We start from the raw sequence: 72,089 nt of genomic DNA on the forward strand, positions 1-72,089 counted from the left end.
ATATACCTTACCCCATCTAAGATCCATTTTGTTGGCTTGTAGACCTGTGAGTTCTTTAGCAAATCTTTTATGACATTCACATTTCACGCTCTAGCAATTCTCATTCAGGAGCTGGTGCTGCTCTGGAGCTGGTGTGATTATAGTTCATTGATCAGGCAAATTAAATGTCTGTGATGGTGCTGATGAAATCTCTTCAAGGTTTGAATGATGCTCTCTTTCATTCTCATCAACCACAATTGTTATCACATGCTGATCTGCACTTTGGTTGGTGCTGAGGGGTATTATTCTACTGCAGTACAGTCTGCCATGTTTTTTGCTGGAAGCACTGGTCAACTATAGAAAATTGGGCACAGGATGGCTTTTTTGAAAAGACTGAATCACGTCTCTTTTCACTTCTTTCTGGGCAATGGTGTTAATATCACCATTCTTATATCCTTCCATTGTCACAACATTGTAGGCGGGTTCAAACTCCTCTCTTTATCCCAACTATTTAGCCACTACCTCACCAACTTTGAGTGCAGCAAGTGTTGATATAACAGGTTGTGCTTCACTCCACTTATATAGGCTTGTAACAAATCCTGACAGATCCAAGCGTGCTTTCTCATGGGGATATTTATCTTCCAGATCGTCCGGCATGTGTACTCACATTCCAATTAATATTTCATAAGGTGGGTCATTTATTATCTGTCTCAACATTTTGTGAGCTGTTAGACCTGGCATCCTATGAGTGTTATTCTCTAACTTTATACCTTCAACCCTATGTGTGTGCTGATGTTGTTTTTGCTGATGGGAGGACTCTGTGCACTCTACCACCTCTAACCACCACTAAAGTACTTGTGCTTCCTACTTAAAGTCTGGTACAACTGGTTATACCCAACTAGCACCTTTAATTTACCTGTAAGTCCCTAGTAAAGTGGTACTGCCTGTACCCAGAGCCTGTAAATTAAATGCTACTAGTGGGCCTGCAGCACTGAGTGTGCCACCCACTTAAGTATCCCTTTAAAGAAGTCCCAGGCCTACCACAACAGCCTGTGGGTGCTTTTTTAAACTGCCAGTTTGACCTGGCAATATAAACATTTTACTGGGCCTAAATCTTCCTTGTTAATACATATAAGTTACCCCTAGGTTAGGCCCTGAGCAGCCCAGAGAGCAGGGTGAAGCATATTTAAAAAGTAGGATATGTACTTTTTAGTTTTAAATGTCCTGTAAGTGAAAAACGAAAGACGTTTTCACTACTGCAAGGCCAACCTCATCCATAGAATAACACTGGAGTTACCTTATTACATTTAATACACTATAACTTCTAATTGGGAGACAAGTCGAGTTTGGTGTCTAAAGAATTGTAATCAAAAGCCTTCTTTTAGGGTAAAGTCAGATTTTTTCACAATTCTGAAATTGACACGTTTAGAAAGTTATAAGGGGCCCCTAAACCAAGCATGTATAAGTTTTTACTGGAAGAAACAATTATGCCCAGATGCAATGTCCATTAGACAAATTAAAATCACATTTATTTTTACAAATTTACGCAATGGTAGGAGAGAATAACTGAAAGAAAAAAAAGAAAGAAGGAGAGGAGAGAGAATTAGTTGCCATTGGGAAGATATCTGTATGCATTATACGATCATCGCACTCCCACGGGTGAGAAGGGTTAAGTGCCTAGGGCGAAATACACAGATGAGGCTCTCACAAGGAAAAAAGAGTGATATCGGGGAGATGTACTCACCAGGCAAAGAACCCCGGCTGGGTTCAAAAATGGAATTTAGAGCCAACTAGACTGTGCCAGTTGCCCATGGTATGAACAACATCTTCCTTTCTATCAAAGCAAGTGCCTGTTGTGTACAATGGGTATTGAATCCTTATACACTAATCTCCCCTAACATTAGAGTCATCAGAAAACTTTAGATAAGAGAGCACATCCACGCCAAGTACCCACATCCTTCATCACAAAGTTGCTTAATTTGACTCTCACCCAGAATTTTTTCCACTTTAACGGTGACTTTTACCAACAAGTCAACGGGACTTCCATGCAGGCTGTTTTTGCCCCTAATTTTGCAATTCTGTTCATGGATGACCTTGAAACTGAGATAGGTCTTGCCAACTTTAACTAATTTCTCAGCTACATATTGATATGGAAGCGTTACATTGATGATATTTTAGTGTCTTGTGAGTTACAGATTACGGAACCCTTTTGGTTCCTGGCGGACTCCGTAGAACAGTGAGGTAGGTGCGTTGGTAATGGAATTCATGATGTTGACTGCTCAGTTGACTGTTACATGCTGCGGAATCAAGACATGTAGTACCAAGCTCCATGTGTGGTGTGATCATTTGTAAGTACCCGGGCTTGAGTAGGACTCTACAACTGGTGACGAGATAGGGGATTACGCAAACCCCGTGACCCAAAGAACTGAGAGTGGTCTCCCAGAGAGCTTGTCATGGTCCAGCAAACTGCTTGCGTGTGCCACGTGTGCCTCAGTTGAAGTGAAAATCGGTGGCTGGCATATGTGGAGTCAAGAGACACTTAACCAATGCAAGGCAGTGAAGAAAGTGAAGGACTTACAGAAAGTTTGCTTGCCGTCGGCTAAAAATGTGCATGATAAAGTCGAGACAAGAGGTACTGCACCACAACGTGACACAGAGCCATTATTCATACAGTACGACAAAGCTAAAGGCAGTGACAACCAGGTACAGAGAAGAGCTAGAGGTTGTGCTAGCCGAGTGCAAGGAAGCGCTAAAAACAGAGACAATTCTATCAAAAAACACTAAAGGCAGCGGAAACTGAAAGTGCCAAGTGCAAGAGAAAGCTGTGTGTAGAAGCAGGTGAACACAGAGAAAAGCTTAAGGGAGCAGAAACTTGATATTATGCAAAGAGGTGAGAAGGGTGTAGAAACCATGGAAGAAACAAAGCTGCTACTCACAGCTAAAAGAAGAAGACCGTGCCGTACAACTGTAGAGCAAGCACAATGACCCAAATGTCAGCACGCGGGTAGTGCTTGACGAGGTTGCCAGTACAAGTGGGCAGCAGATGCTGCCGGATCAAGCAGAAACTTCCACAGGTTATGATGCTGCCACATTCCCAAAACCACCGCTTGTAATGCCAGAGGTGCTCTCATGAATTGGGACCACATGATGATCTTTGACTACCCTTGTTTTAAATGACGTTTCTTGCATGTGGCTTTTTCATTGAATGTTTCTTTCGTGTCTCCTGTAACTGCAGAGTGGGAGTGCTTTCACAGAGTAGAACAGCCTCACCAGGAAAGGAACGTGTGAAATGTGGATTTGAAAGCATGAGAGATTGAAAAGTGTGGTATGTACTTTTCGGAGTGCAGTGTTATATGCAGTAGTGCTCAAATGTGTATTATGTTGTACATTGGGAGATGAAGTGTGTAGTACTATAGGCAGTGGTGCACAAAAGTGCATTGTGTTGTACATTGGGAAGTTTTATGAAGTGCTTACTATTGGCTTTGACATGCCCTCATGCCATCATGAATTCGGACTCTGTCAAGCTTGAGTTTTGTGCACACAGGCAGGACCCCAGATCACTCAAATTGTTTAGGATGTTCACGTTCATGGTTGCTTTCTATACTTTTGGAGAATTTAATTTGCTTCACTGAGATAATGTGTGGGATGCGTGCTTGGTACCTTTAAGAGCAGAGATTGTTGTTGCCAGAGAAATGTGTGGAATGTACAGCTCTGTCTTGGAGTCAAAATACAGGGGCCTGGCCAGCTTCTGTATTGACTAACCGGAGGCGGAGACCTCCGCTCCGCCCGCGGAGTGTGCAGAGTTTTGCCTACTCCGTGTCCTGCGGAGAACGTGGAGTAGGCAAAACTCTGCACATTCCGCAGCGGAGCAGAGTGTACCGCCACCCGCCTCCCACCCGCCCTATTAGCAATAAGTAAAAACTTTTTTAAGCGATTTAAGAAAAACGCCTTATCTTAGCTGCGGCGTATCCGGGCTGCCCTCTTCATCGCGTTCTTGGTCAAAACTGTGCAAGCGCGGTCATCCGCGCATGCGCACATGCGTGGCCGACCGCGCTTGCGCAACTTTGACCAAGAACGTGAGGAAGAGGAAGAGGGCAGCCCGGGGATGTCGCAGCTAAGGTAAGGCATTTTCATTACTTTGAAATCATTTTTTGAAAGTTTTTACTCATTGTTAATAGGGCGGGTGGGAGGCAGGTGGCATAGCGGAGCTACGCAGAGTTCACGGAATTTGTTTTCAACTCCGTGGCGCTCCGCGTAGCCCCACTCCGCCCACTACTCCCAGGGTTAGTCTTGACCTTGACACAGACTAGTACGGTCAGCTCGGTTTTTCATATCAGACGAAAGGGGGTGAGGTTTCTAGAAACTTCTCCTCAGGTTGGGAAAAAGGTATTAAAGGCAGGAAATCTTGGCACCTAGAGCGGGAGCTCGCTGTGGAACAGAGGTGTTGCCACAGAGAACTTGTTTTTACGGTCTTGATCGAAGCTTCTGCCTGGCTGTCAAGGGCTCCTCCAGATGAGTTGGCAAGAATGCAGAGAAAGAACGATTGGTGCGGTGTTTTCTTTGGATTATTGACATTGTGATGTGCGAGTGTGTCCGTGTGCACATTCAGGTCTCCAGTGGTTATAATCATCTGATGTATTTAGTGTATATATCTTTCTGAGTTCTTGCAGTGGACGTCCATTATTATTATCCGCTTGTATTTTATTCCATGGATTTGACAGATGAATTTGCCTACTTATAAGTGTGATATTATTGCTTGCTCTATATATTTGAATGTTGTTTCATTTGACATCTGGGAAAACCTTTTTGTTAGAAAGTGTTGCACAAATATAACTCCATGCTTTATTCTGAAAGCCATCTTTTGATGTGCCTCATTTTATGAGAGTGAAATCCCTTTCCAGGTGTTTTTATTGCTTCACCATGTTTGTGCATCTGTGCGGGAGTGCAGTATTTTCCAATATTTGGGAGGGCGACGCAATACACCGCTTCCCTTCCATACTGTCGAAAAGTAAAATATTGGCGACAGATGTGCTACCTGGATCGAAATCTTTGATGATTTCATTGATGCGCTGGAAGAAGCAAATGACAAAAAGATCATGAAATACCTAAAGAATTTAGCAGGCGATGGACTAAAAGAAGTGATAAAGAAGATATCACAAGGTGATGAAGTGATGTACCATCAAATCAAAGAAGTGTTAAACACCAAGTTCAATTCAATGCCAATGGTCAACTATAAAAGGTAAATTTTCAGTCAGGAAATGCAGAGAGCTGGTGAAATGATGGATAAGTTTGTAGAAAGACTTGATGCATTCATAAAGCATTCAAGTTCAATGAGTTTAACTATGAAGAGGCTATGCATCTCAGAGTAATAGTTGGTTGACTTTCTGATTCCTTCAGCTGACGAATGCTAAAAGAAGCAATCAGGAGGCTTTGCATCTCAGAGTAATAGTTGGTTGACTTTCTGATTCCTTCAACTGACGAATGCTCAAAGAAGCACTCAACTTGAAGCAAGGACAAATGACTGCCAGAGCAGAGGAGAGAGCTAAAAGACAGGTAGCTAACATGGAGGTCGGAACAGCCCAAAACAAATCAGCACTAAGTGTGAAAAGTAAGTCAAAACACAAGGCAGAAGTCCATAACGTGATGTCTCCAAAGGAAAAGAAGTTGTATTTCCGATGTGAACTTTCCTTTCCACATCAGGGTAGATGTCTCGCCATTGGATAGGTATGCAATGGCTGCAGGAAAGGGAATCATTTTGTAGTAGTCTGCAAAGCAAGGGAAAGATCAAGTGTGTCACGTCGAGAAAACAAAATGGAGTCAAGATCCAGTGTGTCATGTTGAGAAAACAAAATGAATGCCAAAAAGTTCCAAATGCGACCCTCTATGCACGCCCACAAGCCTAAGCGGCAACATCAGTTGAGGCAACTAGAAACTGAACAATGTCAATTGTCATCAGAAATCTCTGTTTAAAAGTTCATCACCATCATTGCTGTGCGACAGCGAGGGAGATGGGTTTGCGATGTCAGTGTTGACTGCTGGATGATATGCACATATAGGATTAGCTTTTTTGGAAGAAAGAATGCCGGTCAAAGCTAGGCCGACAGGTGAATGTATGAAATTCATTGGCACATTGTCCCAGAATCACACTGAAAGTGAATGGGTGCTCCATACCTTTTATCATAGACAGTAGTGTGTCGATAAACATTATGCCAGTAGAAAAGTAGAATAAAATGTCTCTAGTGCCACGTTTAACTCAATTGAAAACCAAAGTCTATATGTGGGCTAATTTGATGCCATTTGAAAGTCAATGTTCATTCATAGCAACTGTGAAACATAAAAATACAAAAGTACAAGCGCCAATTCATGTCTTGCTAGGCACTTTGTCAAGCGCATGTTTACTCAGTTTCAGTACTGTTGCTGAAATGGGGCTGATTTCTGCATACTACAATGTCAATTCCTATCACGAGATAGTAAATCAGTTTCCGTCTTTGTTTAATGGATTAGGAAGACTTAAGATCATGAAAGTGCAACTTTACACAAATGAGGACATTCGTCCTATTTCTCAACAACATTGTTAAATAGCATTCTAATTACAAGAGGCTGTTGAGAAAGAACTTGATACCGTATTAAAGCATGACATTGAGCGTTCCACTGGTCCAATGCCTTGGGTATCGCCCTTAGTGGTAGTGCCGAAAAAGATAGTGGAGGCGCTGTGCGCATCTGCGTTGATGTGTGCCAAGCAAACTTTGTGATTGAACGAAGAGGTGTGGCTCAGCAGCCAGGGTGACTGATGCCGGATTCTGGGGATCACAGTTCGATCCCCGGCAGCAAGGGTCTGACCAGCACCATGTGACTCTGGACAATAGCTTGCTTAATTTTCCCGACGGCCCCCAGCGCCGGGAAACCTATGGGTAGCTGTGCGCTTTACAAATATAGGATTATTATTATTATAAAGAGACGACATCCAGGGTTGCACATTGCCGACATGATTACACAGCTGAATGGAGCTATGATCTTTTCCCACCTTGATTTTAACAAACTCAAACTGGAAGAGAAATGCAGGTACATTTCTACCTTTTTGACTCATGTTAGTTTGTTTTGATATAAAAGGCTAAGTTTCAGAGTGTCATTAGCTGCTGAATTTTTCAGGCTTTTATTTGTCGCATAATATAGCCAGTCACAAATGCTTGCAATTACAGTGATCACATACTAGTTTTCGGGGCCACAAGAAAGGAACATGATAAAGCTCTTACACAAGTGTGTTGTTTACTTACTGATGCCGGTGTCACTTTAAATGTGGCAAAGTGTGAGTTACATCAAACCAAACTCAAATTCTTTGGCCGTCTTTTCTGATGGAGGAATGACTCCTGACCCGAACATCTGCTTCTCCCCCACACAATGTAACTAAGCTGAGATCCTTCCTTGGCATGGCCAGTTACTGTTCAAGGTATATACGTGACTTTGCCACTGTAGGTGTCCCATTGAGAGACTTAAAGAAATGAAATGTCCCACTTAAATGGTCAAGGGAATCTGAACAAAGCTTCAAGAAAATCAAGCATGCAATTGAGAACGCAACTGAAATGGCATACTTTGATCTGAAATTGCAGACAGATTTGTTGTTGATGCGAGCCCAGTGGGATTGGGTGCCATCCTTGCCCAACACACTGGACATCCAAGTGCCCCAAGGTATATTCTGGCTTATGGTAACTGAAGTTTGTCAATAATAGAATGTGCTTATTTACGCTGCGAAAAAGACAACCTAGCTGAGTGCGCGGAGTTCGCAGAGGTCCGCTGCGGAACTCCTCTAAATGACAAAAAAACGTAGCTAAGCTACGCGGAGTTCCGCAAGCGGTGGAGTGCGTTACCTCGTGCTGTTCACGCAGATGTTTAGCACCGGGTGTTTGGCCCACACTGTAAAACATGTGCAAATAGCATGACGCACAGTGCTAGAGGGTGCTGCTTCTTTCTTCTGCTTCAGTAGAAGTTCTACTGGAGTGGCCGCTGCCTCACGCGAACAGGAGGTTTCTCAACATGAGCGGTAGCAACCATCCGCAACTGCCCATGTTAAGTAATCTCGCAGGGAAGCGGTCTAGAGTTGGATTTTCATCACTCTCCACCTTACTGTTGGTGAGCAAGAGAAATAAATTCTGCTACGTGGAGCGGAGTTTTTCGGAGCTCTGCAAGCTCTGCAGAGCTTGGAGTTCGAAAAACTGAGCAAATGGAGCAGAATTCACCACCCAGGCCTAGGTGTAGTGTGGGTTTTCTGAACATTTTCATGTTTTCCTCTATTTCACAGTTGTCACGGACCACCAATCATTGCTCACCATTTTCGGGAATCCTAAAGCCAAGATGACCTTCGCTTTGAGAGGTGGGGGTTGCGATTGCTGGAGTATGATTACACAATTGTGCATCATCCAGGAAAACATCAAAACCGACTGACTACTTCACACGTGTGCCAATACAGAGTTATGGCATTACTTCCAAAGCGTCTGATGCCCATGTTAACTTCATTGTGAAGTCCAGTATCCCTGCTGCCATATCAGTAGAACAAATCATTGCTGCCATGAGTACTGATAGGGATTTGCTAATCCTCAAAGACATTTCTACACACCAGTCATGGCGAAAACATACCCAATCTCTTTTATTGATGACGTTGAATATCAGAAATTCAAAAATGTGCAAGAAGATCTTTAAGTTACTCCAGAGGGCATCATATTATGAGGGTCGATAATTATCATACCCGAGAGTCTGAGACAACAAGTAATTGAACTGGCCCATGAGGGACACCGTGGGATTGATGCTATGAAAGGAGCTTTATGGGACCAAGTGTGGTCCCCCGTCCAGAGGTGGCTCGCACAGGTAACACTGTGGGGCGGCGAGGTGGGGGCGGGCGGGACTGGGTGTGGGGGGTAGTGGTGTGTGACATACAATGGGAAAGTGGAGAGTAAAGAAATACGTAAATAAAAACACTTTGTGCTTGCAGCATGGCAAAGTTGGCAATGCTGCGAGTGCAAAATAAATGATTTTATTTACTTAATTCTTTACTCTCCACTTTCCTGTTGTATGTCACATTCCACTACCCCCACCAAGCCCCGCCCCTGCCGCCCCATAGCATTACCTGTGTGAGCCGCCACTGCCCCCGTCAAGATGAAAGAGTTGAAAATAGTTAAAGGCATGTTATTTGTGCAACTATTTGTCATCTACGACAACCCCGTATTCCCTAAACATGTCTGATCTCCCAAAGCATGCATGGGAGAAGATTGCAATTCATTTCTTTGGTCCTCTTGGCAATGGACATCATCTACTAGTAATTGTTGATGAATATTCCTGTTTCCCTCTGGTGGAAGATCTGTCGTCAATTACTCATGACAGAGTCATTGAGAGACTAGAAAGTATTTTTACCGATTGGGATGTTCTGTCGATTTTGAAATCTGACAATAGCCTACATTTCGGGAATTTAAAGACTTTCTCTCTCATTTAAATATCAAGCATCAGAAAAGTACATCTCTCTGTCCTCAGGTGAATGGTTTGGTCGAGAGATTTATGAGTACCGTCAAGAAGACCATTCAGCACCCTGTGCCGGAAAAACTTGAACTCAAATCAGTTCTTCAATCCACACTTTGTGCATACAGGTCAACTCCCCATTCCACCACGGATGAGAGCCCTGCCACCTTAATGTTTGTGAGTTCCATGGGTACCCAGGTGCCACAATGGACCACTGTGAGATCTATTTACCTTGATAAACTTTAAATCACTGATTAGTCTCACAAACGCAAATTGAAAACCTATGGGGACAGACATCGCTGTGCTCGAAGCACTGTATTCAATAGAGGAGACCAAGTCATCTTCAGGCAGAAACTGAAACGCAAATCTGATGCTCCTTGTAATGCTGATCCTCTGAAGGTTGTACCTAGTTAAGGACATGTGGTTACTGCTTACATGAGATTATTTGCATTTCAAGCACATGCCTTGATCTTCACCAGCTCCAAATGTCAGGAGTGAGATTTGTCCACCCGAGAATCCTGAGAGCTCAATGACTGTACCGATGTCTCTGTCACTAATGCCAGTCATGAACATTTCTCCGGTATCCTGCAGTCTCACATGACTAGATCTGGATGACTGATTCGAGCACCAAAATGACTTATTGTAGAAATGTAATGTATATATGTATTGTTGTTACTTTTTGTTTAACAAAGGGGGTGATGTAGTGTCTTGTGAGTTAGAGATGATGTGACCCTTTTTGTTCCTAACGGACTCCATAGAACAGTGACGTAAGTGCGTGAGTGTGGGTGATGGTATTTATTATGTGGCATGTACAGTTAACGGTTACATGCTGATTCATAAAGAAGTGTAATACCAAGCTCTGTGTGTGGCGTTGTCATTTGTAATTACCGGGGCTTGGGTAGGTTGCTACAGATATTTTCCAAATTTGGCAGGGCTTGGTAGACACCGTTAAAATGTTTGATTTCACTATTGAAACAAAAGAATTCATTAACACAAATGTGAGAGTCACCTTGCAGCATTTCGCAAATTGTAACACAGCCAATGTGATCTATGCCATTACCTGTCTGTGCAAGTTGTTATTGTTGGACTTGACCCTTTTTGGCAGGTTCACCCCTAAACTTTTTGCCTGTCTCCTAGCCTTGTCCCCGTGTAGTGTTGGTGGTTTTAGGCCTTTAGGCACTTTATCACTGCTGTCCAGTGTAAAGTGCGTGCGCTCTGGGTTACATGTAGTAAGATTGGCCTGGCCTTCCATAGGAATGCATGGGGGATTCCCTGATGAATGTGGGTCAGTGGTAAATCCTGATATGGGAGGTGAAGCATGGTCAAGTCTGGTATGTATGAAATGGTATTAATAAATGCTGTGCAATGGTGTGCGCAGACTTATTGTGGTTATTGTAAGAATGCCACTTTTAGAAGTTGGCATGTCGGTGTGCTGTGTGTCTGCCTGCCTGATGTGAATTGCATGTCTGGCTTTTGAGTGACAGGGGCTGGTGAGGCGTGGGTGGCTCCAGGAGGGGCAGGAGTCAGAACTCCAAAGTGCACCAGTCATGTTGTTTCTGCGTTAAAATGGAAATCATGCTGGAATAGAAAAGGTAAAAAGCATGCACATAATAGTTGGAGGCAGTGGAATCGCAGTTGGAACTTCAAGATGGCTGCCGATTCTAAGTGCGGTTTAGCAGTCTAGTCGTTTCACTGATTACCGGAGTTTGAGTTCAGGTGAAGCGTGCGAGCCCCAACTGCTGCGCACTTCAGAGATTTTGTCGGAGTTAGTTGCGCGCTTTCTAAACTCCACTAGTTCAGCTTTCCAATTCCTACCGCTACCGCTTGAATAGTTCGGTTCGTGCTGACTGAGTAAATTCAAGCGTATCGGCAATTTTCCTTAACCTTGAGCATTAGTATTTCATAATACTTCCTTACCTGTTCCTACCTTCCTCCAGAGGCCTCCACCGTTGGAAGAGTATCCAGAGAAAAACGAAAAGGAAGAAGAGAAGAAGAGAAGACCGAAGATAAGTTAACGATATATATTGAATATTGTGGTGGCAATTGTCTATGAATGATTAAAGGAAGCTCGTATTTGAAAACAGGAACACTTACCTGAGCTGGAGTCTGTTGAGAAGTCCTCTGAAAAGAGAAAAAGAATACACGTATTAGCTAATAGTACTAGGGTAGACTGTAGTATAGATATAGTAAGTTAGGTTAGAAAAATAGTGTAGGGAACATTTAATAAACTTAAATAGTGTAGAATTACGACTAGGAGTATATAAAATAGCTCTAGGTCATTAGAAAATTCAGAAGACCACATGAAGGAAATATTTGAAAGAGTCACAGTCGAGCCAGAGAATAGATATGGTAAGAAATAGATATAATTAACTACATACTAGGAGTCCAAAAGATAAGCTATATATGGTAAAGGTTTAGTTTGTCAAACAGGTTTTTTTCATTACTACAATAAAAGTAAGAAAAGAAAGGAAAGAGAAGGTGAAGAGAAGAAGAGAAGCAAGATCTCTGGAAAGCTAGGTATTGAATACAAGAATAGTGTAGAGTCTAGTAGTTAGAGTAGTGTAGGAAGTGAGTTAACCAATTTTCTTGCTATAATTTAAGGTTTCTCAGAAGTTATAGGTCTGCAGGACGGACTAAGCAAGAGAAGCTGAGGAAGAGTTCCAAGGCATTCTCTTCTGTTGTTTTCCTATTTTATCCACTCCCCCTTCCCCCTGGAGGGTCTCGGAGAGTCCAGTCTATACAGACTCTGTGGGATCTTTTAGAGGGAGTTGGGAATTATCGACTTCAGCTCCTGTGCAAGTTCTAGAGGTAAGAGTTCACTATAGACCTTGACAGAGTGAAGTGCCCAAGTGTATATACTTGCACCCGAGCAGAATGGCAGAGGGAATACATTTGCAGACTTTGGGAACAGTTTTAGAAGCTATCCAGAAGGAATTGGTAGCAGTCAGAGAGGACAATAGGAGTCTGAGGCAAGAAATGTTAAGTGCAAGGAAAGAAACCACGGAGCTGGCACAGAGGTTTGGACAATCATTGGGTTCAGCTAGAGAAAGTGTTAATCCACTCCCTGAGGGTCCCAATAGGTTAACCACACAAGTAATTCATTCTTTATCCCCTGTCATTCCTCTAGCCCCTCCAGAGCGATTTAGTGGAGATCCACAAAAGGCGCAAATATTCCTTACCCGATGTTCCCTTCACTTCATGTGCCACTTCCATTTTCCCTGATGCGCAATCTAGTGTGGCGTTTGCCTTGTCATATCTGAGTGGGGATGCTACGTCATGGTCGATGCCATTGGTTTCTAGAGATGACCCTATACTGCAGAACTATGTTGAGTTCAAAAAAGAATTCCTGCTAATTTTTGACCAACGGAGAATCTCTCAGGCAGTTGACAACGAACTATTAGAGTTACGACAGGGCAATCGTGATTTAGCAGCATACCTTGCCCAGTTCAATAAATTAGTAGTGGAAACAAACTGGCCAGAGAGTAAAAGAGCTGCAGTTTTTTACCGTGGGTTACGTGATGAATTTAAGGATGTACTCGCTCAAATACCAAATAGACCCACAGAAATTTCAGAATTAGTAGATTTAGTATTAGAAATTGATTTTCGTCAAGGAGAGAGAAAATGGGAAAAGAGAAAAGATTTTAAGCCAGCTATTCCAAGATTTGATAGAGCTAGGTTTGAGAATAATCAAAATTCAAATGGACCATCAAACCCAGAACCTATGCAGATTGGAACCATCAGAGGTCCTTTAACAAAAGAAGAGAAAGAGAAGAGGAGAGCTAGAAATTTGTGTATGTATTGCGGCTCCAACTGTCATTTTGTAAAGAACTGTCAAAAGAAACCCAAAACTTCGTTTAAGCCGAAGGAAAACTTGCAGCACCACTTGTAGATGGAGTTGAACAGGTGGATGCAACATTAAAAACAACTCCAAAAGAACATAATTTAGCGAACACTTGACAGTCCTCATCTCCTCATTTGATTCTATCTGTGGTAATAAAGTTTCGGGAAATAACCCTAACAGAGGTGTCAGTGATGGTAGATTCAGGAGCAACTGGAAATGTTTGCGATTTGAAATTTGCAGCTACGATTGGGTTGAAGGCAATTCAAAAATCAAGAGTGAACCAGTGCGAGCTGTGGACAGAACCAATCTCTCATCTGGACCAATCGTAAGCCACACTGAACCTTTGAAGATTAAGACGAATGATGGACATGAGGAGATAATCCAATTTAATTTGATCGATGCCCCACAGTTTCAGCTCATTTTGGGTTTACCGTGGTTAACAGAGCATAACCCCACTATAAATTGGAGTACACGAACCATAACTATCGATTCAACTTACTGTAAGGAGAATTGTTTAGGAGAAAGTAAGAAGTGTTGTGGAGAAAATCCTGCTCTCTCTCCATGCATGGCTGATGCATCGGTGTGCATCATTAATTCCCAAGAAATACCATTGGAATATCAAGACTTTGCAGATGTCTTCAATGAAAAAGAAGCTGAACGACTACCACCGCATCGTGTGTACGATTGTAAAATCGATTATGAAACAGGTGCTAACTTACCATGTAGTATGGTGTATGCATTAACAGAAAAAGAACATAAACACCTGAGGGAATATTTAGATAAGTACCTGGCTAATGGTTTCATACGCCCATCTCAATCTCCAGTATCGTCCCCTTTGTTTTTCATACCAAAGAAGGAAGGGGATCTGAGACCTTGCATAGATTATCGCGCCATAAACAAAATCACCGAAAAGAATCGTTACCCACTCCCTCTCATTTCTGTTCTATTGGATCAAGTTAAAGGAGCACAAATCTATACAAAGTTAGATCTGAGAGGTGCCTACCATTTAGTCAGAATGAGAAAAGGCGATGAGTGGAAAACCGCTTTCAGAACCAAATTTGGTTTATATGAGTACCAAGTTAAGCCATATGGGCTGTGTAATGCCCCTGCAGCCGTTTAGCACTTTACCAATGATATTCTTAGTGAGTACATCGGTCAATGTGCAATAGGATATATTGATGACATCCTAATTTACTCCAATGACAAAAGTAAGCATCCCGAGCAAGTGAGAGGAGTCTTGCAAAAGCTTAGAGAGAACCGACTATTTGTGAAACTAGAAAAATGTGCCTTCAATGTCTCTAGAGTAGAATTTTTGGGATTCGTTCTCATGCCCTCCGGTATGAATATGGACAAACGTAAAATAAAAGCAGTTGTAGAGTGGAAATCTCCTACAAGCGTAAAAGAAGTGCAGAGTTTTATTGGATTCGCAAATTTCTACCGGAGATTTATATGTGAATTTTCACAGACGATACTACCCCTTACTAGATTGTAGAGAAAAGGTGTCCATTTTGAATGGACAGAAGAAGCTGAAGAAGCCTTCAAATCGTTAAAGAAAGGTTTCACCACTGCCTCAGTTCTGCTACATGCTGATCCAACAGAACCATTTTATGTGGAGACTTATGCCTCAGATCAAGCAGTTGGTGGAGTACTTTCCCAACGACATAAAGAAACGGGACAATTGCATCCAGTTGCTTATAGATCCAAAAAACTAACCCCTGCTGAAGTAAACTACACTATAACAGAAAAAGAATTGCTGGCAATTAAAGATACATTCAAAGAGTGGCGACATTATCTTATGGGAGCAAGACACCAAGTAACAGTTTTTACCGATCATCGGAATTTAAAGTTTTTGAAATCAGCTAAAACCTTAACGCCCAGGCAACTTAGGTGTTCTCTGTATTTTGCTGAATATGAGTTTGTAATCTCTTATAGACCTGGAGCGCAGAATGGAAAAGCAGACGCTTTTTTGAGAATCGGAACGGATGTACATAAGTCCTTGGAGAAAGATCAGACAATAATACCAGAATCGAAGATAATTTGTGCCACTGAGCCCATGGCTGGGAATGAACGGATCGTCCAAGCCATGAGTCCAGAAGAAATGCAGAAATGGGTAAGGAAGATCTTGACAGAGAAATTCGGCACCAATTACCTTATCACAAAGGAGCTCTGTATTTACCTACAAAAGAGTTACAACATCAAATAATGTATGAATGTCATGATAATCCTTTAGCAGGACATAAGGATGAATCTAAAACTGAAGAATTAGTCAAGAGACATTATTGGTGGCCACGAATGACTACAGACATTGAGAATTATGTTAAGACATGTGAGATCTGCGCTCAGGAAAAATCGAAAAGACAGGCCCCAAAAGGATTGTTGCAACCCCTGCCCACCCCTCCTGGTCCCTGGCACACGGTCACATTAGATCTAATAGTTGACTTGCCCTCTAGTCAGGGATATACTACAATTCTAGTGGTAGTGGATGCATTTTCCAAGATGGCACATTTTGTGGCCTTAAAGGGGGTTCCAACAGCTAAACAACTTGCTATTCACGTCAGTACACATATTGTTAAGATTCATGGAATTCCGAGAGTAATCATTTTAGATAGAGGCTCCCAGTTCTTATCCCGTTTCTGGAGAGCCTTTTTAATGGGATTAGGAATTGAGGCTAGATATTCCACAAGTTTTCATCCCAAAACAGATGGCCAGACGGAGAGAGTGAACCAAGAACTGGAGCAGTATCTGCGATTGTTCCTTTTAAAACAAGAAGGAGATTGGTCAGATTTTCTTTGGGCTGCTGAATTTGCGCACAATAATGCTAGAAATGTCTCTACGGGTTTTACTCCATTCTATTTAAATTATGGTAGACATCCCAATTCAACAGTGACCAATGCAGAGATTTCTGTTCCAGCGGTCAAAGACTTAGTAACTCATTTGAAGATGGTTCAACAAGTTTCTACCCAAAATTTAGAGCAGGCTAAGAAAAAGTACAAAACCTATGCAGATAAAAAGAGAAGAGAGGGTCCTTGTTTACAAGAAGGAGATGAGGTGTGGTTGAGTACAAAGAATTTGAGGTTAAAAGGAAACAGAAAATTCTTACCTAGATTCAGTGGTTCTTATCCAATTGAGAAACAAATAAATCAAGTGACTTACCGACTAAGATTACCTACTAAATGGAAAATTCACCCTGTTTTCCATATTTCTTTGCTAAAAAAAAAACACCACCAAGTATATGAAAAGAATTACCACCAAGGCCTGTCCAATTTGAGTCTGGAGTTGAATATGAAGTCAAAGAAATATTGGACTCAAAAAGAATTAAGGGACAATTGTATTACTTGGTAGATTGGAAAGGCTATGGTCCTGAGGAACATTCTTGGGAATGTTGCTCTGATGTTCATGCTCCCAGGTTGGTGAAGATCTTTCGCCAAACATTTCCAACAAAGCCAAGAATTAGAGGACCTGCTTTGTTGGGGGGTACTGTCAGAACTCCAAAGTGCACCAGTCATGTTGTTTCTGCGTTAAAATGGAAATCACGCTGGAAACGAAAAGGTAAAAGCATGCACACAATAGTTGGAGGCAGTGGAATCGCCGTTGGAACTTCAAGATGGCTGCCGAATCTAAGTGCGGTTTAGCAGTCTAGTCGTTTCACTGATTACCGGAGTTTGAGTTCAGGTGAAGCGCTCGAGCCCCAACTGCTGCGCACTTCACCACAGATTTTGTCGGAGTAAGTTGCGTGCTTTCTAAACTCCACTAGTTCAGCTTTCCAATTCACACCGCTTTAATAGTTTGGTTCGTGCTGCCTGAGTAAATTGAAGCGTATCGGCAAGTTTCCTTAAGCGCAAGCGTTAGTATTTCATAATACTTCCTTACCTGTTCCGGAGTCCAGACCTTCCTCCAGAGGCCTCCACCGTTGGAAGAGTATCCAGAGAAAAACGAAAAGGAAGAAGAGAAGGAAGAGAAGACCGAAGATAAGTTAACGATATATATTGAATATTCTGGTGCCAATTGTCTAGGACTGATTAAAGCAAGCTCGTATTTGAAAACAGGAACACTTACCTGAACTGGAGTCTGTTGAGAAGTCCTCTGAAAAGAGAAAAAGAATACAAGTATTAGCTAATAGTACTAGGGTACACTGTAGTATAGATATAGTAAGTTAGGTTAGACAAATAGTGTAGGGAACATTTAATAAACTTAAATAGTGTAGAATTACGAATAGGAATATATAAAATAGTGCTAGGTCATTAGAAAATTCAGAAGACCTGATGAAGGAAAGATTTGAAAGAGTCACGGTCGAGCAAGAGAATAGATACGGTAAGAAATAGATATAAGTAACTACATACTAGGAGTCTAAGAGATAAGCTCTATAGTAAAGGTTTAATTTGTCAAACAGGTTTTCATATCTACAATAAAAGTAAGAAAATAAAGGAAAGAGAAGGTGAAGAGGAGAAGAGAAGCAAGATCCCTGGAAAGCTAGGTATTGAATACAAGAATAGTGTGGAGTCTAGTAGTTAGAGTAGTGTAGGAAGTTAACCAATTTTCTTGCTATAATTTAAGGTTTCTCAGAAGTTATAAGTCTGGGGGACGGACTAAGCAAGAGAAGCTGAGGAAGAGTTCCAGGGCAGTCTCTTCTGTTGTTTTCTTATTTTATCCACTCCCCCTTCCCCCTGGAGGGTCTCGGAGAGTCCAGTCTATACGGACTCTGTGGGATCTTTTAGAGGGAGTTGGGAATTATCGACTTCTGCTCCTGTGCAAGTTCTAGAGGTAAGAATTCACTATAGACCTTGACAGAAGGGTGAGTCAGCGCTAGGCTGAATGTGACATCTACATTTTGAGTAGAGGGAGGAGAAGTCCCTGGTCCTTGAATAGGACTGTGCCTGCCGCAGTGAATGCTGGCTCCGCCCCCTGTGGTGTTTCTGATGACGAGCCCCCCACCTAACAATAGGGAAGATGAGCTTGGGAAACAGAGTACTCCAAAACCAGTTGCATCTGGTTTCCCCAGCCCTGTGCTTGCAGACAAAGGAAATGTGTACTATAAAGGAAGGGGCTGTGACCCCATGAAAGGGTGCTGTTCTCCTGATTTGAGGGGGGCCTGCTGCTTCTGGGCTCCAGGAGGAACCGCCACTAGGGACTGCCTCCCTGCTGGAGGGCCCTGTGTGCTGGCCTGCCTGAGCCCAGCCTTTGCTTGAACTTCAGCGCCTGTGAGCGCTTTGCTTTCGCTTTGAAGAACGCTTTATTTCTTGCTCCAGGAGGGGAGCATCTGGGCTTCGCAGCGCTGAGCTGCACTTCATCAAGAGGGAATCCCTGGTGTAGGGATCCCCATGCTCAGTGGCCAAGCGGGAGCACACCCCGCTTTATTGCCACCTTTTGAATTGATTCATACAAGCGGGTGCCCATGCCGCGTTGGTACTCTTTAGTGGGAGCCCATCCCGCGTTATGGCCGCCATTTGAATTGCCTTCCAGGAACGGGTGCCCACCCCGCATCTCTGCAGTGGAATCACCGCCGCAGCCCGGGGAGAGGAAGTGCTGCAGACGCGATGCGGAAGCCAGGCAGCCTTGCCTGGACGTGGGCGGAGCTTCTCCCAAGGTCCGGCCAGGACAGGAAGTCAGGTGAGCTTGTGCCGGTTTGGAGGCAGGGCTCCAGTGACTGGAGGAGAGCCCCGCGTGTCGGATCACTGACATAATATCGATGACACAAATATAGAACTACCTAAATATCGAGTGTAAAAATATAGAATACAAAAATATCGACTTCCTATCTTCAAACAGGTAAGTACAAAAATATTGAATCAAAAATATCGTTGTAAAAAATATAGATAGTCAAAATATCTATTTTTTGTAAATGCTTTAAAGTAATTAAAAATGATTGAAATAATAAATATAATTAACTTAACTCCTTCCATGCTCATGACGAGCTCAGCTCGTCGTGCAGTACACTGCTTGTGTGCTCATGACGAGCTCAGCTCGTCATGAACAATGGGAAAGAAGGATCTGCAGCACAGCAGAGAAATATTTGCAGCATCCATGTGGTTAAACATACTTAAAATACTTAAATCACATTACAATTAATAAAAAATGTATGTAAGTTAAAAAAACAAACATACAAATTGATTTAAAAATAAATAAATATATATATATATATATATATGAATGTAATATTAATAACAAATATAAAATATTTTTACCGTAGGATAGCGAAAAGAGTAAAATTTACTATTACCACTCCAGTGAGTGCAACAGTAGAGAATGCGTTGGATAGGGTAGGGGTAAAAATTACTATTCCCACTCCAGAGAGGGCAACAGTAGGGAAAGCGTTGGATAGCGTAGGGGTAAAAATTACTATTCCCACTCCAGAGAGTGCAACAGTAGGGAAAGTGTTGGATAGCGGGAGGGTAAAAATTACTATTCCCACTCCAGTGAGTGCAACAGTAGGGAAAGCGTTATTGGATAGTGTAGGGGTAAAAATTACTATTCCCACTCCAGAGAGTGCAACAGTAGGGAAAGCGTTGGATAGCGTAGGGGTAAAAACTACTATTACCACTCCAGAGAGGGCAACAGTAAGGAAAGCGTTGGATAGCGTAGGGGTAAAAATTACTATTCCCACTCCAGTGAGTGCAACAGTAGGGAAAGCGTTGGATAGCGTAGGGGTAAAAATGACTATTCCCACTCCAGAGAGTGCAACAGTAGGGAAAGCGTTGGATAGTGTAGGGGTAAAAATTACTATTTCCACTCCAGAGAGCGCAACAGTAGGGAAAGCGTTGGATAGCGTAAGGGTAGAAATTACTATTCCCACTCCAGAGAGTGCAACAGTAGGGAAAGCATTGGATAGCGGGAGAATAAAAATTACTATTCCCACTCCAGAGAGTGCAACAGTAGGGAAAACGTTGGATAGCGTAGGGTTCAAAATTGCTATTCCCACTTCAGAGAGTGCAACAGTAGAGAAAGCGTTGGATTGTAGGAGGGTAAAAATTACTATTCCCACTCCAGTGAGTGCAACAGTAGGGAAAACGTTGGATAGCATAGGGGTAAAAATTACTATTCCCACTCCAGAGAGTGCAACAGTAGGGAAAGCGTTGGATAGCGTAGGGGTAAAAATTACTATTCCCACTCCAGAGAGGGCAACAGTCGGGAAAGCGTTGGATAGCGTCGGGGTACAAATTACTATTCCCACTCCAGAGAGGGCAACAGTAGGGAAAACGTTGGATAGCGTAGGGGTCAAAATTACTATTCCCACTCCAGAGAGTGCAACAGCAGGGAAGGCGTTGGATAGTGGTAGGGTCAAAATTACTATTCCCACTCCAGAAAGTGCAACAGTAGGGAAGGCGTTGGATAGTATTACTATTCCCACTCCAGTGAGTGCAACAGTAGGGAAAGCATTGGATAGCATAGGGGTAACAATTACTATTCCCACTCCAGAGAGTGCAACAGTAGGGAAGGCGTTGAATAGTGGAAGGGTCAAAATTACTATTCCCACTCCAGAAAGTGCAACAGTAGGGAAGGCGTTGGATAGTATTACTATTCCCACTCCAGTGAGTGCAACAGTAGAGAAAGCGTTGGATAGCGTAGGGTAAAAATTACTATTCCCACTCCAGTGAGTGCAACAGTAGGGAAAGCGTTGGATAGCGTAGGGGTAAGAATTACTATTCCCACTCCAGAGAGGGCAACAGTCGGGAAAACGTTGGATAGCGTAGGGGTACAAATTACTATTCCCACTCCAGAGAGGGCAACAGTAGGGAAAACGTTGGATAGCGTAGGGGTCAAAATTACTATTTCCACTCCAGAGAGTGCAACAGTAGGGAAGGCGTTGGATAGTGGAAGGGTCAAAATTACTATTCCCACTCCAGAAAGTGCAACAGTAGGGAAGGTGTTGGATAGTATTACTATTCCCACTCCAGTGAGTGCAACAGTAGGGAAAGCGTTGGATAGCGTAGGGGTAAAAATTACTATTTCCACTCCAGAGAGTGCAACAGTAGGGAAGGCGTTGGATAGTGGAAGGGTCAAAAATACTATTCCCACTCCTGAAAGTGCAACAGTAGGGAAGGCGTTGGATAGTATTACTATTCCCACTCCAGTGAGTGCAACAGTAGGGAAAGCGTTGGATAGCGTAGGGTAAAAATTACTATTCCCACTCCAGTGAGTGCAACAGTAGGGAAAGCGTTGGATAGCATAGGAATAAAAATTACTATTCCAACTCCAGAGAGTGCAACAGTAGGGAAAGCGTTGGATAGTGTAGGGGTAAAAATTACTATTCCCAGTCCAGTGAGTGCAACAGTAGGGAAAGTAAATACTTCATATATTAATAAAAAAAAAAATATATATATATATATATATATTGATACCAATTAAAAATTAATTAAAAATAAGTACACATTTAATATAATATAATAATTAATCAAATACAAATACAAATAAAAAATATTTATTAATAATCATTACCTTTTAATGCAAATTAATTTCCAATTTACAATTAATTAATTAGCAAATGAAAAATAATTAACAATTAATTAAAACTAAATACCAATAAATACATTTATAAATTTAATTAATAACAATTAAATTACTTCCCACCCTATTCCCCTATAAAACCACAACCCACTACAGTAAATAAATTAATACAATTAACATAATTATCAATTAATCAATCAATAAAAAATAATTACCAATTATAATTCAATTAAGTACCAATTAACAACTAATTATTAATTAATTCAAGATAAATTCCAATAAATAAATTAAAACATTTAATCAATTATAATTGAATTACTTCCCACCCTATTCCCCTTAAACCCAACAACCCGCTACAGAAAAAAAATAACATAATTATCAATTAATCAATTAATAAAAATGAATTACCAATTAAAATTTAATTAATTACCAATTAAAAATATTTAACAATTAATTCAAGATAAATACCAATAAATTAAAACATTTAATCAATTATAATTACATTACTTCCCACCCTATTCCCCTATAAACCCACAACCCGCTACAGAAAATAAATTAATAAAAATTATAATTTTATTAATTACCAAATAAAAATTAATTAACAATGAATTCAAAATAAATACCAATCAATAAATTAAAACATTTAATCAATTATAATTAAATTACTTCCCACCCTATTCCCCTATAAACCCACAAACCGCTACAGAATTAAATTACGGAAAAATTAAATACCATAAAATTCATTACTTAAAATAAACTATAAAATAAATATACACTTTTCACACATATACTAACATAATAAACACTTTAAAAAAAATTGATATTATTAAAAAATCGATATATTTTACATCTATATTAAATACTTCGATATTTGGACTTTCTATATTTATGTAAATCGATATTAACTTACCTCAAATTCAATATTTTTGTTGTCAATATTTTGCGCATTTAATATTTTGTCCATTTCATTCGATATTTTTGTAGTCTATATTCTGTCCTTTCGATATTCTGTCCATTCTATATTTTTAACTCGATATTAAAGTAATTCTATATTTTTTACTCGATATTATGACTGTACACCCCGCGTGTCTACTGAAATCCCTGGCCCAAAAAGGGGGACCGGGTGAAGCGAGTCTTGAATCTGGCGCGAGGCTCCCATGAGTGGAGAGAGCCCCGCAAGTGCAGCTGCCAAGGAGTGAGGCGAAGGGGGCCCGAGGTGCAACTGTCAGCACCTGCCCCCGCTGCGTGGGATTCCTGCCGCATCCCAGGAGAGCCGCGGAAGCCTCCCCTGCTTGAGGAAAAAGCCTGTTGGAGACCGGAGCCGTCAGACAGGAGCCCGGTGAGCAGGGCTCAGCTGCATGGTGGTTGGGGGGAGTGTCGGGGCACATTGTCGATGACCGCCCCCTGGGCCAGTGCGTGGTTGATTCTTTCCAGCTGCCCCATCTGATAGCTGGCAGCTGCACCGTAGCGTTTTCAGCCCCTCACAGTTGTGCCGCCGTTGCGGGCAACTGCATCTTGGGGGCATTTGTATTGCATTCCACGCATTGCCCGAGGAGTCCCCGCAGGGGCCCCGGGTTGATTAGGCATGTGTAGTGCCAGTGTCATTTTTGTCCTTCCCAGCTGCCCTGCGAGAGCGCAGTCAGCTGTAACGTTTTGGGGGCATGTGTTAATAAGGAGAGAAAGGAGTGAGGTATACTCCTGCCTACGCCCCAGCGCTTTGCACACTTTGCTTTTGCTGCGTTTGCAGCCAGTCCTGACTTTGAGGGACATAGGGCCTTTGAGCCCCTGAGAGAGGCCAGTTAGCCTGGGGCCAGTTCCAGTGTGTTGTGCCCCCGATTGGGCACACTGTGTTTATGCTGATTATTGCTCAAGGTGTTTATGCTTGCGAGGCCTATTGCCTCATATGATTATTGCATAATGTGATTGTGTGCTAGTTATGCCTAACCTAAGGTGGTTTATGCTAATGAGATTCATGCCTTATATGATTTAGGTGTCCCATGTTTTATGTTACAGGATCTAGTTCTCAGTACAGTATTTCACCAGTAGTTACTGGTTGTGCATTATGTATGATTTATTTGTGCATTTCTGAAGGTTATGACCGTGGTCCGATTGGCCCAGCCAGGTGTAAATAATCCCCTGTAAATACTGCCTGGTGCCAGTTTGCACAGTGTACATTGTGTGATTATGATCTAATGTGTTTATGACAATATAAAGGCTACTTTTGATATAACCTTGTGTGGAGTTCCTTTTGCGGTGTGCCTAGTGTGTTGCTGCTGTGTGAGTGTTGCGCAAACGCCTTACACATTGCCCCAGGGATAAGCCTGACTGCTCGTGCCAAGCTACCAAGGGGGTGAGCAGGGGTTTTCTTTTGCATGTAACTCCCTTTCCCTGAGTAGCGTGGTTGTTTCTGCCTGGCTGTGGCGCAAGCCTTAGCCAACCAGAAATCCTATTTCTAACAGTTATACATAGGGCAAGCCATACAAACAATTTGAGTAAGAATATGTAAACACACGAGTCGTCTCAGATGTAAGGTTGCAAATCCCCCAATGGTGGAACATTTTGTGGAACTCAATCATAATGAGAACAATCTACAACGGCAAGTCATCACTGTGGTAAGGCAACCTGACGGGCGGAAACATCTCATCCATACTAAATAAGGAGGAACTGAAATGGATTTTATGAATGGACAGCCTGTACACCGTACTGAACAAAATGGAGCATTGAACGTCTCTGCTGTGACCAACATGGGCTTCACCTCTGGCGTTCTACATATATCCATGTGGCTACAATGAGCTGCCTATGATAATGAACTTGGCCCAGTTGTAACTGGTGCAGGACTTTACACAGTGATCTAGGACTAATTGCACCTAACGTCCTATCAAACTTTGGTTTCCTCTCCCTACTATAGATCCTCCATTTAATTCTTATTTTAACTGGTCCAGTTTAGTATTCTAGAAAGACTACTGTGCTCTCTAATACACGTGTAATGTATCCCCCTTACATAGTCTTAATTAATTGTGTCTTCACACAATTTTCAATAACTGTTGCCAAACTGATGAGTTTATTTTTCATTTTCTATGATTCTTGCGTAATTTAGACTAATTGTTTCTTTATACAATAACAGCAATTATTGCCACACTGATGTGTTTATTTTTTATTTTCTATGATGGTTATATTGTATTCTGTTCTCACTTTCATAACCAGTTTCCAAGGGTTCTTTTACTATATTCATACACTCACCTTCTCTCCTAAGATGAGTGCCATCCTGGCTCACTTACACCATTCCCTTAACTTGCTCTATGCTTAGTGCTTCCTTTATGCTCCTGTCCCATTGTCCAGCATACTTATATGCCAGCCATTACACTACAAATGCTGCTTTCTTCAACGCAACTGGTCATGGCCCCTAGTGGACCTCGCTCAATTAAGCTAGTGTTGTGTAGTTCCTAATAATACATAGGATCTGTGCGTTTAGACAACATAAACCAAGGGATTGGTGTCAAGACTAATTCCAGACATCCATGATTCCAGTGCCACCATAACCCCCTAATCTTACCAAGGAGTGACTAGTTTCTGGCAAATATCAAACATGACAATCCTTAATCCTTCAGGGATCATGGAAACGGTGCAGTACCTTTGGCTCAGTAAATTGTGCTCACTTAGTCTCAGAAAGATACACGGAACAAACGATGGGGACATTTTCAATAAACATTTATTGAACCAGCTTCATTCTAGTATAAAACATCTTTGCTGCAACAATCAGTAGACAGAAACAGATATATAAGATTACAAGCACCGACAGTAAATAAAAGGTAGAATTCTACCATGGTGCTAAAACAGTAAATATATGCAAGCATATCGATACATAGCAGTAATCGAGTGAACTCCTATGATGCAAACCCTGTCTAAGTGTACTCAAGTGTACCTGTTATATATGTGAGTATAAAGTCAAGAATCCCCTAGGAAAGAGCCAAATGTATTACCTGATTGGAAGGAATGACGGACCCCTTCTTGGTCTCGAATAAGGCACCTGGCAGGGGTTTTCAGGCCTCTGCATGCTGGAGCTTCTGCAGGCCGAGACCTCAGCATCTAGTGTCAGCGTGAAAGCTTCTCCACTGGTTCCCCAGTGAAGAAGTGGATCTTTTATACCCACAAAATACCCTCAGGGGTTCTACCGAGATATGTAAGGGCCTGCCATTATGTATAGTGGACCTGACTTCCAAGGATTTTGTTAGCGGTGATTTTTGTACAGAGTTATTATACAGAAGATAGTAATAGTAATATATAGTAATAGTAAGATAGTAATCCTACTGTGTACGTTCTGAGCAGATGATTAAGATATGACACTAGGAATCCTCATGCATAATAAATGAGACAAGTTACAGAGAAAACTGGTCGTCATTTATTCAGCACATTACTAGGTAAAAGGTCAGTGCCAGTACCGGTATGTAGAGCATGGTAGGACAAATGTAGGTTAAGGTTATATTGCTACCTCTGCCTTTATTGGGGTACATTGGGGTTCATAACACTAGGGGGCCCATCAGGCTGGCGATAGCCACCGCCGGCATGGCGGGGGCAATCCGCCCGCTATCCGCACCTGAATTCCCCCCGCCTTATTAGGATGGCGGGGGGGGGGACCGCGGCGGACGGAAAGACCTTACGCCGCTTTTTCACCCCGGTTGCCTTGCGACCGGGGTGGAAAAGGTTTAATATGGTGGCGGTGTCTAATAGACACCACCAGCCATATTATGATTGGCTGTTTCAGATGCCTTTCTGCAGCGGCGATGCCGCCACGGAAAGGCATGCGGTCTTCACTCTGGGGGCCCTCAGAGTGAAGGAGAGGTGGGAGGTGCAAACCCCTTCATTTGCATAAACAAAGCGGCAGGCACCGCGCGGTGCCTGCCGCTTTGTCTATGCAAATGCATTAATGCATTTTTAGCATTGTGGTGGGCGGTGCAGAGAGCACCGCCCGCCACAATGCTTAAAATGCAGGATGTGCCCGCCACTGGACAAAGTCCGTCCATCATCCTAATAGGCCCCTAGGTAAGTTAGGGCACCTCTCCCTTTAATGTCTGGAACCTCCATTGGGTTCTTTTAGTAAATGTATCCCTTTACTATCTGTTTTACACCCCCCAAGCTGACTTTTACCAAATTCGAGCTGCTCCCAAAAATGTGTCCGCCCGTGGTGGTACCTCTTGTACCCTGGTGCAATCTGTGAATAGAATTCCCTGTTTCTATGTATGTAGTTAACCCGGCCTGGCAGAATCGACTTTTCATTCTCTTATGTTTTTATTTAATTTTCCCCATTTCCTTGATTGAGTCCCAACCGAGCGCATACACACATTGGCCAGTGCCTTAAACACACATTGGTGCTTCTTTAAGCGGCCGGCCATGGCAAGACTTCCTGTCTGCTTCATCTAGACACCCAGACTTGTGCAAACCTACTCCAATTCCCATTGAACTCACATTGTTCACACTTGGCTCGTATTGAAACTCTGGCCCCCTGGCACTTCCGGTGGTTTTTGACCACCCTACTTATGTTTACGGTAATTCCTTCTGTTTTTAGCTTACCTTTACTGGGACTCTAATTGCTACAGGGTTCTAGTTCCAGATTGCCTTTGTACTGTCAGGTGATCTCTCTCCGCTATCTGTGCTAGTACTATCGCTCCCGCGATTGCTTAAATCATAGGCAACTGCCACAGTGTGGTTGGCTCTAAATTCCCTTATTGAACTCCACCCCTGGTTCTTTGAATGGTGAGCACATCTCCTTGATATCCCTCTAATTTTCTTGTGAGGGCCTCACCTGTGTGTTTGGCCGTAGGCAATTAAACCATCTCACCGGGGGAGTGAGGATGATTGTGTAATACAGTTATTTTCCTGATGGCAACTGATTCTCACTTTTTTCCTGCCTTCTTTTTTCTTTGAGATATTCTCTCTTACCATTGCAAGAACATCTCAGGCATGAATTGTAATGTCTGGATGATGATCCTGTTATTGTGTAAGGCGCGAAACATCATTGATTCTTGTGCACTGACTCTATTAAATGTATTACATAATGAACTTAGGGACAGAAGAGCTGCTGAAGATTTATTTGTGACAAATCATTATTTGATTTATGTCACACATAATTGCCTGAGTCTTTTTGTTTATTTAATTTTGTGTCTTATGCATTTTGTATCTCCACTCAACCACCAATTTGATTTGATCTGTTTTTTAAATAAATGTGATTTTAATTTGCGTAATGAACATTCCGTCTAGACATAATCGTTTCTCCCAGTAAAAAAGTATACATGTTTGGTATAGGGACTCCTGTTCCTTTAAAGCATCATGTACTTCATGTCCCTATTTATCCATGGGGGTTTTCCTTGTGGTTATGAAACACTTTTCGAAAGTTGTCACTTTCTTGCTCTAACCATTTGATGCTTGCAGCCTGTTGCTGGGTGGCATTCCTAGGTGTACCTGGCAGTTGGTATTTGTGTATTGCTCCCAGACAGTGAGATAGAGGGAAGGTATGTGTTGGCAGGATGGGCAACTCTGAGTTAACTTGTGGGAGGAGCTGTCACCTACCACAATTCCACATCACAACAGCACTGCCTGAGCTCTCTCACAAAGGGATTGTCACTAGTCTAATGTGACACCAGACAAGCTGGGACCAGGAAAGGTAAGAAGGGGATTTCTGACACGTCAGGTGGGTGGAAACCTCTAGAAGCATCTTCCACTTCAAAGTGGGCATCAGGTATAAATGTTGGACCTCAGACCCCAACTCTTCAGTGCACTTCTGGACCGGTGGCCTCTGCCTGGGAGAATGATTGCTGTGCTGCTGAAAGGACTGCTGCTCTGCTGGATTGCTAACTTGAAGGACTGCTGCCCTCCTGTCCTGACCTGCTACCTGCTGCCCTCTTGCCTGGGTGAGAAGGACTTGACCTGCATATGTTGAATGCAGGACCCCAGAGTGACTCCAAAGGCTTATTGGCTAGACTCCTGAGTAGAGCCCCAGGGACAGAAACTCCAACAACCTTGAACCCAGCACCGTGACTCTACCATTTGTGAATCCTACCCTGCCAAGTGCTGCCACCCCAGTTCTGGACCCTTGGAAGTGGACCTAAATGTTCTCTGCCAAATCATATGTTTATCCAACAGAACTGGCACATTTCATCTACTATGCGATATAACCCTGAGCAGAACCAAGGCATCGCCTCAGCTGCGTGGGCTATCCCAATGCAAGGACTTTGTATTGCAGCCGCAGCCCAATAAGAACCGCCACTTTGTGATACATCCCCATTGCAGGTCCTCGCATCAGAAGCCTCTTGTTGATTGGGATCATAGACGACGATGGAGAACCTTGCATTACAGCTTCACAGCTCCTCGGAACAGACAAATTGCCACAGCTATGCACGCATCTCCGAAGCTGGACTATGCATCGCAAGCCCTCGTCGACAGGAACATCAATGATGATGCTGGATCTCGCACTGCAGCCTTGCAGCTCCTCGAAACTGACGCATCACCATGGCTGCGTGGTGCACAGGACACCACAACCCTTCTCAACCAGGATTTAAGATGCTGTTGTTCAGAGGGCCTAGATTGGTGCCTGTAGCGGGGACTTTGTCCCGGTCAAGCACAACCAGATTTCCACAGTTGACGCTTTGTGCTTTTTAGTGTTAATTTCACTTTAAACTTGTATATATCTGGTTATACTTATTGGAATTAAGTCATTTTGGTTTTGTTTTATGTATTACATTCTAGTCCATTTATTTAAATTGGTGTGAGATTTTTCTTGTGTTTTGTTTTCACTTTATTACTATTTGAAGTGCTGTATAACTATTTTACACATTGCCTCTAAGTTAAGCCTGACTGCTTTGTGCCAAGCTACCAGAGGTTTGATCACAGGTTAATTTGGGGTTTGCTTGTCCCTCACACTGACAAGGATTGTGGTTGCTGCCTTGGTAGGGTTTCACCCCCCCAACCAGTAACCCAATTTCTTACAAGCACTATGTATGTTTTTTTAGCAATGGTGCCCCATTACTTAACCCCTTCCACGCTGATGACGAGCTCAGCTAGTCATGAGGTACACCTCTTGTACGCTCATGACGAGCTGAGCTCGTCATGAACCGCGGAATTTCGCGATTCTCAGCGCACAGCGGGAAAATGCGCAGCGCGCATGGGGTTAAAACCCCTCACACTCAAGGCATATTAGCCATGCTATTGCTATGCTACACAACTTCATTTCAGTTGGGTTTGAAGGTGTGAGAGATTTTTAGGTATATTTTCACTTTGGTAAAGTCCTCTTCTAATACTTTAGAAGTAAACCTTGCCCTTGATTCATTTGAAAGGTGCCCAGTCTGCCCATTGCTAGTAAGCACAAGTCTTTTGCAACTGTCCAAGCTGTGGTGTGGCACTGAGGCTACAGCCACATAAAACAACTGAAGGAATCTACCACTGCCAATATATATTAATATTTATTTATTGGGTTCAGTGAAGTGATAGGATCAATATAAATTATTTTGAATGGTTGAGCAGCTATAGTAAGGGACCTTCAAGGTGGCTGAGTTATCATGGACGGTTTTGATACCTGGCAGATCATGCATTTTAGTACATATATTCATGCAATATTTGTAAAGTTGCTGAAATGACTTGATGAGCTGAACCTATCCCCTCCTGTGCTGCTTTAAATAGTTCAACCAATTATTGTCGTATTCTTTGATCTCCTTCTGTTGGTAGTGTGAGTGTAAGGAGCCCATTTTGTCCCATGAAGTAATTGCACTTCACCAAAATGCCTGACGGTAGGTGGGTTTTACTGCCTATTAAGTTTATTTCCTAGTCGATTTTGGTTTATGACCAGGTAACTGCTGCTGCCGTATGTAGATATAACATCACATTTTGCAGGTAAGTTAGCTGTGGAATTGCCTTTTGAGTTGATTCCCTCACGATGCTGGGCCAAGTATATTGTACATCCATCAACTGAAGCTGACTTTTGAAGGCAGCTATCGATGTTCAAAGCTGTTTTGCTCTATTCATTTTTAAATTAAATTACATTTTAATTTGTAAAGCGCACTACTACCCGAAGGTGTCTCGGTGCTTTTCCAAGTGAATCTTCATAATCATTGGATTTCCAATGTGCTAAATCTACATTGTAATATTGCACAAAAAACCCTGAGTCATAAACAATCCCTTTGGTAAATGAATGATTCACATGTTGCAAAGCTAAAAATAGTGTGTTTCATTCTGCAGGCTGTGAGGTTGAATACCCCAAGAGCTTCACGTGTATGTCTTATTTTAAACTGTCTGTTTGTGTGTTAAACTGTGTGTTGCTCCAGAGAGGAGGATACGCACTCAGGCATATGTGGCATTCTATATATCTGTGTCATATGACCTACAGTATAGATGTGTCTGTTTTTATAACAGTCATTCATCGCTGGTTCCTCCCCTCACCCTAGTTCCTTCTAAAGCGGAGGCTTCCCTCGTCAAGTGCAGCCACTGCCTGGGAGTATTACCAGTGTATCCAACTCCTTATCCGACTGCTGAGCCTCTTTCTCGCAGCTAACTCCCTCTCCCCAACAGAGTACAGTTCCAAGAACGCTTGCTCTGTGCTCTTGGCTTATGTTGGTATGATGGTTTGGGACATGCATCTAATTCCACCAGCTACCCTCTTGATTTGTACCACCCATTTTAGTGAGAACAGATGTTAGAGGTGATAGGTGAAACTAATTGGGACTCAGTTGTTTTGGGTGATTGACAGTCCCAGACAATGCATCACTTGTTGATTGCACGCAGTTTTAGGAGTGACTTGTCAGTTATGCTAGAGTTGTCAATTATGCTAGTGTGCACACCTGAGTCCCAAATGACTTAGGGCCAGATGTGCAACCATTTTGCAAGTGCAAAATCTTTTGCAAACCGATTTGCACATGCAAAATTGGCCATATGCAATGTATGACAGGCAGTCGCAAAAAACAAAAATTTGCGATGCAAATGAATACCAACTCACAATTAAAGCGACCGCTTTTTGCGTCCAAAAATAGGGAATCGCAAATCAGCATACACAGATCATTCGCAAATAGCGAACCACCTCAAAATGGCCCAATTGTGTATGCAATTTACCACTAATCAGAACCAGGTGGCAACCAGGCCCAACCTATAAAAACAGGCCCGGAATGCATCAGAAATCTTTCAACAATGGCTGCCCTGTACGTGATAGCGAAGGGGATGCGGATACTGGCTGCTCAGCAAAGGAGGCGGAGACAGGAGAGGATATTCACAGTCAGGCCAACATTGTTTGAGAAGACAGAGGAAGAGATTTATGAACAGTACAGGCTGAGTAGCACTCTCATTCTAGACCTCGTAGACACCCTGAAGCCACATTTGGAAAGCAAAACCCTGCACAGCAATGCAATCCCCACAAGTGTTCAGGTGTTGTGCTCCCTCCACTTATTGGCCACAGGTAGGTACCAAAATGTTATTGTTATGGCCAGAAGTGTGTCGCAGAGTGCGCTTTTGCATTTCTTTCACAATTTCCTATATGCCATTCTACAACACATCCATCAACACATCTACCTGCCCAGAGATGATGTTGAACTTGAATATACAAAACTGCAATTTTATAGAATAGCCAGGTTTCCAGGTGCATAGATGGGACCCATGTGCCCATATGTCTCCCATCCCGCATAGAATAGATATTCAGTAATAGGAAAAGCACATATTCCCTCAACATCCAAGTTGTCTGTGACGCAAACAACATCATCACAGACATTGTGGCCAAATATCCTGGAAGCACTCATGACTCATACATCTTCCGACACAGTGGAATATACCAGAAATTAGAAAGAGGTAACTTTGATGAAGGATACCAACTAGGTACTGAAATCTCATGTCCAGAGTGAGATGTATTTGCACTTTAATGTCTGTCTGCAGGTTGTCTCACCATCATATATCTCTCACCAAGTGATAGTGGATATGCCCTGCGGCCATGGAACCTCACACTGTACCTGTCTCCAAACAACACATATGAAAGGCGGAAAAACAGTTCACATTAGGCGCACCAGGTGCATGATTGAGCTCACATTTGGCATCCTAAAATCGTGCGACAGGTACCTCCACAAGAGTGGCGAAGCCCTGCTGTATGCATGTGAGACTGTATGCAAATTAGTGGCGACATGTGCCATGCTCCACAACATGGCCAGCAGGGGTGGATTTCCCACGTATGTATGAGGGCTGGTAGCTCTGTAGCAGATGGGAGAAGGCGCAGGAATCAGATAGCCAACTATGATTTCTAAAAGATATGCCCAAAGTAATGACACACTACCCTCTACATAAGACAGTACAAAATGTGAGTACAGTTTTGAAGTTTAGCTTTAGTGTGCAAGCTTGCACAAACAAAATCAGGACAACCTGTCCATCACAGAACACATGGCCAAAGAAATGCATCACTGTAATGTGGTTACATCATCACAAATTTGAACAGAGATATGGGCCAATGACTGTGAAGTTACTGTTCACAAGTCACTTCCTGCTTCTACGTCCAGCCTGGGTAGAGCTACCACTTGGAATACCAGCCTATCAGCTGCTGCTTCTCTGCAGAATAGGTGTTTCTGCAGCAGAAATGATACTGCGGCTGGAAACCAAACCATCAGTGCCCTCTGTTGCACCGCCACTGGCAAACCTATTATTTTGCTATGTCTCCACTGCTGTTGTCATTTGTTGCAGCCCACGTGCAATATCACCACTTCCTGGTTTAGGGTCCCTCAGCTCTACCAGGAAGTGTTTTTTCCTATTTTTTCTTCTCATGTTCGCAATTTGCATGCGCTAAATGTACTTGTTTCAGCCGCTGTCGCTATTTGAGCATGCTAAAGGTCCTTCTCAGCCGCTGACGCTATTTATGAGCACTTACTGACTCGCAAATAGCCGTGACGCTAAATAGTGATGCGAGTCATTAGCAACTCGCAATCATGGTACCTGCTTGGTACGTAGGTCTCGATTAGTGACTTGCAAATAGTGAGTTGCAATATGGCGCTATTTACGACTCGCAATTTTGGATGGTCGTACATCTGGCCCTAAGTCCCAAATATTGCTTTGAGGGCTCAGTAGATTCGATAGAGCCTGCAAAAAAGGAGGAGGTCTGGCAATCATACACCATGATAATTATGTAGTGAGAACAGTACTCATCCCCACAGTGATTTGTGAAGCAGTCAGCTTCACTATCATGTTACCCCACTATCATCCTTTTAAAGGTATCCTCCTTTATCGACCTTTAGGCTCCTGAACAGAATTTCTCTCTTCTATGGGTTGTCTATTAGAGTTAGTGGCCGGAGAAAGCAACTTCTCCATCTTTGGAGACTTCAATTTCCATCATGAAGCCCTTGAAGACCAAGACACCTTAGCCCTCCTGGCTGAAATTGAAGCCGCAGGCCTTACTCAACTAGTCTCATCCCCCAATCACTCTGCGGGCCACACTTTAGATGGCCTCTTTTCTTACCAACAACAACTTATCCTAGGGGATATTATTTCCATGCCCTGGATGGACCATTGTGAAGTCCTTTTTGAAATCCAATCTAAAATCACCCCTGCTTTGCCCACCAAACCCACCTCCTTCAAGCACTTTAAAGCATGGGACAACATCGACTCGAAAGAGTTCAAATCCAAACTACTCCCCTCCCAGCTTGTTGTTCCTTCTGACCCTGATTTGGCAGCTACCTTTTATACCAATTGGATTCCTGATGCTGTCAATATGACGGTCCCTACTAACAAAAAGGTCTAATAACAGGGCCATGTTTTCTGCCCCTTGGTTCTGCGAAACTCTCAGGCTTGAGAAACAAATTTGTAGACGCCAAGAGCGTCGCTGGCGCTTAGATTACCATCCTGTTCAAAAACTTCAATATAAACAGGCTGTGTCCAAATATAAACAACTTCTGGTTACTGAAAGAAGTACATTTTATCGTAAACAAATATAATCAGCACAAGATTTGGTTAAGCACTTGTATCAGGTAGTCACTCGGCTATCTGGACAAGGCCCTACTACCTCTATAGTTGCCTCTCAAAACCTTTGTAACTCACTGGCGACTTATTTTCAAGAAAAATTCAGTAACATATATTCCAACTTCACAACTCACATCTCTAGTGACACTCTTTCAGCAATTTCCCAAGAATATACAAATTGCTCTGGCGATGTCATAGCTACATCTATAGACAAAAACCCTGCTCCTTCACTGCAGGAATTCAATCAGGTCTCTCCAGACTTGATCTCACACTTACTCACCACCATCAATTCGGGATCCCCTGATGATCCCTGCCCTCCGTTTACCCTTAAGCTGTTCCCTGATATCATAGGCACCAACTTAGCCGAGATTTTTAATGTAATGCTTAAAACTAGCACATATCCCTCTATTTGGAAAAAAACCTGTCATCAAGCCTCTTACCAAAAATAGTAATTTGGATCCATCAGATGTCACTAGTTATAGACCCATAGCTTGTCTCCCCTTTCCAACTAAGATCGCCGAAAAGGTCATGAATGTCCAGTTATCAGACTTTATTGATCAAAACAATTGCCTGGAAGAATCCCAGTTTGGATTCAGAAGGGGACATGGCACCGAAACTGCTCTTATCAAGGCCTCTGAAGAAATCAGGAAAATACTCGATGGAGGAGGGGCTGCTGTCCTGATATTACTGGATCTCTCTGCGGCTTTCGACACGGTCGATCGTGTGACCCTGATTAACCGTGTCGCGACCGTCGGGATCTCCCACAGGGCCAAGGCCCTCCTGTCTTCCTTCCTTGCTAACCAATCACAGTCAGTTACTTTTGGTAACTTTAATTCACCATTGTTTGCCTTGCCATGTGGTGTGCCTCAGGGATCCTCGCTGAGTCCGACCTTATTCAACATCTATGTGTCTGACTTGGCGAGGGTCATTAAATCCCACCACCTGGGCATAACATCATATGCAGACGACACGCAACTGGTCTTGGCAGTCAACAACAACGGTGCAAAAATGGCGCACAACTTCCAACAGGGAATGCTTGCAATCAGTACTTGGATGGCAGATAATTGCCTTAAATTAAATTCCGATAAGACGGAGGTAATGATTTTTGGCAACCTCTTCCCTGCCTGGTCCCCCACTTGGTGGCCAGCAGAACTGGGATCACCTCCGTCACCAGTTGCAAAGGTAAGAAATTTGGGGGTTATCTTCGACAATAAATTGTCATTCATGCACCATGCAAATGCAGTTGTTTCTTCATCCTTCTTCATCATTAAAATGGTAAAGAAACTCCTACCCTACCTTCCCACCTCTGCCGCTAAAACCCTTATCAGTACTTTAGTCATGTCCAGGATCGACTACTTTAACGGTCTTTTCATTAATGCTCAGGAAAGAGTTTTAAACAACTGCAATTGGTGCAGAATGCAGCAGCCAGACTGCTCACAGGTACCCCCAAATTCAAACCAATCTCCAACATTATTCAACAGCTTCACTGGCTACCTGTTAGAAACAGAGCCAAGTTTAAAGCTCTCTGCATCGCTTTTAAAGCAATTCATACCTCCGGACCTGAGTTTCAAAAAAAATCTCTATGCCCCTATACCCCCTCAAGATGTTTATGCTCTTCTTCAGCAAACCTCCTGACGGTACTGCGGACAAAAAAAGCCTCCTGGGGTGACAGATCTTTTTTAGATGCCACTACCAAACTTTGGAACAGTCTCCCGCCCCATAATAAGACAAGTCCACCCTTACTCATATTCAGGAAGCAAATAAAAACCTAGCTTTTTAATCAATATTCACTGTCTCCCTGCTAGCACAGTCTATAGCGGCGAGACACCTACGAGTATTTGCCCGCTCAATAAATCTCATAAACAAAAATAAATAAAAATAAAAATGTGTGCAATTTTAGTTGTAATACACTCATAGCCCAATTATCTTGATGTTTGCCTTGTAAAATTTCAATAGGGTCTGATGTCCAAGGGCAGTTGTGTTTTTAGATTTTACATGTGAGAGACTGTGCAGTGTTACATGTTTTTCTAGAGCTGCCAAGAGGGAGTCACTGCCCCCCAATACCCTCCCCAGAAGCAAAGAATCACATCCCTTGAACCACAGATTGGTGTTGCTCATGTCCATATCATGCCCAGTTAACACCGTCACTGGTGCTCAAACTGTGGGAGAGCCTGATTGCTGTTGTGGGGCCATGGCTTATTTGTTCCTAAAGGAAAGTGAAGGCACCGTACTGCAGGTGCAGATTCTGTCTTGTGGGCAGCCATGAAGGGCCTGCACATTTCAACTTCACATCACACTAACAGGTCCACAACTCAGGCACATGGAAGTTTCTCCTAATAAGAGCACTGACTGCATCACTCTTAGCTACCTACCTGCCATTGTTATGGCATTGTAGCTCATTCTCTTACTGGGTGCCTTTTCATAGCTCCTTCTCTTCCTGGGGTGCTGTTTTAGAGCTCATTCTCTTCCTGGGTGCTGTTTCATAGCTACTTCTCTTCCTGTGTGCTGTTTTATAGCTCTGTTACTTCCTGGGTGCTGTTTCATAGCTCCTTCTCTTCCTGGGGTGCTGTTTTACAGCTCATTCTCTTCCTGGGTGCTGTTTCATAGCTCCTTCTTTTCCTGGGTGCCGTTTTATAGCTCACTCTCTTCCTGGGTGCTGTTTCATAGCTCCTTCTCTTGCTGGGTGCTGTTTTATAGCTCATTCTCTTCCTGGGTGCTGTTTCATAGCTCCTTCTCTTGCTGGGTGCTGTTTTACAGCTCATTCTCTTCCTGGGTGCTGTTTCATAGCTCCTTCTTTTCCTGGGTGCCGTTTTATAGCTCACTCTCTTCCTGGGTGCTGTTTCATAGCTCCTTCTCTTGCTGGGTGCTGTTTTATAGCTCATTCTCTTCCTGGGTGCTGTTTCATAGCTCCTTCTCTTGCTGGGTGCTGTTTTATGGCTCATTCTCTTCCTGGGTGCTGTTTCATAGCTCCTTCTTTTCCTGGGTGCCGTTTTATAGCTTACTCTCTTTCTGGGTGCTGTTTCATAGCTTCTCCTCCTCCTGGGTGCTGTTTCATAGCTACTTCTCTTCCTGGGTGCTGTTTTATAGCTCTGTTGCTTCCTGGGTGCTGTTTCATGGTGATCTGCGAATTTGTTGTACATATGGATTTTTCCATTCTTCTCAGAATTAGGTGGTTAGGTATCCATTGCTCAGCTGAAGTGAAATACACTCTATCTTCCTCTACTGATAACAATCTAGGTACCTAAATATGATACTTTGCTGTGTGCGTGAAGAAGTGCTATGTTTATGCTGGGTTATTCAAGTGGTTCTACAGTGTATGTGGTGTGGTGCATGAAAGTGCTGTTGGTTTGGTGATGCTTTGTCAACTATATGGCTTGTGTTCATTGTTTATGTATTTGGGTGTACGGATTCTCTAATGTACTGTTTGAGTTTGACCATTGGTAGGTGTTTCTCGAATGATCGTGCATGGTGATATTATGGAGTGGAGGGTGCTGTTGGAAATAAGATGAAATGCTGAATATCGAATATTGGACTTGATTTGGGTGTATGTGGCAAAGAATCCTTATGGTGTGCTGCCTGTGAGAGCGGGTGGTGTGTCCTGGACTATGCTGATGAGTGTACTCTTAAAACTACCTGTTCTCTAAGCCAAAGCCAGTGTATGAGTAATGTTAAGAAGAGCTTGAAACGTCCATCCTGTAAGGAAATAAGCAGGAAGGCAAACAGGGAGCACATTTTAGGTTTTAAAGTCATCTTTACATGGTAAGAAAATTGAATCTGAAGGGTCATAACATACTTTAGAATTTATATTGCATATCTCATAGTTCAGGGGGTTACTATGGTCAATATGGAATATGGGCAATAGATATAATTACTGCCCTGTCAATAAATACTGCAGCAACATATGATGGGCGCAATGCTGAATGAATCAAACATTCACCCCCAGTCAATAGATCTGGATTAAATCCATCAATCTTTTGCTTACTACGCCATCCCAGTTTGGACCCAGCCAATTGCAAATCAGTTTTGATCCTGCTCCTCATGGGAACAGTCCAGCCTAAACTGCAAAGCCGGTTCCTCCCTGAACCAGATACTAGCCTCCTCGGCTGGCTTGAATCCAGTAGACCAGTGAGCAAGTATCATAGCATTGGTTACTCTTCTTTTGAGTTTGGGGCATTCAAGCTGTACAGGAGTGAGTATTAGTACAGCAAGTGCAATTGCATCATGGTCCAGGACTTTGAAAGGCTGACTCCATCCCAATTATTTTTGTCTTTACCATACAATCAGTGGGCAAAAAGGGTCTATTTACTTGGCTTGCTTAGGGGCCCAAAGCACTCTTGCCATGCAACTGTGTTCAAGACTAGAAAGCATGGAACCCTTACATGCACAATCAACCTGGCGTACAGGAATGCTCGGATCGCTGCCTTTTAGACGTCTAGCTGCTCCACAGTTCTACCTCTCATTCCTCTCTCAAGTTATATAGATGAATGTAGTAGTAGTAGTAAAAAGCTTTATTCGATTTTAAGACGAGATAAAATCATAAAAGCAACAGTCATAATATACAATTTCGTATACAATCATAAAAAATAGAGTAAGAATAGTATTAAACAGTTTATGTATATTTACCAAATAAAGTCTTTTATAACTACAATTGATTAGATAAAAAATTTGAGTTCAGCCGACTAGTTATATACTATCAAACATAGGTGCTATAGCTGTTTCGGGTTTCAGCCAAGAAATTATAGTAAAATACTGGAACTATAGTTGATCATGGGTACACCGAATTTTTAAGCAGTTTTTAAGGAACATAGCTATACTTTTGGCATTTGATACTGTTTCTAGGTGAATGTTCAGAAAGGCCTTCCATGCAGGACAATAACAACTTTTAATTACTCTCCCTACATTATGAGCCCTGATCTGCGGTTTGGGCCATTAATTACAGGATTTGGAATTAAGAGTTTTTATTGCCTGCAGGTGCGATCCATAACATTTAAATGACTAGAGGGCATATTTATGAGAGGAGTGGTGTTGTTCTTGCACTACCCAACATAGTAGAAGAGCAACACAAGTCCAAAATGCGATTTATGAAGTCACGCAAGGCCACCTTACCTGGCCCTGAGTGGCTTCATAAATCAGGAGTAATGCAACGCGGTGCAAATTGCTGCATTGCAATACTTTGCCCTGGGAAGGCATTCCATGGGTGTCGTATGAGTGTTCCCATGGAGCTCCCATGGATTTTGACGCATTCTCAGATTTAACATCGCTGGTAGACCTGGGAATGCGCCAATAGGATACGGCTACTCGGGGGAGGCGTAACGAGGAGAAATATCTTTATTTCTCATATTTGCAGAAGGTCCCCCCCCTTTCACAAAAACAATCCTTCTTACAACACAGGCACCCTTGCACCATGGTTCAACTGTGCCTTTTTGGAGCTAGGCAGAAAAAACAGAGCCAGCACAGGGACAAAGGAAGAAATGCGCGGTATTCTTCTAAATACAGCACATGCCTCCCATTTCCCTTTCACACAGCGCAGCAAATTCACTAGCTGCGCTGCGCTGCGTGACTTTCACATAAATATGCCCTTAGGTTTTGATGCAGGGTTACTCACCGCAATCAGATACTGCAGGAATAATTATTCTTAAAACGAGTCCACTAGTAATGAGAGCAGTAGCGTGCAGGGGTGTAGCTCCCGACGGGGCAGCAGGCGCAGTGCACCGGGCCCAGAACCCTGAGGGGCGTACTGAACTTTGATAATCGCTTTATGTAAAACCTCAACAGTAGTTAAAGAGGCCATTTTCCTCGCTAGCAGCAGGCCCTATGTCATTCTTGCTATGCTACCGTCAGCATGTAACCCTTTATTATGGTTCAAAATGCCCTTCAGTTGCATAAGGCGGAAACGGTATTGTATTTTTAATTGAAACATCTGTTCATGCTTCCTTCTGGTACAAAATGTGTGTAGGAGGTCCAGAGAGGCCCTGGCCACTTCCACCTTCATAAAATGACAAAAAAAATCTACGGTGTTTAAATCTGATGCTCTCACTGAGCTTTAAGCACCTGCACATTGACCTCCTGGCACAACTTATCGGGTCCTGTGCAAAAAGATAAATGTTAAAACTCATGATTTATATTTTAAAATATATATCTGTATAAAAACATAATTGTATCCACGCGTTCTTTGACTTTTGACTTGTCGCGGCCAAAGTGTTTGAACAAGGAGCATTGAAAACTGACCCTTTTGTTAAAGAGGTGTTCGTTTCAATCTGACATATACATTTTTTTGCCCAGCATGCATCAGTCAGTTCAAGTGTTTGTACAGTTCAGCAAGATGCGGATACATTTTTCCAATTTCCTAAAACCTTCCTTATTCCTCTAACTGATGACAGGAGTATGTGAAGTGTGGGGAGCACACCAGCAGACAGACTCCTGTAAACCTACCCCTAAGTGCCTCATCACCAACCCAGCCTCAGCTGGGGAGCCCGGCGAGGGGCGCGTCGCTCCAGCTGGAGCGGCGCGAGCTCAGCGTGTGCGTCGCAGCGGCTGTTGCTATAGAGACGCCGGGGCTGCGGCCGGGCTCCCGAGCAGTAACAAAGCGCCGTCCCTGCTCCAGTGTGAGATGTGATCTGGGAGAGGACGAGGCGAGCGGCGCGAGGAGCTGCTCCCAGAGACACAAGCAGAGAGCACCGCGCGCCAGGTAACGCTCGGCTCCTTCATTGGCTTTAAAGAGCTGCAAAGAATATTTGCAAAACTGAAACCCCTTGCTTTGCAAGTGTTCATCCTTTTGTGGCGGGTTCTTTCGGGTCGCTTGGTCCTTGATATATGCAAACACCTGTGCACAGCAGCGCCCTGTATCCCAGCTTTATTACTGCACCAGTGTTGTCATTGTGTAGGGCGCACAGTTCATAAAAAAGGGTGCAAGGTTTTGGAATATGCATGCATTCTTTTTTATTTTTGTGTATGAGAGATGTGACAGTAAAAACTTATGAAGGACTGTTACCATGACAAAGGGGCATTAAAGGATAGAAAGGAAGGTTGGACACCTGTAGCAGGCTCAGATCGAGTGGCTCGGCATCCACCCAATGTATTCTGTGCTTGAAAGGCGAGGAAAAGTTTAACTCACCAAAAGCCCGCATTGCATTTCCAAAAACGGATTTCCAAGTTTGAAGTTGGTGATGCGAGCTGAGCTGCGTGAGACAGAGCCAGGTGCAATCCCCTGCAGCAACAGAGAGATGTCCATCTCTGACAGGAGCTCCTTCAATGGTGGCTGGTCCTCTGCAGATCACAGCCAGAAAACAACCTGAATGGATGGGGTGAACGGACCAAGGCTCCCGTGCTTGGGAGCTCCCAGGCAGACGGGCGGCACCCGTCGCTGTCCAGGGTTCTGCTTGCAGACGTCGCTGTCCACGGTCCTGGCTGCAGCGCGTCTGCCGCTATCACCCCGTCCTCCCCCGGGCTGCAGATGCAGACAGGTGCTCCGCAGCACAGCACAGGCCCGGGGATGCACGCGAAGGGCAGGGCGCGCGGACATGGCTCGACTGCCAAGCAGCGTTCCTCGAGAGCAGGCGCTTCTCCTCTCTCGGATCGCTTCCAAGAACTCGGGTGCCCTGTTCATCTCGCGCCGGCAGTGCATTTCATCTTCTCGTGGCACGCGCTTTGCTTTATGTTCTTGTTGCTTTAAGTTTTCTCCATGGTACTTTTTGAATGTAGATGTATGTGTATCAAATGAACGTTTATATGTATACGATGTTATTATTATTATTCAACCAGATTATTAGCAGTTTTATTATTATGCGGGTTACATATCACCCCCTTAAGGGTTTCGAGGCGCTGCGGCCGTCGGGGAGATTAAGTGAGCTACTGCTCAGAGTCACCTGATGCTGAGCTGAGCTGCCTAGCGCCTGGAAACCCTTAAGGGGGTGATATGTTCGCGCTTTACAAATAGGAATTTTATATTATAATATTATGATGATTGTCAGTACTATTGTGTTTGCAGGACTATGGTATGCCATGTTAGGTGTCTCAAGGGTCAAATAAATCAATACATTGCTGTTGACCTGTCGGTTTACATTAACTTTATAACACCTTTTGTGCCGTCCTTTTCTTTTGTTATGTGATCGTAATGCAAAACAAGATGAACTAGCAATTTACATCATGGACATATTGATGGCCAATTGATGATGGCCTTAAAAGTAATTCGAGACATAAATGAACGTTGCCAAAAAGAAAGCATTCCATCCACATTCTAACATCATGCTATGTATGGTTTTATATTGATAAATTAGCTAGGTTTCACAGTCAGTGTTGAGAACTCGCACAGCCGGAGACATGTGAATCCCCATTGGTGCTTTCAGACAAAGGAAACTGGGAGGGAAGAGAAAGAGCAACAGTATAAGGAGGCAGGAAATAGGATTGAGGGATGCAACAGATATGTGATCCTATCTGACCTTACAGTGGTTTTGTGTCACCTATTCCGAGGTGAAAGTTTCGCACTACAAAAATATTGCAATAATTATTTCTCCTACCTCTACATTATGTATTGAGTTGGCCAGAATAGGTGCACCAGCCATTGCCTAGTCTACCGTTTCTTATCAGTAAAGTTGTAATTAAGTGTTGTGGCATAAAATAATGCGGTAAAACACCCCAAGGCTTGTATCTTCGCATAAACAATACAACTCTGTTCTTAGGGCTTTCATCGCAGCACATAATGGAGACTTTGCATGAAAGATATGACTGACAGATGACCAATAGGTGGGTCAATAGTCAAGGGATCCGGAAGGCTTTTCTCACCTGTTGCAGGAAGAATGCTGATAATTCAATATTTGTTTCTTTACTTGGCCGAACTACCCGAGGCACAGACACGTGTTAATGAAATCAGCTAGGGATGTATGGGAAAAAACTGAATGAGTTCAGAATGGGGCGGATACACTGTGTCATTCCAGTCTTGAGCTTGAGTTATGGCTCTTAATAACACTCCATCACATGATAACGATGTTTAAGGTGAATGTCAGTTCAGTCATAGGGTGATTAAAGGTAGTGTTAGTTGAGGTTCAGTCGTAGGCTGGCTAAAGTATGTTTTGATTTCGGTTCAGTCGTAGGATGATTAAAGTGAGAGTTGGTTGAGGTTCAGTCGAAGGCTGGTTAAACTGAGTGTTAGTTGAGGTTCAGTCGAAGGCTGATTAAACTGAGTGTTAGTTGAGGTTCATTCATAGGCTGATTAAACTAAGTGTTGGTTGAGGTTCAGTCATGGGTTGATTAAACTGACTGTTAGCTGAGGTTCAGTCATAGGCTAATTAAACTGACTGTTAGTTGAGGTTCAGTCATAGGCTAATTAAACTGAGTGTTGGTTGAGGTTCAGTAGTAGACTGATTAAACTGAGTGTTGGCTAAGGTTCAATCATAGGCTGAATAAACTGAGTGTTGGCTAAGGTTCAGTCATAGGCTGATTAAACTGAGTGTTGGCTGAGGTTCAGTTGTAGGCTGATTAAACTGAGTGTTGGTTGAGGTTCAGTAGTAGACTGATTAAACTGAGTGTTGGCTAAGGTTCAGTCATAGGCTGATTAAACTGAGTGTTGGTTGAGGTTCAGTAGTAGACTGATTAAACTGAGTGTTGGCTAAGGTTCAATCATAGGCTGAATAAACTGAGTGTTGGCTAAGGTTCAGTCATAGGCTGATTAAACTGAGTGTTGGCTGAGGTTCAGTTGTAGGCTGATTAAACTGAGTGTTGGTTGAGGTTCAGTAGTAGACTGATTAAACTGAGTGTTGGCTAAGGTTCAGTCATAGGCTGATTAAACTGAGTGTTGGCTGAGGTTCAGTTGTAGGCTGATTAAACTGAGTGTTGGTTGAGGTTCAGTAGTATACTGAATAAACTGAGTGTTGGCTGAGGTTCAGTCATAGGCTGATTAAACTGAGTGTTGGCCGAGGTTCAGTTGTAGGCTGATTAAACTGAGTGTTGGCTAAGGTTCAGTCATAGTCTGATTAAACTGAGTGTTGGCTAAGGTTCAATCATAGGCTGAATAAACTGAGTGTTGGCTGAGGTTCAGTCATAGGCTGATTAAACTGAGTGTTGGCTGAGGTTCAGTCATAGGCTGATTAAACTGAGTGTTGGCTAAGGTTCAATCATAGGCTGAATAAACTGAGTGTTGGCTGAGGTTCAATCATAGGCTGATTAAACTGAGTGTTGGTTGAGGTTGAGTCATGGGCTGGCTGAGTTGAATGTTGGTTGAGGACATTAGGCCTGTCTTAGGAGTGAGATGAGACCGGTTGGCGGGAGGGAGGAAAGTTATTCCACTTACTTTATGGATTTGCACCATAGAACACACTTTGAAGCAGCATTGGAGGCTTATTGCATTTGAGAAGGAAACTAAGCAAATAAAAGCGTCTCAAATTGAGGATGATAGGCGATGGAACAGAGCAGCACAGGAGGGGGCGTGGAGGACAATGAAAAGCAAGAAAGGGGGATGAGAGGAATTGTCACGCTCCAGCACACAGTTGATAATGTCTCCACAAAATAAGTGTGCAGTTCCTGCGTGTGGGTCCTTGAATCCAAATGATGGTTTATTGGACCAAAGCCTGGTTAACAGACAGATCCTTCGTCAGATATTTAGACCCTTACCCAACCGAAATAGCGTTCTTCACCATCAGGTCTGCTCCTCGTTTGGCGTGCACTGCAATGCCCAAGAGACACCCTGGGGGGATCTTTTCTGGAGGTCCCTTCTCTACCAAGTGGAAAGGTAATCCCTTGACCACTGGGCAAAGAATGGATCCCGCATTGTCAGAAATTGTTGCGTTAGCTTGGCGCTGCTATAGCTGATATTTGATTTAGGACCCTGACTGATTTTATATTCATTTCGATATTGGGGGGGGGGTCTGTGTACTAAATTATATAGTGTTTTACATCCTTGCTCTTGCCTTAGCCAGCGTTTTAAGTACACGATGTTCTATTGTATGTGCTGATAATTCCCACAGACACAGCTTTGTATTGTGCTGAGTTCACATTTGAAATACAAGTTTTGCTTCCAACATAATTACAAACCTTGCCTTGCCGGCTCCTTAGTGTGGAGAAAAGATGGCAGTGCAGCCACTGAACATGCCTTTTAGACTTTCATAAAGCCAAGTATATAGAATAAAAAGAATAATATTTATTCAGTTAGCTAATTACAGCACAACTTATGTGCATGAAAAATAACTGCTACTTCCTGTAATATCTATATGTTTGACACTGACTTATTCTAATTTAAATGCATACCTTACATAGTATATTTAGAGTGGAATTTTCATAAAATACATTTTCCATACTTGGGCAGCCTGATGTAAACAGATATAGGCTCTGCACCAGGCAGAGTGGGGGTACATTTAATTCAATTAACCCCCGGAGACCTCTGCTCTTTGTTCGCATTGTGGAATCTCATCGATGTATTCATTTAAATATTGTATATCATTCAAACAGAGCGCACCAAGTACACTACACAAAGAAAAATAGATTAAAATATAATAAGCTTTGGCAAAGCCAGTATGTCTGACCTTCGAAAGTTCATGCAGAGGTTATTATTATTTTTTTTGCAAGCATATAACGCAAAAACGAATACAATAACAAGAAAAAAATACATGCCGCCACCTGAATGTGGTAACCACATCCTTGCAATAACACGTATATAATTACATGTATATAAGGAGTCTGTGGCTCATCTCCTCTTTGCATGCCCAGCATATAGGGGTGCAAGGAAGACATGGTTAAAACCAATATGTAAGGAGCTAGGCCTTAGGTGTCATAAGATGGCCTTGAGGGTTTTCACCACCGATATGTCTTCCCTAGTTATGGTTTGTGGGGTAGCAAAATTCCTGGGCAGCGCCTGGCAGACTCGCCTGCGTAGGATAAAGCAATCTCCCCATAGATGATTTTATACAGATTATGCTATGCTGCTTTTATGTGATTGTTAATTTCTGTTTTTATTGTATATACTATTTTTAAAGTAATAGTTTTGTATTTTTAACGTACAATTGTATGTAAGAATGGATTGGTGGTTCTTTTTATACTGTAAAGGATGTGTATACTTTTATGATAACATTTTATCGAATAAAGTTCATACAATATATATATATATACATGTATATAATTTTAAAAAAAGCATCATGTATAATTTTAGTAGAACAATTTGTGTACTTACATGTAGGGAGGTAAACAATCCTTTTTTGTTTTATCAGACATGACATGAAAATATAATTCTTTTTAGCACTATGGAAGTTACTACTGGCTTTGAATTAATGGAACTTGAAGAAATATTTTAAGCACGCAAGGATGATTAAAAACACCAGCTCTGGCACTGATGTGTACCTCTTTGTAGGGGGATTTGCACATGTGATCAGAAAAAATGCCACCACTAACAGTGCAAGAAATCCAGTGGCTGAGTGGGCTGAACAATTACCCCATTTTGTAAGCTCTGGTGGGTGGAATCAAAGTGTGAATTCAAGTTGACAAGACCAGTGACTGAAGAAGGCTGACCCACAAGTCCAATATATATGTAAATGTATATGTATATTTATATATTGATTGCTTTGATTGCATGAGGCTGGTAAGACCACTAAAGCGGTCTCTGGACCAGAGCAAAAAGCAGGGATACGGTACATCACCTTGGAAAAAATTCATCAAAACTATAATCAGTAAAAGCCCAAATGGCAAAGACCTGTGTTCAATCTTTTGAAGTGTCTGGGTCGAAACAACAGATTGGAAGAGAGTGAAGTAGGAGGTTTAGACTTAACTACAGCTGCTTTGCACTCTTTATTTTGCTACTAAATGATAGAGAGTTAAAGAGCTAAAATACGCTTAACAATCGATCTTAAAAAATTGCCTCTGCAGGAAGCAATGTAATATTCTAAAATGTGTAATCATTTAATTTAACCATATATCCCCCTTAATTACCATCTAGAACTGGGATGAGTTAAACAATGGGTACTTTCCTCTTACTCCTAGTGTAACATTGCTACAGTGTTAGTGCATTAAAATATTCCCAAGAGAATAGAATATGCAGAAATATTGAAAATTTGAACAAATTAGAAAACGCCTCACAGGATTACCAAAGGTAGAGCTGTTGCACATATCCGGCATCCCGACCTGCTCTTCTTTGGTATGAAACTGATTAATAAAGGCACATGGCACCTTCATTGGCCCTACCTGTGTGGCTATCCTTGTCCTCAAATTGCCTCCTTGATCTCTCCCTGCCTGAATTGTGTTGGGTGCTTTTTGCTTCTTATACAAGAGATGCCAACGTTGTGCTGATCCCTGTGTTTACTGAAATGCAAATCGGAGTCCAATTCTACTTCCCTCTGTGAAAATTAAAATGATGACGTTTCACTGGCCTGCCTATGGCTATTCAGAAACGTACAAAAGTTGTGTGAGTGAGTGGATTCTAGATTGATGGGACTTTGATTCTGCAAATGCAAACAGTGAAAATGTACATTTTTTTACCCCTTACATTTATAATCTGTGACCAGAGCTGAGGAGGGCGCAGGTGGAAGGGATGTGGGTGGCATTTACATCACAACACATTAGCGAGCACCAAGAAGATAAGTTTTGTGTTTCACTCCTGTAACGCAACTGCAGGGAAGTCCCAGGATTTAAAGTTTGAAAGCCCATGGTGATGCTAATAAGAAGACGGCCCAAAACTGATGCTCCCCCATGTGCTTTTCTAAACAATATTTTACATTTTTAGGTCGAGCCTGGGCAGCGCACGCGCAGCTCTGCGAGGTATGCTGTATTGAGGTAGGGAGTTGAAGCCCCACCCACTCTCCACTCACATTTTTAATTGTCTTGTGTCATTGTCCACTGTAAACTGTGGCGGTTCATTGGTCAAAAGGCTTAGTGGTCCCTCCTTAGTACCGCCTTGTCCAATTTTGTATCCTCCCATGGCGACACCCCCTGTTACGTGTGTTGGCGCTCGGTAGACTTTAAGTACAGCCTCCAAGCACTACTTTCTCTAATAAGGTTCTCTCCAACCAATTTTTTAAAATTTGTGTAGCACACATTTGCAATGCAATAGATCTCGCATTTGCCAGAGTTTAAGCTCCTGGCATTGTAAATGACAATGGCTTTTATTTTATGTTTTAAAAACAACACATAAATAAGAGGCATTGTCATTTACAATGCCAATAGCTCAAACTCTCATAAATGCGAGACCTATTGCGTTTCAAATGCTTGTTATGTATGTGGCACTTGATAGTACGTTCATTTGCAGTACATATTGAAATTAACTTGGCAACATCCTTAAATGAGTTATCATGTATCCCACGACGTCTTGCATATTTCAGCCAACTTAGTTTTACAAGTCAAGACAATTGGAGCAAGATAGGTTGATTGGCGGGGCTAGGGCAAGGCGCCAGCACCACTTTCACTAGGATGCCACACATTTAAATGAAGGAGTTGAGAGCATTTTCATATATTGAATTATTAAATATTTGGTTGTGCAAAGATACAAACTTGAGAAGCTTGGCTTTTAAACCTGCAGCTGCTAGGAGGGGACAATGTAGTATTAATAAAGCTGCTGGGTTGCTGCCAAGAGGCAGACTGTTGCAAGCACTGAAGACTGCGTTACCCTGTTTGCTGTGATATGTGCTCTCTGCAGTATTGAATGTGTTCCCATTTCAAAGGACATTACGGCTGGCATGAGAGACTCTTCCAAATCTGCACCTGGTCTGCGGGTGAGGGCATGAATGATAAATCCGCTGGTGGTGGTGCCACAGCACATGGCCATGAAGGAGCAAGACGATGTGATACAGCAGCCCCTCCTACTTCATTATGTAGGTGAGGAAATCAGTCTTGTATTGAACAACCTGTCCCAAACAAAAGTTACTGAAGACTATGTGATGACTATGAGGGCTCTACAAACAATCACAGATTAATGGTCATTAGTTTGAGAAATTATTATTATTATTATTATTATTATTAAAGGCTTTTGTAGCGCGCTCTATTACTAAAAAAATAGTATCCTGGTGCGGTGAAGGCTGAACAGCAAAGGGAGAGGACAGAACGCAGGAGAAAATGAAAAGGGATTAAACTGTGGCGTTAAAAAGGTGAGTCTTTAGTCCTTTCTTAAAAGCACTGAGAGTAGATGCAGTTTTTATATGAAGGGGAAGAGCATTCCAGGCTTTTGCGGCTCTCACTGAAATTGATTGGCCACCCAGTCTGCAATAGTTAAATTTAGGGACGGACATTTGGCACAGGTTGGCCGATCGAAGGGGGCGGTTAGGGACATACAGACAGAACCTTTTCCTCAGGTAGGCTGGGCCTGTTTGATGGATAGCACGATAGGCAAGCACTAAAATTTTAAACAAAATCCTGTGGGCAACTGGGAGCCAGTGAAGAACACGGAGAAGGGGTCGAGCACTGGAACGCCTAGGTGTATTAAACAAGAGTCTAGCAGCGGCATTTTGTATGACCTGAAGACGATGGATCAGGTATGCCGGCAGTCCGCAGAACAATCCATTCGCATAGTCCAGCCTAGAAAGTATCAAGGCGCGAATGACAGTCTCTTTAGCCTCTTTTGGTAGGAGAGGGAAAAACCTACGTAAAGTTTTCAGGGTAGAAAAGCAGACCCAGTAAGTTTATTTAAATGGTCTTCAAATTTAAGGTTCTTTCCGAACCAGACTCCTAAGTTTTTCACAGGGCCACATATGGCTTTTGGGGGGGGTAGGTCAGCAGGCCAAAGACGACCACTAAAATCATCAGGGAAAGAGCCATATAGCAGGATCTCGGATTTACTTTCATTGCACTTTAGCTGGTCAAGTGCTAACCATTGGAAGACAGAGGACAAACAAAATTCAGCCTTGGTCAACCCACAGAGAAGAAAGGTGCAAGATAGATGTTGTATGCTCTCCCTGAGACACCTCACCAGCCCTTGTGAGTTAGATGACATAAACTCTAAAGTTCATTGCCTGAACACCTGCTGCTACCGTGCTAAATTGCATAGTCATATACTTCTTGAACAAGTGGACGTGTCTCCGACGAGCAACATGGTCCTCCGCAATAATTGACCTAGGTTTCTGAAGTCGAGATGCTACACTGTCCAACCATATGCTGAAGGAAAAAAGAGACATTAAAATGAGGCACTGAGTCACCAACTCCAATGCGTGCCCTCTATGTCTTCTGATTTTGGCTGGGATGAATGTGGCACACTTTACCTGGTATAACACTGCATGCCACAGTGAGGGAATTCAAACTATTAGGACCTCACGACTGATTATTATCAATTAGAGCTGGACTCCAGATACAGGTACATAACGTAACAACATTTTATACACACAGACTGACCTTTTCATATACAAAAATGCTTCTGTTTGAGCATCTCTAAGTGACAAATGTTCCAAAAGACATTTTTGGAAGTCCTTTCTTGCCTGCATTGCCTCATTAATCTTAGCTATGGCATCTTGGCGTTTGTGAGATGTGTACAAGAACACACCTTTCGACTCTGGCTGTTTCTCAGGTGTGGATTAACATATTATGAAATAAAGTTTCAATATATGAAACTAACTGTGGACTTTTTCAAACATGTGTTTACCTTAAATGCGATCAGAGCTTACTCTATAAGCCTGTAGCTCGAGGTTCTATAATTTAGGGGGTATGACAATTTGTCACTTTAAATAAGCTGCACTTTAAATAAGCTGCTGAGAGCTGTGCTGTCGTGGTGTTGCTCAAGAGAGTAGAATCACTTTATGCAACTGTGAGCCATGCACTTAGTTAAGGTGCTACCAATCAGAGTGTGAGGCCATCTCTATCTTTAAGGTCAAAAACATTTCTACCTCCATCACTACACACATTTTTTCACAGTGGTCACAGACCCTACCCAGTCTTTTTGCCATGTACGCAGGCTTGGCCCTGAGCCCTCCAGCATTCTACCATGCTGCACACATTTTAAAAATTGATTCTCGAGCTACAAGAGTTGGTTGTTGAAAATAACTTCAAAATAAGGCACCAATAATTGTTCAGATTTCCCGTTTCATCATCCGCTTGAAACTTCTTCTAGCTAGGTTAACCTCACTAGGCTACTTGCTTTGGTTCTTTTGAGTCATGACGTGCTACGGTGGGGACATTTTCATAAATTTCTGATGCCTCATCAGCAGATCTGTGTATGCAGCTGACCGTTGAGTCTATCATAATGCAGTTCCCCCAAGGCCATACACTGGCACCAACAACGTTTAATCTATTCATCAAACAACTAACATCTTCTCTGGATCACTGACATAATATCGACCTCAAAAATATCGAGATACCAAAATATCGAGGATAAAATATCGAGGGACAAAATATCGACTGCCTATCTTCAAACAGGTAAGTACTAAAATATCGACTCCAAAATATCGACGTACAAAAATATAGACTGTCAAAATATCGATTTTTTTTAAATGTCTTAAAATTAAGTTAAAAATAATATATATAAATATATTTAATATAAACTTAGAAATAATTATTAAATAAATGTAATATTAATAAATAATTAATATAAATTAAAAAATTATATCACCAAAAATAATACATATATATATATATATATATATATATATATATATATAAAAACATATTATTAAATAAACATATTATTAGAATATAATTTAATTTAATTTAATTTCATTAAATTAATTTAATCTAAATTAAATTTTACTTTATTTTTACACTGTACCCCTGTACCCCAAAAACCCAAAACTGACCCTGAACCCTAAAAATGCCCCTTTACCCAAAAACTAATAACTGACCCTGAACCCTAAAAATACCCCTTTAGCAAAAAACTAAAAACTGACCCTGAACCCTAAAAATGCCCCTTTACCCAAAAACTAAAAACTGACCCTGAACCCTAAAAATACCCCTTTATCCAAAAATTAAAAACTGACCCTGAACCCTAAAAATACCCCTTTACCCAAAAACTAAAAACTGACCCTGAACCCTAAAAATGCCCCTTTACCCAAAAACTGAAAACTGACCCTGAACCCTAAAAATACCCCTTTATCCAAAAACTAAAAACTGACCCTGAACCCTAAAAATACCCTTTTACCCAAAAACTAAAAACTGACCCTGAATCCTAAAAATACCCCTTTACCCAAAAACTGAAAACTGACCCTGAACCCTAAAAATACCTCTTTACCCAAAAACTAAAAACTGACCCTGAACCCTAAAAATACCCCTTTACCCAAAAACTAAAAACTGACCCTGAACCCTAAAAATACCCCTTTACCCAAAAACTAAAAACTGACCCTGAACCCTAAAAATACCCCTTTACCCAAAAACCCAAAACTGACCCTGAACCCTAAAAATACCCCTTTACCCAAAAACCCAAAACTTAAATTTAATTTCCAAAACCAATTACTTTTATTTACGAAGTAAATTTTATTTAATGGTCAATTATTAATTAATTAACAAATTTAATTAATTAACATATTTAATTAGTTATTATTAAATTACTCCCCACCCTATCCCCCTATAAACTCACAACCCACTACAGAAATTAATTTACTAATTATTATTTATTTATTCTTTAAATATTTATAATTACCAATTATATTTTAATTATTTACCAAATAATAATTAATTAACAATTATTATTAATTTACATATTTAATTAATTAAATTTAAATTACTTCCCACCCTATTCCCCTATAAACCCACCACCCGCTACAGAAAATAATTTAATAAAATTAACATATTTATAAATTAATCAATTATTATTAATTACCAATTATATTTTAATTAATTACCAATTATTAATTATTTCCAAATTATTTCTAAATAAATATCAGTAAATAAATAAACTTAATTCCCACCCTATTCCCCTATAAACCCACAGCCCGCTTCAGAAAATAAATTACCAAAATTAAAATATTTATCAATTAATCAATTATAATTAATTACCAATTATATTTTAATTAATTACCAATTAATAATTATTTAACAATTAATTCTAAATAAATATCAATACATAAATTAACATATTTAATTAATTATAATTAAATTACTTCCCACCCTATTCCCCTATAAACCCACAACCCGCTACAGAATAATATTACACAAAAAATTAAAAATATTATTAACTTACCTTAAATTCGATATTTTTGTTGTCTATATTATGTCTAGTCGGTATTATGTCCATTCTATATTTTTGATTCGATATTATGTCCATTCTATTTGATGTAAAAAAATGTTAGTCGATATTTTTGTTGTCTATATTATGTCTAGTCGATATTATGTCCGTTCTATATTTTTTACTCGATATTCTGTCCAGTCGAAATAAAAAACTCGATATTATGACTGCACACCATCTTCTCTGATGGATAACGATTCACCATCCAGTGGTGTGCGGTTGACTTGAAGTTTTGCTTAAAGTTATCTTCCATCAAGTTCAGTCTCACCCATTGATGACACCTGCCTCATGAAATACCCAAGTTACACACCCATAGTTTGTCTTCATCTCACCCTTGCTCACAAACACATTTGATCCTGCACTATGTGATGACTTCAAACTGAATTGTTTCTTAATTTATCACTTTTCCACAGTAAAATATTTGAGCTTTACCATTGATAATGATTTAGTGCTCTCAACTCACATCAACAAGCTAGACCAACAAGTCAACTTTATTCATGCACTCACTGAAGAAAATGAAACACCTATTAACTCCGAACTAATTGAAAGGCACTGCTTACAGATTTAACTTACCCCTATTAGAATACAGAAATACCATTATGATTGGTGCAACAGGCCTCCTAGGTCATGATCAAGGCTATTGTCCACACCACAGCCCCCTCCTCTCCAAAAAGAGAAAATTTGACCACATCTGTTTGGTTTTGAGTGCCTTACAATGACTTCTGTTAAGTTTATATTTGTTTGTTTTTGTATAGCTTATATAGCACGACCTTGAACCTCAATGGGGCGGTGTAGCATTGTACAGAATTGAGACATTAACAACAATAGGGGAGAACACTATTGTAACAGAGAGCAACATGTAACAAATCTCAGACAGGGAATAATATACTGTATATTGTAATATATACCAGGGTAGATTCGAATCATGTATATGTAGAAGCCTTTATGAATATGGGTCGGATTCCGTGATAGCAATCCTATAGGATAAGATCTCTATTAGTAATAGGACAAGAGAATTATATTTTCTTACGAACAAGGCTCCGCACGTGGGAAATACGCCTTAACTGGTCAAGCTGCTGACTGTCTTAGATGGACTTCTGGAAACTGTGAAGGTCAAACGTTTTGTAGCAACCCACAGCACCAAACCTCTCTTCCTTCATGAACTTCTTGAACATGCCTCTTGTTCATCTCCAACCAAACTAGTCATGAACACATAAGTTACTCTGTATCCTCAAGCCTTTAATTTGATTTCTCCCCCAGTTTCCAGAATTCTCAGGTACAACTTTTCTTTTGCTCTCTGTAAAGTGAGCTAATTCTATTTCGGCACAGCTGTGCTTAAGATGTTAAATAAATACATCAATAGATTGAAAGAGAAAGATCTTTGAACCTCTGAAGTATTCAAACTATCTAGATTGAGCGTCTCTCCTGTCAAGGGCAGAAATTTGTAATTCCCTCATCTCTTCTGGCACATGGTGGTATTGGGGCATAGTGGTTATAAAGACATAGGAAAAACAAAATAGAGGTTGCAGGAGAAAGAAATGTCCCCTCGAATGGATGCAGTGACATTCTGTCAACTGTCTGGTAGCTAGTCCCCAATAAAGGCCAAATGTAATCTTCAGCTGTAACAGCAGGTCAAAACAATGGCAAACAGTGTGCACACATCTCTGTTCCCTTCCAAATGGACTGTACCTGCTGGTTGTGGTTAATGGTTTTTCAAAGGAGAAGAAAGAAGAGATTGACTATCTGTCCTATACAGCCATAGAGGTTGTCCTTCATTGACTGAAGAAAATGCCTACCCGCGGACTCCGTGGAGAAATTTACTCTGAAAATAGGGTCCGATTCTAGGAATAGAATGTGGTGAATACCTTGCAAAACTAGGGATAAGATATACAAGAATCTCTCCTTGCTGGCTGCAAATTAACGGAGAAGTCGAGAGATTCAGGAGAGCTTTATAGAAAATACTATGTAGCTCTCATTGAAAAGGACAAAAAGAATCCAACAATGTACCGCTTCCTAAGGAGCTGTCAGACCATCCCACACCCGTAGGAAAAGGATTACCCTTCCACTCACCGCGTTGGAAATTCTTTTTGCAATATTATTAAAAGTGGCCAACTCCTGCCAAAGCTCAGATCCATGCAAAACCAGAAGTATATGTCATCTATGGTGAGTGATCTACCTCGTATAATACGTGTCCGCTGAACAACTGACATAAGAAGTGGGTGGTAAAAATCAAGCATGAGCAGTCCATTTTCAAAAGCAGTGGTTCTGTCCTCAACTTGTAGACTCTTCGTCGTATTTTTTAGAGTACTCCCATGCACCCTGGGAAGCATGGCTTGACAGGCCTTACTGGGTGTTTGCATCGGAGGAGTTTGCCCTCATTTTGACACGTAAAGTGGCATGCCATTGGCTCAGGGCACCAAACCCAGCCTGGATCAGCCATTATTTGCCTGAAGTGTAGAAAACAAAACCCCTATATGTGACAACGCAGATGTGCAATAAAAAAACAAATTTTAAAAAGGCATGTTATTCGAAAGCACAGCGAGGTTCATGGGAGAGCATGCATAAAACAAGAGACTCTGTAGGACCTTTGGGTACCACTGTAGGCAGTGGTTAGACTAGACGGCTCTGGTAACACTTGTTTGAAGGAATCCTTGCTGGCACCTTTCAAGCATGATGCTTATCTAATTGCACATGTTATACCAAACTTTGAAAAGCACCGCCAACAAATTTGGATCTCCACCATATGTGGTTGATAAAGTCTATAAACAAGAGTGTTTCAAATGAAAGACGCTGTATCCGTGATTACAAAAAAGTTCAAAATTCCTTTAATGATCCATTTGAGGTACCAGCCAACGCATTTCGTTCCGTCAAGCGGAACTTCTTCAGGGCGCAATAAGTGTCATCAGCCGTGCATATATTCCAAATCAAAGTGTCGAAATGGGATACGAGTCTGTTCCCTCAATGTGGGTAATGGTAAACGCAGTCGGTCCAAGATAAAGAATCTTTGATTTTTTCTTTTCGATTTTTCAGACGGACTATTTCTTGCCAACTGTTTCGAAATGTCTATTAAAGGTATAATGTTCACCTCAGATAATGTAACGTGCACGTCTTGCACCGTCACGTGGTCAGACTTCTGAATCTTCAGTTGACTCCCAATTCCCAATCACTTAAAGGCAGTTACCTGTCAGGGTCAAATTACAAAACCCCCAGTTGGCGTCTCGATGGTCCGCGCGCCAAATCCTTTCTAATTGCACATGTCTCTGGTACTCTGGGTGTTGCAATTAATAAATAGTTAGACTAATTAATGAATTACATAAGTGAATCACAGCAGCAAAGTGTGAAATGCTAGCTTGATCACACTGTTGCAAGGTAAATCTGAATTGCAGAACTTATTTCATGGCATGGTATCGCACATTCAAGTCAACAGCGTTGAACGTTGACTATTTGATGGACAATAACTGAGAGAACTGGAGATAAAGGTGGCACCGTCATCAGTCTGCCATTTAGGTGGTTCAAAGTCAGACACCTGCGTACTGTGCAGATATGTTGGTAAGCAATGGGCTTACGTGGAAGCGCTACAGTAGGCACCGGTTAGAATTTTAGCTCTGCTAGTCGACAGGTCTGGTCCTGGCCAAAGACTAGTGGGGTGCTTTGTCTGCTGTGAGTGCTGGGGCCGTCGATGGTCGGATGTGCAAAGAACAAGCATTCGTTTGGGGGTGATTTGAAATGCTGGATGGACTCTGGGTGTTGTGCAAATCAAAGGCTGTAAACAAAGCTCCCCAGCTGTACGATAAATGTCATTTCTTTTCTAACTAATTATTATGACAACAGAGAAGATAAACTAAAACCGTACACACGCTAAAGCGCCACATTACCTTGAATACCTGAATAATGTCTCACATTCTAAGCAGGAGCCTAAGAGGGTCTCTAAGGTGATAGAGAAGGGTGGGAGGAAAGCTTCTCAGCGTTAGCAATGTTCCGAAATGGAGATAGCTGTATTTATCTTGTAAATGCTTCCTTCACCTGCCCCACCTTCAGAGCACTGAATACGGGGCGTGCCCTGCCACACCTGCCCCATTGGTGTGTGGTGTACAAGCTAACAGCAGCATCTTTGTACCAAATTGTGGAATTTTGCAGGGGTATGTGGATGGGTGTGCAAAATTACAAAAACTCACATATTAAATTCTTGTAAAAACTTCACAGTTTCATTAATTTTTCAGACTTTATCAGCAGGAAGGGTAAAAATGAAAATAGCTTTGTAAAACTGTCACAGGCGTTATTGTTTAAAACGAATGCTAATAATGTATTTCGCATAAAAGCTAAAGTTTCTCACGATCCTACATTTAGATATCCCTTTTTATGACGGGCAGATGCTGATGAGCTTGGCGGGGGTTAGCAGGGGGTAAAAGACATTATTATTTACAATGCCAATAACTCTAAATTAAGCGAATGCGAGACCTATTGCATTTCCAATGCTTGTTCTACAGCAGCGAGTGGTTCGCGACACTGAAGATGAGATTTGTATTCTCCAGGTAAGGGGTCATGAAGCAGATACAAAAAGCTAGGGAAGACCTGGATACCCAGGATAGTGGAGACAAGACAAACAATGCTTAAGAACTGGTAGCTTAGTACTTGGGCAGTAAGCATAAAAGGAAAACTGTTGGGTCCAGAGTGGGGGAAGGAGCCCGCGACCCCTCCAATTTCTGACAAGTTGAAATGCATTGCCTCTGCCTCAAAATCAATGCTGAAATTACCTGGCCTGTCCCTCATATCGAGTCTGATCATGTATTGAGGCTCTGTAAAGCAGCCCTCACCGCATTCCCGGGCTTGCCTTCTCACAGCCCATAGATATAATAGGAGAAGGACTGCACCAAAGGAAAGACTGGTGCCCAAGGAATGTGGAGACACAAGGTGATGGACACTGAAGACCCGTGAGATACCGTCATCTATTCACGTTTTGTTGGAGTTAAAGAGCCCTTTTAGCATTCCGTCTTCAATGTTTACTTGAAGACAGTGATAGTTCAGGGATTTCTATTGCCTCTGTACAGAGGGAGCCGTGAGAGTGAGTTATATAAACTCTTTAACCGGCCACGCTACTCCAGGGTTTACCTGGCTCTTCGGGGTACTTTACTCCTGACCAGTTAGTAGGTGGCATGAGCACTCCGTAGACACGGTTGGGACTTTGCTTCAGGACACTAATTTACTGCAGTTTGATAAAATGTGCCAGGATTATAACATTCCACTGAATCAGTTTCTTCTACATGCACCGTTTTTGGAATCCCCTAGATTACTGTGGGGGGCGATTGATGCAGAGCCACCCATCCATGCAGTAATGCATTCATTGTACACATGGGAGAAGGACGGCGCCTCATTACATTATAGAGCGATTAGGGAATATACTGGGGACCCACTAACCCAACTCCGCCAGGAATGGGAAGAGGATCTATGGTGGCCCCTACATGATGTGGAAGGGCTGCAGGCGCTTGAATCTCCTCATGTCATCTCCAGAAACGCAAGATTTAAAAACATTCAATATATGATACGTCAGAGGGCGTACCTTACACATCTCGATTGAACCACATGTACACAACAACCAACCTCACTTTCCCCAGATGTCTAGCCTATTCAGCTGACTTACAACAAATCCTTTGGTCATGCCCTAGAGCAGACGGTTGCTGGCATTCTACACACAGTTTTGGTGACTATTACAGAGTTCACAGCTCTCAAATCATGGGAAACTACAGCATTAGGCAAATTTCCCAAGAGGAAGAGCCATAAGGTGACGGTATGTTTTCTGAATCTAGCCCTTCTTTTGGAAAAACGTTTATTGACCATGCATTGGTGGGTACAGCCGTCTCCGCCCTCCGCCCAGTCATGTAGGGCTCTGCACCGCTGGGGCGATGCAGAGAGCATTGCACTTCACTGGAGGATGTGGTCCGTTGGCTAGACTGCCGACTTTGGTGCTGGAAACCAGGGTTCGAGCCTCGGGGTCGCGTCCACATCCTGTGATTCTGGGCAAATCACTTAATCTCCCCGTGTCTGAATGTGTAATGTAAATACATTGCTCATGTAAGGCGCTCCAATACCTTAGGGTCGAGTTTGCGCTATATAAATAGGCAAAAAAAAAAGAAGGCTGTAGAATCTGGAAACGCCCCATTGCAGCACCCTGAGACCCCATATTAATACAATTCAAAGGACTCATGGCCGAGAGGCCCTCATCACCAAACACAACCTTGTAATGACTGTTCCCATTGAGTGATTAGTTATTCAGCATGTGCCGGGGTGTTGCTTACGGTGCACAGAGACTCCCCATGCTTCCTCTCTGTTGCGTCTCCTGGTGGGTAACAAGATACTCAGAATGTGTTTGGACTCACCCCAGCCCTGGATATCCCCCCTCACCATTCTACCGTCTAATCTTCATGTTAAATGCTTGTGCTCTCCACTTTGTTTCCCCTTCAAAGCTCAAATTCCCAATCATTATAAACCTAGTGTGTGACGTCACGTGATCCTGGCTCTACAAAACATGTGAGACTAAAAGTTTTAGGATATTAGAGACTCACCATTACCGAAATATAATTCAAGCGATAACAAGACATTGCAACTATATATTTACAAACTGTTTTACCTGTTGATGTATATTTATGTTGATTCAACAAGTCTGTTCACTGTGGAGTGGTGCTTATTGAATTGATTTACTGTGTAAAACAGCATTGATTAATTGAAAAACCCAATACAAATCATTTGAAATAAAAGCCTTCATTTAGTTTAAATGGCACAGATCATTTGTCCTTTATTCAGCCTTTTTCCGTCATATTTCATGTAATGATACTTTTGTTGTTGTTGCAGTTTTATATAGTGCAAACTCGACTTGAAGGTATTGGAGAGTTTTACATGAGCACCAGTTACATTACAGGACACATTCATTTTTGTAGACACTGGGAGACTATGTGATCTGTCTAGAATCACAGGATGTTGAGCCGACATGGAGACTTGAACCTGGTTCTCCAATGCCTAAGTCTCCAACTCTGGCCGTTAAGCCACATTATCTCCAGAATATTATTACTTACTTTTTAAAACAGTGCTGCAGTTCGTATTTCTGTTCCTATGTGGCAGCAAAACCAGCGGCAGCCGGCACAGGTAAGCACGGTGGGGCGGAGCAGGGGCGGCGGGGGGGGGGGAAGCCGACAGACGACGGTGTTATTTTATTTAAAATTATACCTATCCGTCGTTTGTCGACTTCTCCACGTTCCCATCCTCCCCTGCCCCCGCTCCACTGCCCCACTGCATTTACTTGTGCTGGCCGCTGAGCAAAATGCCTCAACATTTTTGTACATTTCTTAACATTTTCACTGAATTCCACATTGTGGCTCCTCTCTCATCCCCAGAGAACAACAGAATGTGTGTCAAGTGTCTATTTGTATCTGGAGATGAGAATTCTGATGCTCTATAAATGAGTACCCCTGGGGTGTGCCATGGGCCCAAGTGAAGGAGGTAAATGGGCCCTTGGCCGCTCTTAGTGCTGTCAAATATAGCAATAATCAGGGTTCAGGGGGCCCGCCAGCCTCTGGGCATGTGTTGCCACTTCACCTCCTGCACCAATTAAAGGTGCGCCCCTGAGCAGTATAGAAACTAGCTACTCTTGAAAAGCATTTAAAGTTGGGCATGTAGTACATATTGCCACAGGTGTCACTGCTACTGTACTGACAAATGCCACAACCCCCCTCCATGATCCCTCATGGGAGAGATAGACTGGCTCACATTGGTTCCTAGCAATTTGTGATGGATCCTTCCTCCCCACAACTTTCACCAGCCGCCACTGGCTTTCACTGCTGATGAGCATGTAGTCCCAGTTCTGTGTGCTTATCTGAAGCTGGAGAAATTGTTTTCACTATACAAGAGCCAAAATAATTGGCAGCACCAACACTTGAATTTGATTTAATTGAAATTCAATTGATGGAAGCATTTTTTCTACCTTTAAGAAATGTCTGTTTTTGAAAGTCATATCGCCTAGTGTCTCAAATCTTGATACCGTCTGAACTGTTGCTGTAGCTTTCAGTTGAGAATAATGAATTCATTTCGCATTTCTAAATGTTAGGTTTACTATCAGCCGCGTTTAATTAACTGTTACTTTTGTTTACCACGAAATATATTAATCTTTATTTTATCCATTGTGCTTTCCCCGTTTATCATGGTTTCTGCCCCCCACCACCCCCTCACCACGACTTTACGTTCAATTTCAGCTGCAAGCACTGAGCATATTGGGACTTGTAGTTTCACTTTCCTATAATATTATGGGCTTAAAGGTCTCAACATGCTTGGTGTTATTGGCTGAAAAAAACAGGACCGAATGGTGGTGACTCGCATGCCAAGGGGCCCATTGTCAGTCATGTGATGCCACAGCCATTTCACCCATTTGCGAGCGAATCCAGCCATTCAAATGACAGGAAATCGAGGTAAAGGGTTTGTGTACCAGGCTGTGGCCAAGAAAATCGATCTGTGCAAACCATGTATCAGATTTGAATGGAAGGGCAAATGTATTTATTGCACAGCAGATTTTTTTATTAAATTGAGTAAAAGCTTGGCATACATTTCCAATAAGGAAAAGATAGTTGTTTTATTCTATACTGTTCACATTTTATAATCAAAATTACAACTTTGTTAAAATAAAAGGCAGTTGACCAAAAAAAATCGAAATTCATGATTGTGTAAGACAGCCTGATGTTTAACTACATGTCAACAGCACTGTTACTGCACTGTGTAGTATAAATGGGGTCACCATACTCAAATACACCATTTTAGTGGAAGAGAAAATAATGACAAGGCGTTTGCCTGTGCTGTATTTATTAGTGCCTTGGGGCTTGCTGGGTGGCTGCTTGCGGATCTATGTGAATGTGATTGTTGACCTGCATTGCCTTTCCTTGAGTTCTTTATCTCTCATAAGACAACTTACATTTAACCTATCTTAGAGGACAGAATATCTAGACATCAAATTCCTGCATCCAACAGGAAACATCAGACAGATCACAATTCACGCATCCAGCATAGTGGAGATACACCATGTAGCTTAGTGCCACAGTGCTAACAACAACAACACTCTCCCCAATCTACAACACATTGAGGCAGTGTTCTGTACATCAATTCAACAGAACTTAGATATCCAATACAACATATAAATGAGCGCACACAATAATAAACAGCCAACACAACACAGAACACAAAGGATGGAGCTGCACTCAAGCACAGCACCGCGGAGATGACAGCCACATTTGGATGTCCCCTGTCATACAACCTTCTGCTGAGAACCAATGTACAACATCCAAGAGAAAACATTATCCAGAGCATAGAGCTTACATAAAACATATCTTCCATATTCCACATCATTGGTATCACTGAGCTCTCAACAGTGGCTGTCAAAACGAAAAACAGTCACAATCTCCAGCAGAAAACAATAGTCAGAAAGAACACAGCCGCAAGCAACACGGCTCAGAACCAAGCCTAATTGAGCACACAGCACATCCTAAAACCGCTTCACAACAACATGTGACACGCTAAACCTACACCAACAATACCCCACAGATATCCTATTTCAAGTCATGTTGAGTATTCCCCACAAGACACCGTACAGACACATGTTTCAAACCAAGCAAAGTGCACTACTGTCCTCCCAGATGGCATGTACCCTAACTGGGAAAGTCCTTTGTCTACAGACCAAACACCCATAAGCAAAACCTATACACAGCAGCAGTGAGTGGCCTGCAGTTCCGCACTGGCCCCCTTTTAATCTCTCTCTATGCAGATGATACTATCCTATATGTTAGGATTCCCCATCTCAATCTCGACCCCCTAATTTTGGAAATAATTTGCTTCTGTAAATTTTTCGGGCTCAACATCAACTGGCACAAGTGGGTTATTTTCCCACTAACAGCCGACATGACTACCTGGGCTTGTTCATTCCCGCTTGAATGGTGCCAAGATGCTGTCAAATATCTTGGTGTCCATTTCCATCTAGATACCACTACCATGATTAGGCTAAACTACGGTAAGGCGATCAGCTCTCTTGAATCTCAGATCGTGAAATGGCTGCGACTGCCATTATCAATGGCTGGGAGAGTCGCCATAATTAAAATGGTTGTCCTTCCGCGGTTCTTATATCTTTTTAATAATATTCCCATCCTGCTTACCAAAACCTTCTTTTCACAGTTACGTACATTAATATTGCACCTCATCTGGGGAGATAAGACACCTTGGGTTAGCTGGCAGATTTTGACCCTACCATATGAGAGGGGGGGCTTTGGGGTCCCAGACTTTTATCAAGATTATCTGATAACACAATGCTGTTACGCACATGTCTGGTTCCATCCAGACGCCCGCATCCCTTATTTGAAGCCAGAGGCAGACCTGGGGCTCCCTCGTCACCTTTCCACTATCTTACCTACTGGATTTCCTCGGGACCCCCACAACATTCAAACGGTATCGAACGCATGCTGGGCATGGGACAGGCTGCACAGACTGCTGGGACTTGAACTGCTGTACTCACCGGCACTACCCCTACCTAACCCCTCTCTGTTTCCAATAACAGGTGAGATATTGATTCAACGCACGCTGGAAAAATGTCACATTCACACGATAGAAGACCTATTCCCCGAAGGCCACACCTTCTCAGTGCTAGAAGATGCCCAATTTACCGAACGCTCCTTTATGGACACCTTTGTTTTGACACGTGTACACACCATGCTTCGGGCCACATTCCCTACATTCCCAACGACCCCTGAACTGACCCCACCGTTGACACTGCTTATCCAGAATCCTACTGGTGCACATTTGGTCTCTAAATTATACAAGCAATGTAATGCATCCATGCCTATCTCTGACATTAAGGTGCGTGCTGCGTGGGAGGTGGATTTCGGTAGGCCTATTACTGATAACCAATGGGAACAGTGCTGTAGGGCAACCAAAGAGATCTCTTTAAACAGCAGGCATAAACTACTTCATTTTAAGTTTCTTCGCAGAATGTATCCTAGACCGGCACGTTCACATAGAGTTGACCACAATAGGCCCCACCACTGTCAGAAATGTGGGGCTCCTTTTGCGGATTTTTCTCACCTTTCTTGGACATGTCCTAAAATACACCAATACTGGTCCTTGGTACACACCACACTAGGTGACATACTTTCCATGCAGCTAGTACCCACCCCATAGATCGCGTTGCTGGGTTACGTGGCCAATTTCCCTCGGACAGTCAGGAAACTGGCAGCACTGGGCTTCCTGTTAGCCAAACAGGAAGGAGATTGCTCTATTATGGGGTAGCAAGAGATTCCCAACACTGCAGGCATGGCTTAGAAGTTTGGCATTTTGTAACGTAAATTGCGAAGAATACTCCACTCTGATTCCTAGCTCGTCGCGACCAGTGGACATTTGGGGCCCGTATAGGGATTACATTGCCTAGAAGCAATCCGATCAACACTCACAGACAGCAAACGGTATTGTTCCTGAGCGGGTCGGCTAGACGCGAGTTTTGGTACATATGTCTGTATTAACAATCATCCTTTGATAGCTGCCACTGTCGTCGTTGTGTTGCCTATGATATTTCCGTTTATATGGGAGAGGTAGTCTTCTAGTATTGAAAATCTCTGTATTGATCACTTTTGATTTGTCACTGATATATGCCTGGAATGCATTGTCCATTTACATCAATAGCTGCCATTATTTACGCTTGAGTTGATATACATGTTTTTCTTTCTGCTGCTGATTTTATACTCTGCAATGTAATGATCATTTTATTCCTGTATGCGAAACTCAGAAAAATAAAGCTTAAACAAATACACAGCAGCAGTGTAGTACTCACTCACACACACTACTGACAGTGCAACCCAAACAATCAGAAAACTGACTCTGGTCTGTCCTTCAGTGTGCAAAACCAGGGTGTTAGGAAAACAAAACTCGGACAGCGGTGCAAGGCCTTGCTAATGGTATCGCAGTGGTACACAAACCTCGGTAACTACCTGTTGGCAGCACTTCTTAATGCCAGGTCTGGTCTTTCATTTGACATTTGGCAGCAGAAGCCATTTTGGGGGCTGCAGTAATGGTAGTCTTCAGTTGGTCCAACTATGCTAAAAGAGGGCTTCACTGACCTGTAAAAAGAATACCCTGCCTAAACTGCAAAATAGATATCATGTTAACATGGAGTGATCTAGTGATCTTAAATGGGTGTTCACAATACTAAGTTTCAAATTTCAAGGGGGAGGGTGTACAATGGCAGCACGTCAGCACCAGTTCTTCAGGTAAATTACCATTCCAAATCATGCAACTCCATATTGCGGCTCGTCAACCGAGTAACTCCTAGAAGGGCCTACTAATAAGGGGTGAGGGCACACACTCCCGCCAAGGCAGCACCTGTTTTCAACTCGTACTCTGGTAGAAGCAGATCATGGTGTTTTTGAACTACTCACAAGTAGAAGAGTAGTTGCCAGCAGTGATGGCATAGCCAGTGCTTGCATTTCTGGACTTGCGTTTCTCATTTCCTGCCCATCTTCAGCGACAGTAAGAAGTAGTTTAGGAGGTGCTTAAAATATTGCTTGTAGTGTATCATGTAATCAGGTAAAGTTCCATTTGAGAGAATTAGGAGCATCAACCAAATGACTCCCAGAGGAGCCCAACAATCAAGGTAGAGTTTTAAATATCATTCATGTACATATATCGTCAGGCTATATAGACGTTGAGTTAGTAGTAAATCTATACTTATCTATATAAATTTACCTTCATGACTTGTGATAGTCCATAATCTGGATACAATATTGTTGAAGGACAATACTTCATACATGCTAATAGACCCAATTCAGGTGGGAGACTCTTGATTTTCGAAGCCAAGATGGCTTCATTTGTCAGTCTCCTGCCGAAAATTGCCTCTGCTTCAATAGAAATCATGGGGAAAATACATTCCCCCCCGATTAGTTTATCATAACCTCCCACTTCCCAGTTTAAATTGTTGGCATGGATGATATTTTGTCACATTGCATTGTGACAAACAACCCTCTAAATATAAAATATGAAATAATGCTCCAAACCATAAAGGCAGTGTAAGTCCTCCCAAGATCTTGGGGGAAGGGTGCTGGTGGGGAAGTTCAAATACTTGAGTTGATAAATTGCCTGTTATGTTATTGGTGTGTACTGATTCCTCCTTCAATCCAATGCCTGGCATGTTATACTGTATTATTACTGTTGCACTTGGAACAGGATCCTAGCGTTTAGTACTTGTACTGATTTCTGTTTTTTTATATACTCTACATGTAGTCAAGCTAGTTAAAATGCCAATTACAAAATATACCAAAAAAGTCCCCCTGAGATGATGGTGAGCGGAGTGGCTAATTTGGAGTAGTGTGCCCAGTGCATAGGGCCTCGAATCAAGAAACTTAAAAATCTTATCTCGAAAAACATTTGAAAAATGGATGTGCTACATTTGGGTCTAACGCTCACCTAAACTGGTAAACCGAAGGCAACCATAGCCATGGGCTAAGAAAAATGCTTACTACAGTCTAGACTTGAAGCCAGAAAACTTAGCAGAATTCTAGTCCTGAGGCTAGAATGAACCGTATACCTAACCTAGGTCATGAGAGTAAATAATATGTTTATCAGGAAAGACTCAAGAATGGAATTATTAGAGTAACACTGCGGACAACAGGGTCGAAGGGTTCGATGGAGGGATGTACCCACTCTGGCAGTCAATAAACACAGCACAAGAAGCAAGGATTGTTCTGTTGAAGACCGGCTGTCACACCATGAGACCGGGGAAGCTCAGCAGCAATATTTTAAATGATTGACTGAATTAACGGATATCATTGATTACTTTTTTACTAGCAGGGTTTCGATTGCAGGATTGATAGAGATAGAAATAGTGAGTAAGCTTTGGCAAAGTCAATAGGTCTGAGTTTATTTTAGTACATGCACTTATGGCAAGATATGTACAGCCCTGCACTCAAATGTATATAGGCACTCGCAGCGGCGGCTCCTCAACTAAGACGGAGGAGCATCGCCCCACTGCTCTCTGAGCAGTGTAAAAAAGGAAAATGGTAATAACACAAAGTTATTATCATTTTATTTTTATCACAGGCTACGAGGCCAGGTTAGGGCGGGGCTGGGCTGGGGTCACAGGAAGGAGGAGTGGTTGGTGAACCATAAGTGCGCATGGCAGTTTGACCAGCTGGTTTGAGCCGGCCAATCTGTCATGCACATTTAGCATTTTTCCACATCGGCTGTGTTGCACAGCCGGGTGGAGAACAGTCTCAGGCACTGCCTGGACAGCCAAACAGGACGTTCAGACCAATCATGACTCTGCTGTCATGCTGGTGACAGCAGCGTTGTGATTGACTTAAGGAGTCTGGGAAGCCTATGTGCTTCCGTGCTGCTAGGAGCAGTGTCGGCAGGTAATGGGAGTGCTGCGGGGCAGTGGGGCGGGTGGGAGAGGAGCAGGGTGGGGGATAGTAAACTACGGCATATGGCCGAACAGAGGTAAGTAAACAAATAAATAAATAAAAGGAATTTCATTGCCAAATGCGATGCAGCACGCGCAATGAAATTCGTTTTATTTATTTATTTGTTTACTTACCTCCATTGGGCTGTATTCCATAATTTACTATCCCCCACCCTGCTCCACCCCAGCCAAGCCTCATGACTCACAGCACTCCCACCACCGACCGCTACTGGCTGGAAGTCAGGAAGAAAAGAGGACAGAGGAGAGGCGGCGGCCGTTCACAGGTCTTTTTTAATTTTTTCACCCACCCTCCACAACTGTTCCGTAGCAACCGCCACTCGGCACACTTATACTCACAATATTATGCGCAGGCACATACATATACAAGCAATTTAGAGGCCAAATACATACAGACTCACATGCATACAACACACAGAGACACTTACACACAGAACACATTAATAGCGTACCGTTTGGACACATTTATAAAACACTGAGCAACACATTCACACACTAATAACAGAAATAGACACACATGCACATGTCACACAGATGCATATGTGTGCACTCATGTAGACACAAATGTGGGTGCTTACACACACATTCCACACATACAACCATGTGAGAGTGGGTCACCCATAGAACAGATCGATGTCCGGTGAATGAATATACTATTGGTGGAAGTCAAGGTGTAGCAGGCAGTGCTGGTTGATTGATTTGAATGTATTAGTAGGAAATCGTATGCAGGTAGAGAGGGGGGTGATGTCCAGTAAATGGATTTATTAGCAAAGTGATGTTGGGGAAGGCAGGAGAGGAAGCTTTGATTCATTTATTAAGGGTAGACTGTGAGGATCAAGAGTCAACTTGAAGAAAGTGGAAGACGCAGACATAGTCTGCATCCTTAGTTTTACTGCCTTTTACGTAGTGCCCGTGGTTGACTTGACTACGCTTGCCAGGTGTACTCCTGGAAACTTTTGTGAATTCCCCAAAATTTGAAATGTACTTCCTATTCCGCAGAAGGTTTCTGTTTTTTTTTCTTTTCTGACTCAGATATTGTGTTCACCAAACATAAAAGGTCTGCGGTGGACATAAAAAGATGAAAACAGGCTGTAAAAAAGTATGATATGAAAGTAAGAGTGGAAGAGTATTAGAAACATCAGTCTGTAAAACGATTGCACATGATCCAGATATGAGAAAAATAATGGTGCGAACTTCCTTATCAGTCAATCTATAGAGTTATATATGTGCTACAAAGAGCAATGCAGAGCACCACGAAGTAAAAGCACCTGGTGCACACATTGCTTATTTCCGGTAAATTTTTGTGTAGTCGCTCCTGAGTAAGGGTTAATACACATAATACAAGTTACCATAAAGCGGAATACTGGTAATTAGAAATACGCTATCGGATATCACTTGAAACGGTGCATGCAACGACTAGGGAAAAAAAGATTTGTGTACATAATATCCGATAGGAGGAAATATGATGAAGTGCCGTACTAAAATATTAATAACTGTCTATGATTTTTTCCAGTGGGTTAGCATATGTGTTGCAAGTGAGTGCAGTATAAGGATCGCTGCACTCTAAGATGCCAGCCAATCACATTTAGGACAATATGTTGCTGAAATACTTTCCCCTAAAAACTATTCTTATAGTTTTTCTTAGGCCATTCTTAAGTAGACCCATTTTGGGGAAGGCTAAGATAATAAGATGGGAGATGCCTTTGCTATCAAGCTACCTGGTTGGCAGTACGAAAGAAGGCAGCGACAAAATACGCTGATAAAGTTAAAATCTCTTTCAGAGCAAACCTGTGGCGCTACAAAAAAATGAGCAGTGAGGGAAAACACGGCAATTGCCATGATTGGTGAGTACAGTAATATTCAAACCAATCACTTTTCTCAGTAGTCCCAGGTTGTTGTTCCCAGAATGCACTACTGCCCTCCTGGGCATGACTACACCCAAACTAATCGATTCTATGGACCAGTGAGAGGCAGCCCTAGGTGGTGAACTCATCAAATGACCAATGAGCTTTGGCCGAACCATACGGCTACAATGTCTAGGAAGATATGCTTTAAGCTGTTGCAGTTCAACCACATGCACCAAATATATTTTATATCTAAACAGTTAAGAAAAATATATCTGGCACCACTAGCGACTGAAGAAGGAGCTGACTTTTACACTATGGTTTGGGTCTGCCCAACATTGCCGGAATGTTAGGCGGCTGTCCCTGATACTTTTTTAACACTAACCAAGAAAACAGGCATCCCTATGTCCGAGATGTATCTCCAAGGTCTAGTGCCCAGGTACAAAAACATAAATTTACTTGTCAGTCATAGACTGAGCTTTTTTGATCGCAAAATGTTCACTACTCATGGAATGGAAATCAGGTGGAGCCTAAGATTTTTTACATTGTGGACGGGGACACCAGCGCGGGGGTTAACCGAGGTGACAGTGATCGCAATAGAGCAGATGAGGGTGTCACCGACCACCACATCTTCACCTGTCCTCGCTCGCTTCCCCATTATAAGAGATGCCTGCCACATTACAGTGCAGTTTTAGTAAGACATGAAGAGTAAAAGCCCAAGACCCCTAATTGCAGGAAAACAAAAATATAGCCAATGCACTATGCATGGATGCAAAACTAGAATACCACATGCTATGATCCATATTATCACATGCTATTGTAGTTCACATTGACTACGAAGAGACAAAAAATAAAATAGAATGTACTATAAAACACTCTTGAATTAAAATGATCCATTGCACACACATCTCTGCTCCTGTTTCAGAACGAAAATGAATAAATATATTTAATTAAATGTTTATTATACAGGACTATGGCATGTGTTCTAAGGGTGGCGTGAAAGTTTGGGGGTCTCCAAACCTAATTAGCTCATTTTATTATTTGTTGTCTTGTTTAGAGCTTGATGATCATCTCAGTGGTCACTTCAAATTGCTTTAAGAGAGATGCTATAAAAAGCAAGTAAAAAAACTAATCATCTTAGAAGAAACTCAAATGATGCAAGGAGGACCAAGTCTGAACATCAGTAGTGGAAAACACCAAAGTTCTGATGAAAATGGCAGTCTTCAGTGACTTCCTGATCTTGCGGAAGTTGTCTTTCAAGCGGAGAGATGAAGGAAGATAATTCCAGCAGGAGCAGCATTGAGAATAAGCTGCCACCAACGTATTTATCACTTGCTTTGTGTATAGCAAGTCAGTTTGGCCAGACAACCATTTTTTAATTTGCAAAAGAATAAGGGCTGATGTCCAAAGTTGTACTCAGAAGCCCTCTGTGGTGCTATCAAATGTTGTGTCGAATACCAAGGCGGCTTTGTCTTAAATCCACCTCATGCCCCTTTTATCCACTACCAGACGCTGTGTGTCCTTTCATCTAACTCCTTCAGGTCTTCTTTCATCTTTCTTTGTAACTTTTTTCAGTCTTTCTCTACCTTTTTTCCCCTTTTTTTGTTTTTATCTCTCTTCCGCTGGGTCAAAGTCTGATGAGGAAAAATAAGTGCCGGTCCACAAAAAATAGTGTCAGTGTGCCTCACCTGCAACCACCTGCTCAAATTGAGCAGTGCAGCCCACCTTAAATGGTTGTTTGGCCGGTAAGGTAGCTGCAGTTTGGTACAGTGGAGCTTGGTCATGAATGAAGGCCCTTGTGTACCAGGGCATGACGTTTCAAAGTCAATTCTTTGTTTGATTGACAGACGATGACATGTCATAAAAATGGGAGTAATATGGTATGTCCACCTCAATCCATGCATTAGAGTTTAATATTCT

Source organism: Lissotriton helveticus, chromosome 4_1 (genome assembly GCF_964261635.1).
Source record: "Lissotriton helveticus chromosome 4_1, aLisHel1.1, whole genome shotgun sequence".
In the NCBI taxonomy this organism is placed as follows: Eukaryota; Metazoa; Chordata; class Amphibia; order Caudata; family Salamandridae; genus Lissotriton; species Lissotriton helveticus.